This window comes from Somniosus microcephalus, unplaced genomic scaffold, assembly GCF_052327205.1.
Source record: "Somniosus microcephalus isolate GS21.2 unplaced genomic scaffold, FLI_Smic_1.0 unresolved_chr1, whole genome shotgun sequence".
NCBI classification, from domain to species: Eukaryota; Metazoa; Chordata; class Chondrichthyes; order Squaliformes; family Somniosidae; genus Somniosus; species Somniosus microcephalus.
Genome location: NW_028225179.1, coordinates 97,115,972 through 97,176,919, shown reverse-complemented (window position 1 = coordinate 97,176,919; position 60,948 = coordinate 97,115,972). Strand labels below are relative to the sequence as shown.

Genomic DNA, 60,948 nt, shown 5'->3' with positions numbered 1-60,948 from the left:
TCAATAACCACAGCCCTAGTGTCTTCAGTGCAATATAATGTTGGCAAAATTTTCCAACACGTGGGCCCACACCAATCAAAGGTGAATGTTACAGTGAACCAGGCAGGACAATCAACAGCTGTAAAAAATAGGGCGAGGTTAAGCCAGCAAATTGAGTATAAATCAAGATTGAATATGGGCAATGAGCGTCCTGAATCTCATATTCTATCACATCAAATATCAGGACCAGCAGACCGCCGCAGCCTTGGCCACCAGGTACCGGGTGATTCATTTGGAGCGGCTGTAGCCTCTGTGGGAGAGAATCACAATCATCAGCAAATTAATTGCAGAAGGGGGGAAATGATTCTAAAACTCTTTATCTTGAGAGGATGATCAATTGACAGTTCTTTTTAATGGAAGTTCCTGCTCCCTTTATATTGTCACTCCAAAGCCTCTGTGGCCTAAGTTTAACCAAACTCCAGGGCGGGATTCCCACGGAACGGCTGGAACACTGGTTTAACACCACGCACAATGATACTCTCCAGTAGATTAATTCACTATACGATAGAGGATTACATAGGATATAAGGTACAGAAACAGGCCATGCAGCCAAACCAGTCCATTACGGTATTTATGCTCCACTCGAGCCTCCTCCCATCTTTCCTCATCTAACTCTACCAGCATAACCGTCTATTTCCATCTCCCTCATATGCTTATCTAACCGCCCCATCAATGCATCTATACTAGTCATTTCAAGCATTCCCTGTGGTAGCGAGTTCCACATTCTCACTACTCTTTGGCTAAAGAAGTGTCTTCTGAATTCACAATTCGATTTCTATACTCATTTTCCCCGTTATCTCTTTCCCTCTGTTTGTGTTTCCCTCTCTCATTCACTGTGCTCAATTTCACCTTCAGCTAACTCGCTCTGTTGGTGTCTCTCTGTACCACACACTGTACTCAGTTTCACCTTTATCTATCTCCCTCTGTTGGTGTCTATCTGTATCACTAACGTACTCACTCGCAACTTCATCCAGCTTAAAGAGGCTTGTTTTACACCTCGATCGATAAAGAATATTGGACATGTTGTAAAATGTGAATAATATGAGTGATTGTGTATCAGCTGCATATTTTACACCTGTAATTGTTACATGACTCAGTAAACAAGGGATACATTCCAGGCACTGGTCTGAGGGAATCCCTAACATTTATAGAACACAGAAAACCAGGGTACATTCCAGACCCTGGTCTGAGTGAGTCTCTAACTGTTACAGGACTCAGTAAACCAGAGACACATTGCAGGCCCTGGGCAGAGGGCGTCTCTAACAGTTACATTAATCAATATACCAGGGATACATTCCAGGCCCTGGTCTGACAGAGTCTCTAACCGTTATAGGACTCAGTAAACCAGGAATAAATTTCAGGCCCTGGTCTGAAGAAGCCTGTAACAGGTACAGCACTCAGTAAATCAGGAATACATTCTGCCAGGCGAGGGATTAATGGCAGAGAGAGAGAGAGAGATAAAGAGAGAAAGACAGAGAGACAGACAGTTAGACAGACAGGGACAGGGCAAGACATCGTGAGAGACAGAGAGCGATGGGTGCAGAGAGCGAGATGGATAGGGAAAGGAATCTTAGCGAGAGACAGACAGAAAGACAGATAGGGACACAGAGAGTGTAATAGACATGGGCTGTTAAAGAAACAGGGAGAAAAAAGATAGAAATAGAGAGACAGTGACATAGTAAATGGCGATAAAGAGACACAATTATGAAGAGAGATGGGTAATCAGAGAGTGAGAAAGAGAATGATAGAAATTGAGAGAGATACAAATAGACAGGGACAAGATAGAAAGATTGAAAGATAGAGGACAGAGTGGGAAAACGGCACAGGGAGAGAGAAAGGAGGAGAAACAGATCAGAAAGATTGTGACAGAGTAAAAGAGACACACAGGGATAGAGAGCGAAGACATGAACAGTGTGAGAGACATGTGCAGAGAGAGGTGCAGGAACAACGAGAGTGAGGCAGGAGCAGAGAATGAGAGACAGTATCAAAGACAGGCACAGGGATAGAGGAAATAAGTCAAACGACACCAGGTTATAGTCCAACAGCTTTATTTGAAATCACAAGGTTTCGGAGCGCTGCTCCCTTCGTCAGGTGAAGTGGAGAGATGCATAAAGACACAGCTTATATAGTCAGAGAATAATGCCAGATGATTACAGGTAATCTTTCTAATTGCCACTTATCACACCTCGGCAGAGAGATAATCACAGCAATCAAAGGTGTGAATGGTGTCCAAACAGGTCAGTCAGGAACACATTACATGAAAGAACAATGAGGTGGGATCACAAGGGGTCAAATGTTGCAGATGCTGGGGTCTGTATGAAAAACAAAAAACAGCCAAAAAAACATTTTTTTTTGGCTGGAAATCACAGCAGGTCCGGCCGCATCTGTGTAGAGAGAACAAGCCAATGACGACTCGAGTCTGGATGACCCTACGTCAGGTGGGGTTACATGTAGCGTGACATGAACCCAAGATTCCGGTTGAGGCCGTCCTCACGAGTGCGGAACTTGGCTATCAGTTTCTGCTCTACGATTTTGCATTGTCGTGTGTCTCGAAGGCCGCCTTGGAGAATGCTTACCCGAAGATCGGAGGCTGAATGTCCTTGACTGCTGAAGTGTTCCCCGACTGGGAGGGAACACTCCTGCATGGCGATTGTTGCACGGTGTCCGTTCATCCGTTGTCGCAGTGTCTGCATGGTCTCGCCGATGAACCATGCTCTGGGGCATCCTTTCCTGCAACGCATGAGGTAGACAACGTTGGCCGAGTCACATGAGAATGTACCATATACCTGGTGGGTGGTGTCCTCACGTGTGATGATGTTATCTGTGTTGATGATCTGGCATGTCTTGCAAAGGTTGCCATGGCAGGGTTGTGTGGTGTCGTGGTCGCTGTCCTCCTGAAAGCTGGGTAATTTGCTGCGAACGATGGTCTGTTTGAGGTTAGGCGGCTGTTTGTAGGCAAGTAGTGGAGGCGTGGGGATGGCCTTAGTGAGGTGATCATCGTCATCGATAACATGTTGAAGGCTGCGAAGAACATGGCGTAGTTTCTCCACTCCAGGGAAGTACTGGATGACGAAGGGTACTCTGTTGGTTGTGTCCTGTGTTTGTCTTCTGAGGAGGTCTATGCGATTTTTCACTGTGGCCCGTCGAAACTGCCGATCGCCGAGTCAAGCGTCATATCCCGTTCTTACAAGGGCATCTTTAAGCGTCTGTAGGTGTCCATCACGTTCCTCCTCGTCTGAGCAGATCCTGTGTATTCGAAGGGCTTGTCCATAGGGGATGGCTTCTTTAACGTGGTTAGGGTGGAAGCTGGAAAAGTGGAGCATTGTGAAGTTGTCCGTGGGCTTGCGGTAGAGTGAAGAGCTGAGGTGTCCATCTTTGATGGAGATTCGTGTGTCCAAGAATGAAACCAATTCTGAGGAGTAGTCCATGGTGAGTTTGATGGTGGGATGGAACTTGTTGATGTTATCATGCAATCTTTTCAGTGATTCTTCGCCGTGGGTCCAGAGGAAGAAAATGTCGTCGATGTATCTGGTGTATAGCGTTTGTTGGTGGTCCTGTGCAGCGAAGAAGTCTTGCTCGAACTTGTGCATGAAGATGTTGGTGTATTGGGGTGCGAATTTGGTCCCCATGGCTGTTCCGTGTGTTTGGGTAAGGAACTGGTGTTCGAAGGTGAAGACATTGTGGTCAAGGATGAAGCGGATGAGTTGTAGGATGGCGTCTGGAGATTGGCTGTTGTTGGTGTTGAGTACTGAGGCTGTCGCAGCGATGCCGTCATCGTGGGGGATACTGGTGTGGAGTGCCGAGATGTCCATCATGGCGAGGAGTGTTCCTGGTTCAACTGCTCCGTGGGTCCTAAGTTTCTGTAAGAAGCCTGTAGTGTCGTGACAGAAGCTGGCGGTTCCCTGTACGATGAGTTTCAGGATGCTCTTGACGTATCCAGAGAGGTTCTCACACAGGGTTCCGTTGCCTGAGACGATAGGATGTCCAGGTGTATTGGCTTTGCGTATCTTTGGGGGGCAGTTGAAGTCTGACACGCGGGGAGTACGTGGGATGAGAATGCATAGGATGCTTTGAAGGTCTGGATCGAAGGTCTTGATCAGTCTTTTGAGTTGGTGGGTGTGTTCTTTGGTCAGATCTGCGGGTAACTGTCTGTAGTGTTCCTGGTTGTCCAGTTCTCGGTATGCTTCTTTGCAATAGTTCGTTCTGTTCCGTATGACGATGGCTCCTCCTTTGTCTCCTGGTTTGATGATGATGTTGCGGTTGGTCTTGAGAGCGTGGATGGCATTGCGTTGTGCTCGGGTGACATTCTGGACTGTCTTATGAGTGTGGCTAATGAATCTGGCGTTGATGCATCTCTTGACAGCTTGAGCATACATGTCAAGCTTAGGGCAGCGACCTTCCAGAGGTGTCCAATTTGACTCTTTCTTTTTCGGTTGCTGCACTGCGGATCCCTCTGTCTGCTGTTCCGGATCATTGGTTGTCTCATTGGGTCAGACTTTGTGACAGGAACAGAGATAGCCAAGGACACAGGATTTGAGAGAGAATCAGGGATAGACAGTAGTGGTTAGAGAGTGGCGGTGGCAGAGAGGCCGAGAGATACAGGAATAATTTGAGAGAGGCGGGGATAGAGAGCTAGATAGGGACAGAGAGAGATATTATGATTAAGAGACAGATACAGAGAGCGAGAGAAATAAAAGGCAGGGATAGACAGAGGGAAGTTTCAGAGACAGAGTTAAAGAGACAAGACAGGGACAGAGGTAGAGAGGGACAGGCACTAAGGCAGAGAGGGAGGAAGAGGCAGGGACAGAGACAATAGTATCAGGAGCAGATGTAGAGAGTGACAGGGGTACTGCGAGTAAACCAAAGCTAGAGAGAAAGACAGAGATAAAGAGAAAGACAGAGGTTGAGAGAAAGACAGATAGAGAGAAAGACAGAGAAGGAGAGAAAGACAGAGAAGGAGAGAAAAACAGGGATAGAGAGTAAGGCAGAGATAGAGAGAAAGAGAGATAAAGAGAAAAACAGATAGAAAGACAGAGATAGAGAGAAAGACAGAGATAGGGAGAAAGACAGATAGAAAGGCAGATAGAGAGAAATATTGAGATGCGGACATAAAGAAAAAGAAGAAGAGAGGGACAAAGAAAGAAACAAGGACAGGGAAAGGTGGAGGGAGAAACAACAACAAAGTGCATTTATATAGCGCGTTTATGTACCATAAAATCCCATTCCGCTTCACAGGAGCAGAACATCGAGCAACCGGATAAATATCAGGACAGGCGACCAATAGCTTAAAGAGGTAACGTTCAAGGAGTGACTTAAAGGAGGAGCGAGTTGTAGAGAGCCAGAAAGGTGTAGGGAGCTCAGGGCTCAGGCAGCTGAAGCTATGGCCGCCAATGGTGGAGTGATGGAAATCGAGGATGCGCAAGAGGCCAGAATTGGAGGAGCATCGAGATCCCAGTGGGTTGTGGGTCTGGAGGAGGTCACTGAGATAGCGATGGGCGAGGCCATGAAAGGATTTGATAACAAAACTAAGAATTTGAAAATCAGTGCATTGCCACACCAGGAGCCAAAGAAGGTCAGCGAGCAGAGGGGTAATGGGTGAACGGGACTTGGTGCTAGTTAGGATACTGGCAGCAGAGTTTTGGATGGGCTCAAGTTTATCGAGGGTGGAGGATTTGAGACCAACCAGGAGGGCATTGGAATAGTTGAGTCCAGGGGTAACCAATGCATGGATGAGGGTTTCAGCAACAGATGAGCTGAGGCATGGCAAGGACAGGCCATGTTACAGAGGTAGAAGCATCATGGTGATGGCGTGGATATGTGGTCTGAAGCTCATTTCGGAATCAAATATGACACCAAGGTTACGAGCAGTCTGTTTCATACTCAGACAGCTGCCTTGGAGAGGGATGGAGTCGGTGGCTAGGGATCAGGGTTTGTGCCGGGGTATAATGAAAATGGCTTCGGTCTTCCCAATATTTATTTGGAGGAAATTTCTGCTCATCCAGGATTGGATGTTGGACAAGAATTCTGACAAATTTGAGAGAGTGGAGGAGGTCAAAATAGGTCCTGGTGTGATAGAGCTGGGTGCCTTCAGCATAAGTGTGGGTCCTGATGTATTTTCGGATGATGTCGCCAAGGGGCGGAATGTCGATGAGAAATAAGAGAGGTCCATGGATAGGTTACTGGGGGACTCCAGAGGTAACGGTGGGGGAGTAGGAACAGAAGTCATTGCAGGTGGTTTTCTAGCTACGACTGGAGTAACTACTCACTGCTTTCTGTTTTGTAGACAGCTTGCTATCCATTTTGCTTCTTGTCCCCTGAATCCACATGCGCTGACCCTGGTCATGAGTCTACTATGTGGTACCTAATATATTAAATCTACATTACCCTTGTCTACTCTTTCTGTTACATCTTCAAAGAATTGAATAAGTTTGGGCAAAACCTGCCCTTCCCTTTTGAAATCCAGGAGAGAGGCGCTAGGGTGCAATTAAATTCCAGATCAACTTATTTAGGTCACTTCACCACAGGGAACAGTAGAACAGTCGAAGACCAGAATTTTGCTCTGGCAAGTTAGAATTTGTGACCTTTAAAGCACAGGTTAGTTGAACCATAACTTCACCTTAGCAGGAGACCGTTTTCCTCAATACAAATTACTTACAATCAATAGCAATCCTTTCAAAATGTAAAATTTTCCGGTTATGTAAAGAAACATTCTGCATTACACTGTGCAAAGCTCCTGTCATAGAAATAAAAATATTTTCCAACTTACGGGGAACAATGGCGCAGGAAATCCACGATAAAACATTAAGAGATTGTGTGAGAGATGGAAGGAAAGAAAGACAGAGTTGATAGAATGTAGTCATCTGAAACAAAATCCAAACTGAAGTAGAGGTCCTCTCCAAGAAATTGACGCAGATTATTTTGCCAAGCAATTTGAACCCCAGGAGAATCATGAGAACTGGGTGGAAACCCAGAACAAGACCACCATAAACTTAGGCATTTTAGTGAATGAATAGGAGCCTAAATTTCTGGATACCATCAAATGCTCTGATTACATCCTATAAAATTGTTCTGTGAATACATAAAAAAGTATTAGTAAGGTGCTGAAAGAACAAAAAGCATAGAATGGTGCATCAGTAGTTGGAAATGTGGCATCCCATACACTTCATTGCGCCGGGAATGTAGTTGGTATTATTTCTTGTCAATAGAGATAAAGTAACAGTGCATGATTGTTAGCAACCATTCCTCTTCTAGCATATCAGCTATTTAACCCAGGTATATTATCTCCAACAGGGTTGCATTTCTTCACGAAAATCTTTTTGATGATTTCGAGATTCTTCTTAATTTGTCCTAAACTGACACTTCCAGTTTACTTAGTTTCCAAACTCCTAACGACTTACTTCAAAACTCTGTCACACAGTATAAATCGTTCAACATACATTGATAAGTACATATGAAAGAGGAGCAAAGGGAACACCAATTGGCCCCTGGAGCCAGCTCCGCCATTCAATAAGGTCATGGCTGATATTCTTCTTCAACTCCACTTTCCTGCACTATCCCCATATCCCTTTATTTCCTTAATATCCAAAAATCTATCGACCTCTTTCTGCAATGTACTCAACGACTGATCCTCCATGGCCCTCTAGGGGAAGAGAATTCCAAAGATTCACCACCCTCTGAGTGAATAAATCTCTCCTCAACACAGTCCTAACTGGCCGACCCTTTATTTAGAGACGATGATCCCTGCTTCTAAACGCCACTGCCAGGGGAAAAATCCTACAGCGATAGAGTCATAGAGTTATACAGCACAGAAAGAGTCCCTTCGGCCCAGCGTGTCCATGCCAGCCATCAAGCCCTGTCTATTCTAATCCCATTTTCCAACACTTGGTCCGTAGCCTTCTATGCTATGGTGTTTCAAATGCTCACCTAATTGATTCTTGAATGTTGTGAGGGTTCCGGCCTCTACCATCCTTTCAGGCAGTGAGTTCCAGATTTCCAGCACGCTCTGGGTGAAAAAGTTTTCCCTCAAATCCCCATTAAACCTCCTGCCTCTTAATTTGATACTATAGCCCCCGGTAATTGACCACTCTATGAAGGGGAAATGTTCCTTTCTATCTACCCTATCTATGGCCCTCATAATGTTGTACATGTCAATCAGGTCACCCCTCAGCCTTTTCTGCTCCAATATTTTCCCCACCACTGATGTTAGGCTCACTTGCCTGTAAATCCCTGGTTTATCCCCACTACCATTCCTGAACAATGGTACTGCGTTAGCTGTTCTCCAGTCCTCTGTGGCCAGAGGGGTTCTGAAAATTTGCGTCAGAGCCCCTGCAATCTCCTCCCATGCCTCACACAGCAGCCTGGGATACATCCCGTCAGGGCCTGGGGATTTATCCACTTTTAAGCCCACTAAAACCGCTAGCACATCCTCCCTCTCAAAAATAATTTGTTCAAGCATATCACAATCCCACTGCCTTATTTCTATGCCTACATCACCCTTCTCCAGAATGAACATGGATGCAAAATATTAATTTGAAACCTCACCTACATCGTCTGGCTCTGCACACAGATTGCCACTATGGTCCCGAATGGGCCCTACTCTTTCCCTGGTTATCCTATTGCACTTAATATACTTATATAACACCTTGGGATTTTCCTTTATATTGCCTGCCAGTGTTTTTACATGACACTCGTCGCTCTCCTAATTTCTTTTTTAATTACCCCTGCACTCTTCTATGGCTTCGACTGTTATTTGCCCTTTGTACCTGCCAAAGGCATCCCTTTATTTCATAATCCATTGTTGTATATCCCTTGACATCCAGGGTTCCCTGTGCTTGTTGGTCCCACCCTTGACCTTTATGGGAACATGTTGGCGTTGTACTATCTCTATTTCCTTTCAGAAAGACTCCCATTGCTCCGATGTGGATATTCCTACAAGTAACTGGTCCCAGTCCATTTTGGCCAGAACCTGCCTCATAATATTAATATCGGCCTTCCCCCAATTTAGAACCTTTATTTCCAGTCCATCTTTTTCTTTTCGATGACTACCTTAAATCTCACCGAATTATGGTCACTGTCACCAAAATGCTCCCCTATTGCCACTTCTACCACTTGCTCGGTTACTTTCCCTTGAATTATGTCCAGTACCGCCCCCTCTCTTGTAGGACTTTCAACATGCTGGCTCATAAAGCTCTCCTGGATTCACTTTAAGAATTCCGCACCCTCTAAGACTTTCACACTCTGACTCTCCCAGTTAATATTGGGGAAGTTGAAATCCCCTACTATTATTACCCTATTATTTCTACAGTTCTCTGAGATTGGCCTACATATCTGGTCCATTATCTCCAGCTGAATGTTTGGGGGCCTATAGTACTCTCCCAGCAAAGTGCTTGCCCCCTTTTTGTTTTTGAGTTCTACCCATATGGCCTCATTAGAGGAACCTGCTCAGATATCATCCCACCTGTTGTGTCCGTGTGTAGATAAAGACACTGAAGACAGGAGTTGGTTCATAGGTATTTACTAAGCAAGTCTGGGGGGGGGGTTCTAAAGGATATACACAATACACAGGCTTATATAGCCCAAGTGGCAATTACCAGCATTACGCACACCTGGGGCTCTTAAAGGCACATACAGCACAATTGCTCTTAAAGGCACATACACCACAATTCCTCCCCTTCTAGCTAACTAGTACATCATATTTTAAGTAATTATTAATTTACATGTTATATGCAAAATAATATACATTGCTTTATTAATTAATTATAAGTTAGTCTCTCAGGAGTCTTCCTGACTCGGTCCGGATAACGCCTCGGGGGTGTAGTAGTTTCTGGTGGTGTAGTAGGTTCTTCTGGCAAGGCTGATTTGGCTTGAAGGCCAGTGTCGGGTTCATCGGGTTCCATTATCACCGGATCAGAGGTAGATATGTGTATCTCTGCTTCATCGTTAGATGTATAGCGTGGTGGTGTAGGTTGTCCCTTTTCGGATGACTTGATGATTTGGTCAGCATGGCACCTTATTATGCTTTCTCCGATGTCCACGGTATACATCAGTCGTCCTAGTCGTGTGCAGATAGTTCCAGGCTGCCATTTCTCGGTACAATAGTCCCGGGCCAAAACCGGTTGGCCTATCTGGAAGGCCCTAGTTGGCCTTTCATTCATGCCCTGAAACTGCCGGTTCTCCACGTCCCTTCGGATGTTGGGCTTGTCCAAATCCAGCCGGCATCTTAGGTTTCTATTGTGGAACATCATGGCGGGAGTTTGGTTTGTAACCATATGTGTTGCATTCCTATATGCAAATAAGAAGTTATCCACCTTGTGCTGAAGTTTTATGTCTTCATTACCCATGGCCTTGATGGCCTTCTTAACGGTCTGGACAAACCTTTCAGCCAATCCATTGGTGGCGGGATGGTATGGGGTGGACGTGTAGTGCTTTACCCCATTGTTCTTTAAGAACTTCCTGAATTCTTCGGACACAAATTGCAGTCCATTATCAGAATATATCTGTTCTGGCAGCCCATTCCTGGCAAATATGGTCCTTAATACTGTGATGGTTTTTTCCGTGGTGGAGGAGGACATCTTTATTACCTCCGGCCACTTGGAGTGTGCATCAACTGCGATTAAGAACATTGAGTCCATAAATGGACCAGCAAAGTCGATGTGCACCCTTTGCCAGGGAGATGAGGGCCACTCCCATGGATGTAGAGGGGCCTGTGGCAGAGCATTTTGGACCTTCTGGCATCCTAGGCAGCTCTTGGTCATGTCTTCGATGTCTCCATCGATACCTGGCCACCATACAAACGCCCTAGCTAGGTTCTTCATTTTCACTCCATCCAGATGCCCCTCGTGAAGCTCCTTTAGCACTTTATCCTGGAGTTTGGGTGGAATCACCACTCTGGATCCACACATCAAGGGTCCTCGGCACACTGACAGCTGTTCTCTTCTTTGCGAGAATGCTGGCAACATTGGTTCGCCATGTGCTGGCCATCCCTTCATTGTTAAATCGTAGACCCGTGAGAGAGTAGGGTCATTTCTTGTTTCCCTTTCAATGGCAGAATTTGTCACCGGTAGACATTCCACTATGGTAGAGTGGAATATCTCTACTGGGTCTACTGTAGGTGCCTCTTCTATCGTTGGCAACGGCAGGCGCGATAAACCGTCAGCATTCCCGTGCTGTTTTGACCCTTTGTATTCAATGTTGTATTGGTGTGCCCCTAGAAAAAGGGACCACCTCTGTAGTCTTTGTGCCGTCATAATGGGGACACCTTTCTTAGGGTTGAATATGGAGATGAGGGGTTGATGGTCAGTCAGCAAGGTAAATTTATGTCCACGTAGGTAATGGTTGAATTTCTTCACTCCCCATACCAGGCTGAGTGCTTCCCTGTCTATCTGGGAATAGTTACGCTCAGCTGAGTTCAATGAGCGTGACGCAAAAGCTATCGGCCGTTCCGAGCCATCAGGGAATCTATGGGACAATACTGCACCTGTGCCATAAGGGAATGCATCGCACGCCAGTCTGATTGGTAGTGATGGGTTGTAATGAGCCAAAACTTTCTCGGATGTGATTAAGTCTTTACATTTATGGAAGGCACGTTTACAGTCTTCGTTCCATTTCCAAATCACTCCTGTGTGTAGAAGATCATTAAGAGGGTGTAGAATAGTTGATAAGTTTGGCAAAAATTTATGACAGTAATTTATTAATCCCAGGAATGACCTCAATTGTGAAACATTTTCAGGTGCTGGGGCTTTTATAACTACTTCAATTTTTACAGGTGACTTATGCAACCCTTCCTTATTAATTATGTGGCCACAATATGATACCTGATTTTGGAAAAATTCGCACTTGGGGCGAATTGCTCGTAGGCCCCGTTCTTTCAGCATAGTGAGCACCTGCTCCAAATTGGCAAGGTGCTCGTTGTCATTTTCTCCTGTTATAAGGATGTCGTCTAGGTAGCACTGAGTCCCCGGAATCCCTTGCAGGACTTGCTCCATAGCTCTTTGCCAGATAGCTGGAGCTGATGCTACTCCAAAAACCAGTCGATTGTACTGGTACAGGCCTTTGTGTGTGTTTATTGTGAGATACTTTTTAAAGGTCTCCTCAACCTCCATTTGTAGATATGCCTGTGCCAAGTCAATTTTTGTGAAACGTTTTCCTCCGGATAGTGAGGCGAAAGTATCTTCTATCCTCGGAAGAGGATACTGTACCGTGTGAAGGACCGGGTTTACAGTCACCTTAAAGTCCCCACAGATGCGAATTTTTCTCTGTTCCTCAGGGTTATTTTTCAATGATTTTTTCATGACTGGAACGATGGGTGTTGCCCATTTGCTCCAATCTATTTTGGATAATACTCCTGCCTTTTCCAAATTCTCCAGCTCTGTCTCAACTGCCGGACGTATTGCGTATGGTACCGGTCTTGCCTTAAAAAAATTTGGAATTGCTGCATCTTCTACTTTTATTGAGGCGGTGATGCCTTTCAAGGTTCCTAGTTTCTCTTGAAACACTTCTTTGGCGTTGGCCAAGATGTCTTTTAATCGTTCAGGTATGATGTCATCATTGTTTTTTTCCTTACTGGTCACCGTCAGTGCCTGAATGGAGTGCCAGTCTAAACGTATCTTCCTTATCCATTCACGTCCCAACAATGGTGGACCACCATCTTGTAGAATGTATAAATACAACTTTTGTATTTCTTTGCCGTTGTATACCACAGGCACATGTATTTTTCCTTTGGGGTATACTTTCTGCCCCGTATATGTTTTTAAGACAATGGATGTGTCTTTTAGAGGTATATGCGAAAATAGCCTCTCGTAATCTCGTCGATTTATTATGGTTAGAGCTGATCCTGTATCTAGCTCCATTTTAACTGGGGACCCTGCTATTATGAGGGTAACCCAAATGGCCTGGTAATCTTCATTGGCCATTACATTATGTAATTTGAGAGAGCTTAGTCTCTTGTTCCTGGCGTCGCTATCGCTCTTCTGGTCTTTGGAGCTGCTGTCCATCATCATTTGTACCTTTCTGTGCTTTTCCTTATTGATTCTTTTCCCGTTAGTGGATTTTTTATTTTCAGATCGGCATACACGTGGAATGTGTCCCATCTTTCCGCATCGCCTGCATGCTTTTTCTTTGAACCAGCAATCCCTCTGGTCATGGTTGGATCTGCCGCAGCGATAACATCTCTTGAAACCCCGTGTCATTTCATGGGTGCCTAAGTCCTGTGGCCTTTGCTGTATCTTTGCCGCTCCTATTGCACTGAAAGCCTTGTCCAGTGTTAAATCTTTTCCAGAAGATGCCTTTTTTTGTGTTTCTACACTTAGGGGATCGCAGATGAATTTGTCTTGCAGAGAATCTGCCAGTCCTGCCTCGAATTGGCAGTGTAGGGTATCGACAATCTCCTCAAAATTCTTGTCCATCGGTTCGGCTGCAGTGATTAAGTTGCGTAACAGCTTGTATGTTTCTCCGCCCATTAGATCCAGAAGCACTGAAGCTTTTTTTTCATCTTCTATTCCATTTGCGGTGCAAAACACCTGCACTCTTTCTACATATGTGGTCCAATCCTCTATATTGTTATCAAAAACATCAATATTGCCAAAGTTAGGCTCTGTTTCGAAATCAAAAGCATCAATATTGCCAGACTTAGGCATTTCAAAAAAAAATATGGCGCTTCCCGCGCTTTCCCACCACTGCTACCGATAACAACGCTGTTTTACTGTGGTTTCCGTTTATTCACTGTTGGAGATTCGTTCCCGACGGAGGTCTAAACGCTGACCTGCTTGCCGCGCCGGCCGTCTCCCGAGTGCACCCTCCCAGTCCGTTATTGCTTGCCTCCGATTTCGCTGCCAGTCTCAGCTGTAGAGCCCGCCGCTGGAGCCCCAGCCTGACGCCCAGGAAGGATTAGCGCAGTACCTGCCACCAGCTTGGCCAGCTGGTGAAACCACAGTTTCTATTACTTCCTTGAGTCTTCTGGACGCTGGAGGAATCGATGTCCTTGAGGTGCTGCCGAATTGCAGTTAAATCCGTTTCCACTTCGTTGCCACTGTAGTCTCCGTGCGTAGGTAAAGACACTGAAGACAGGAGTTGGTTCATAGGTATTTACTAAGCAAGTCTGGGGGGGGGGTTCTAAAGGATATACACAATACACAGGCTTATATAGCCCAAGTGGCAATTACCGGCATTACGCACACCTGGGGCTCTTAAAGGCACATACACCACAATTGCTCTTAAAGGCACATATACCACACCACCTTACTGCAGTAATTGACTCCTTGGCTAATATTGTGACACCCCCTCCTCTTTACACCCCCGTCTGTCTAGCCTGAAGATTCTATACCCTGGAATATTGATCTGCCATTCCTGCCCCTCCCTCAGCCATGTCTCTGTGACAGCAACAATATCCTACTCCCATGTGCTCATTAAAACCTTCAATTCATCTGGCTTACTATCAAGTCACCTTGCATTAAAATAAATGCCATCCAGCCTTGTCATACTCCCTTTTGCTGTTACATATTTACGCTGTCTTCCAGGCTGACTTATTTTTTCCTGCATGTTTGGCTGTGCATCACCCCCTACTATAGCTCCACTCCGTATCCCATCCCCCTGCCAAGTTAGTTTGAACAGCCCCCAACAGTACTAGCAATCCTCCCCACAAGGATGTTTGCCTCATTCCGGTTCAGGTGCAACACATCCAACTTGCAAAGGTCCCACATTCCCCAGAAGCAGACCCAGTGATACAGGAATCTAAAGTCCTCCCTCCTGCAACAACCCTTTTGAACGCAGTCAGCTGCTCTATCCTTCTATTCCTATACTCACTAGCACGTGGCACCGGGAACAATCCATTGATTACAACATTTGAGGTCCTGCTTTTTAATCTGCTTCCTAGCTCCCTAAATTCTTGTTGCAGGACCACATCCCTCTTTCTACCCATGTCGTTGGTACCAATGTGAGCCACGCACTCTGAATTTTTGCCCTCCCCCTTCAGAATGCCCTGCAGCTGTAAATTTACTCACTTTACTTCCTTTAAATTAAAGAATATTAAATACGCTATGGACCTTTCTCCCCTTTAAACACTACTTACTCTAAACTAGATACCTTACATTTACTTTACGACTGGACTGTAGAAATACTCACCAGTTCTTATAATCAACCAGCTCCTTCCCTGGTTGTGACGTCCCTTTCACGGTTTCACAGTTGTTGTTGTTTGACTGCTCCCGCTCTTGGACTCATTCTTTGGTGTAAACTAAGAACCAATTCCTACAGGGTGAAAAGTTGGAAAAAGCAAAGTCGAAGCAAGGGAGCTCCTCTTTCCACCCCTCACCTAACTCCGTGACTCACCCAACTCAGAGCACCCTGTTCAAACCGCTCTTAGTGCAAAATCACACTTCAAAGCCTGTTTTTATAGGCCCTGAAACAAAGGAGACTTGCTGAGTCCATCCTTCCTGCTTCTACTCGGTCATGTCCTGGAAGAATTTTGTATGTATCAATGAAGTCACCTGTCATTCTTCTAAACTCATTCCTGAACTCTACTCCTGTCTGCAGTCTCAGTCGCACCCTAGGTTTTGCTGCCATTGATTGTTCCATCTGGTTAACAATCTCTTTCACCTTTGATCGATTTGTGGCCATTTGTTACCAGAAGCTGAAATTCAAATATTGCAACGAAAATAGCAGCCTTCATTATAGCAACAATGTGTGGGTTAACCTTTGCGGAAATATTACATTTTACTTTATTTATGAACGTCGGTAAATAATTAACAACGAAAGGTGTTTCTGTCCTTTAAAATCAAGCTTCTCTACCCCACATGTCTGGGTAGCATTGTCTGGTTTATCAATATTTTAAATCAATTTGCTCCATTTGTTTTGATTTTGGTGTTCAATGCTTTAGCAATCAGGCACATTTTATCAGCCAATAGATTCAGGAGGGAACTCAGGAGAATAATAATACTGAGAATCACAATGATTCAGAGATGGAGAGTCGGAGAAAATGCATAATTTAAATTCTCGTCATCTCAGGCAGTTTTATCCTTTTATGGTTGGTAAATTTTGCAATATTTTTGTACCAATTACAGACTTTCAGTTTATGCCCGCAACTTCCGATAACACACTTACCATTTTTGAAGAAACTGAGTATTTGCTTCAGAGTTTGTATTCCTGATGAAATACATTTATTAATGCAGTTTTGCAGAATAAATTCAGAGGACAGCTGATCAATGTGATTAAATGTCCCTTTGATCTAATTAGTGAGTTAGTGAAATGATTGAAATAACTTATCTCAATACTACCTTACTCACGCTTAAGTGACCCAATAGCTGTCACCTTATATTGTATAATTATATTTTTAGTTGTATGACATTTTAACATACCTATCTATCTACCTATCTATCTATCTATCTATCTATCTATCTATCTATCTATCTATCTATCTATCTATCTATCTATCTATCTATCTATCTATCTATCTATCTATCTATCTATCTATCTATCTTTCTATCTATCTATCTATCTATCTATCTATCTATCTATCTATCTATCTATCTATCTATCTATCTATCTATCTAATTTTCTGTCTGTCTGTCTGTCTGTCTATCTTTCTATCTGTCTGTCTAACTATCTATTTATTTGTCTATCTGCCTGTCTATCCATCTATCTAGCATTACAAGCAGTTTTATAATCTTTCAAATTCCTTGACATGGCGTGACTCGGTGATTCACTGGGATGATACCAGGAATTTTAAGTGTTAGTTATTAACACTTGACTAACTTGGGATCTATTCATTAGCTTAGAGAAGGTTAAGCATATAAAGAATTGATATGTTCAAGATTAGATTAAGTTTTGTTCAAGTAAATGATGGAAGAGTTAATACTAGTTTTGAGTTGATAACTGGAGCGCATCAATTTAATATCACTATTAAATGAACAAAAAAAATCTTAAGGATAGAGATCTATATTATATGATTGCCAAGAGTTGAGAATACACTCAGAAATAATCAGAATAGGGAAGTATATCAATATTTGAGAAATGAAATGGCCAACCTTTTGGAAAAGTCAGAAGACTGGGAATAAGTCGATAGTTTTTTCAGAGAGTCAGTGTGGGTTAGCATTCGGAAAACTGCTTTGTTATTGTTGGACTGCTTACTTGTTCTTTTTCGGCTTGTTACTTTGAACACCAGATTAAGGACACATTCGTAAAATTATAGAATCATAGAATGATTAAAGCACAGAAGGAGGCCATTCGATCCATTGAGCCCATGCCAGCTCTCTACAAGAGCAATTCAGCTAGTCCCACTCAACAGTCCTTTCCTCGTAGCTCTGCATTGTTATTCCTTCAGGTACTTATCCAATTCCCCTTTGAAAGCTGCGAGTGAATCTGCCTCCACCAGCCTTTCAGGCGGTGCATTCTAGATCCTAACCACTCGCTGCGTAAAAAAGGTTTTGCTCATGTCGCTGTTGGTTCTTCTGCCAATCAGCTTAAATCTGTGATCTATAGTTCTAGACCGTTCTGTCAATGGGAACAGTTTATCTCTATCTATTCTGTCTAGAGCCCACATGATTTTTAACAACTTTATCAAATCTCCTCTTACCCTTCTCAGCTCTAAGGAGAAAAACTCCAACATCTCCAGTCTATCTGTGTAACTGAAGTCTCTCATCCCTGGAACCATTCGTGTAAAACTTTTCTGCACCCTCTCTAAGGCCTTCACATCCTTCTTAAAGTGCGGTGCCCAGTATTTGTCACAATACTCCCGTTGAGTTCGGACCAGTGTTTTAAAAAGGATGTAAGCAGTTGTTGCAATGCCAAATCGGGTCTTTATTAAAACAGCAAAACTAGCATGAGAGCTTCATCATACTATACAGAATCTACCATGAGAGCAGTGGAGATATTATACTATCCAATAACCAGTATGAGCTGTGATACAGTGGATTACTCACATCTCTTATTTTAGCTTTCATCACTGCATTCAATGCAAACCAACAATAAATCAGAGTACTTCAAAGATACATACTAATGACAACAGAATAACAACAAGATCTAAACAAACATGCACGTAGCTCTTCTAATTATTTCATTACCATTGTTATATTGCCCTACCATAAACTCTTACCATCATTTTATTGCCATGACCATAAGTGGCTTGATTGCCTTTATAAACTCTTCCCGTTCCCATAAGCACAAGAGACTATGTTTACATATTCCAGACTTATACAGACATGGCTGACTGACTCTTACAGATTCGACAGTCATCCTTTTCTGTGGAAACATCTTTGCTTTAGGCCTCTTTACACAAGTCATCTCATGTATAGCAGAAATATGTTATATCTCATCGTGTGATGGTTAAGCTAAAAGCCGAGAAAGAACATCGAGGCACTCAGGTAATGTGAACCCTCGTTTCCACACTCCCCCGATTCTTCTCTCTGTCCTTTCCACCAGGAGTAAAGCTAAGTAAATCTTCAGCCATTTTATGTTTGGTTTTTAAATCAAAGCTACTTGCTCTGTTGAAAACTTTGTTCATATAATAAAACTTATTTTTTGTAGGACAGAGCAACATCAGATAGTGTTTTTGTTTACGTAATGGCTGACAAATTAAATGCATACTTTGCTTCTGTCTTCACAAAGGAGGAGAAAATAACCTTCCCGAGATGTCGGGGAACATAGGTTCTAATGAGGCGGAGGAATTGAATGAAATAAGTATTAGTAGGGAAATGGTGTTAGTGAAATTGACGGGATTGAAGGCTGATAAATCCCCAGGGCATGATAATCTACATCCTAGGGTACTTAAGGAAGTTGCCCTAGAAATAATACATGCATTGCTGGTCATCTTCCAAAATTCTATAAACTCTGGCACAGTTCCCATGGATTGGAGGGTAGCAAATGTAACCCCTCTATTTAAAAAAGTTGGTAGAGAGAAAACGGGGAATTATGGACCAGTAAGCCTGACATCGCTAGTGGGGAAAATGCTAGAGTCCATTATAAAAGGTATAATAGCAGAGCACTTGGAAATCAGTGAAAGGACCGGACAAATTCAACATAGATTTACAAAATGTGAATCGTGGTTGACTAATCTTCTGGAATTGTTTGAGGATGTAACTGCTAGAATAGATAAGGGAGAACCAGTGAATGTAGTGTATTTGAGCTTTCAGAAGGCATTTGATAAGGTTCTGCATAAGCAATTAGCGTGCAAATGTAAAGAACATGGGACTAGGGGTAGGTACTGACTTGGATAGAGAAGTGGTTGGCAGACAGGAAGCAAAGAGTTGGAATTACTGGGTCTATTTCTGAGTGGCAGACAGTGAATAGTGTGGTACTGCAGTGATTGGTACTAGGACCCCAGCTATTCACAATATATATTAATGATGTAGACGAGAGGACTGGATGTAATATCTCCAAGTTTGCAGATGACACAAAGCTGGGTGGGCGTGTGTGCTGTGAGGAGAATTCACAGAAACTCCAGTATGACTTGGACAGATTGGGTGATTGGGCAGTTGCATGGCAGATGCAGTACAATGTGGATAAATGCGAGGCTATCGACTTCGGTGGCAAAAACAGAAAGGCAGATTATTATCTGAACGGCAATAGATTGGGGGAAGGGGAAGTGCAAAGTGCCCTGGGTGCCCTTGTGCACCAATCGCTGAAGCTAAGCATGCAGGTGCAGCAGGCAGTTAAGAATGCAAATGGTATGTTGGCCTATAGCGAGAGGATTCGAGTACAGGAGCAAGGATGTCGTGCTGCAGTTGTACAGTGCCTTAGTGAGAACACACCTTCAGTATTGTGTGCAGTTTTGTTCGCCTTATCTGAGGAAGGATGTTCTTGCCATGGAGTGAGTGCAGCGAGATTCATCAGACTGATACCTGCGATGGCAGGATTGAGGCCTGCAAAGAGATTGGGTCAATTGGGCTTGTATTCGCTGGAGTTTAGAAGAATGAGAGGGGATCTCATTGAAACTTATAACATTCTACCAGGACTAGTCAGACTAAATGCAGGAAAGATGTTCCCGATTGCGAGGGAGTCCAGAACCAATGGTCACAGTCTAAGGATAAGGGGTAAGCCATTTAGGACAGAGATGAGGAGGAATTTCTTCACCCAGATAGTGGTAAACCTGTGGAATTCTCTAACACAGAAGGCAGTGGAGGCCAGTTCATTAAATATATTCAAGGAGGAGTTAGATATATTTAAGGCTAAGGAGATCAAGGGATATGGGGAGAAGGCAGGGACAGGGTACTGAATTTGGATGATCAACCATGATTTATTTAAATGGCAGAGCAGGCTCAAGGGGCTGAATGGCCTACTCCTGCTCCTATCTTCTATGCTTCTATGTTTTTATCCACTTCGACGTATTTAACATTTAAATCTTATTTGCATCACATCACTATCTTAATCCATTCGCTCATCTAGCATATGATTCACTTTGTTAATATTACAGATCATGATACAGACAAAGAAATTCAAATTCATTGTACAGAACGCTTCAGTATTATCAATCAATTATGAACTTAAAATATTCTCCAGCTCTCCTTACCATTACCCATCTTATGGATATTTTTGCTAAGTATCATTTCCCACTAGCTTCCAGTTATTCCAATTTCATTGGTAACTCAAAAGGAACTCATTCATGAATTTTAGAAATCCAAATTATATGTCCCTCGTGGATTTAAATGCAATCCCCCTGACAGTTACCATTGCATGTGCAACCATATTGTTTTATTTAAAATGCCAGTTTTGCACTGGAGTATATGTCAGTGCCTTGATGAAAATTTGTCACACTCCACTGAGCCACATTAACCATTTCAAGCCAGGCTGCTTTCAAATAACAGAGCACGCCCGAGACCCATTCATCAGTGTAGCTTCACCATGCATTTGCTCATGCTTGTTCCCTCATGTGCAACATATCACATTTGCACACACGCACTGGAAATCCCAATATCATACAACACTTGACATCAAATGCAAGCCTTTCCTGGTCTTTTAAGCTATCTGATTAAAAGATCGAGGTATTTGCTTATCTCTTCCTGCATATTCCCAATGTCTAGCTTAGTGGCGAGGCTATCACATACAATTTTTTCAATGTTCAGCATAGACAAAGACGCACACATCTCCAGGGGAAAACTATCAATTAATTGCTTACACATATACTTCTGGAATTCATAGCAAACTAAAATCTTTTAAAGGACCATGTCGGTGTGATTTATCATACTAAGGGATGCGCTCACAAATATTTTCCTCACCCCTGTTCGCGTTTCTGAAATTCACCCATAATCACCTAGGAAAATTATTTAGAAAAATTCCCATTTAGTGTTGTAATTTTCCCTTGTTTCTAGCTTATATCCTAAATCACTTCCTCTGATCCAATTTTAAACATCTCATTAAGTTACCACTTTATCTCATTCGTTAGCCCATGGAAACACTTTCATGTGCTATGTAATATGATCAACACCACTTAAAAAAGATCACAAATAAATCCAAGTAATCAACAGTTTTTTGTTCATTGTACGTAAATTCGTAGTGGACCATTTATTTATCAACATATTGTGCTGGAGTCCATTCTATCATTTCAAAATTATATCAATTCCAGAGAGTCAGTCTGCAAGATGAGGCATGTTCGTCACCTTTATCACAAAAGTCTTCCCAAAAAATGTTATTTCTTCTTACACAGTTTTGGACAGAACCATTTAGGCTCGGCCTTGTCAAAAACAATATTGAATGATCCCCTTAAGCTTCAGATACATTTCCCTTATCGAGTGCCTGAACAGGAACTCATACCAATTTATCTAATCGTTTTCAATTTCACATTATTTCACAAATTATGCTCAGGTTTGGTGATTATACAATGAAGACAAAAGTACTTGCAATTGCATTTGGATGTACGCCATCGAGCAATGTGTCTTATAAGTAAATAAACAACTCCGAATAGGTTAAATCCAATCATTGGAAAGGCAATGTCTTAATTCCAATTTTTGTTAGCACGTCGTGGCATTCTTTAACCATCGGTGTGTGTAGAGAAGAACTTGAAGTCTGAACAATACTAGAGCTCCCACAGCATTTTCCCAGCAAAGGTCAGACTCTGTAACACCTTGAAGTAGTTTTATACCAATAAACGTCTCTTGGTAATATTGCACCATCAACACTTTAAAGTAAAAAGCAGAAAACTATCGTGGGGTTTCTTGAGAACCCAATGGTTTAATTTTTCAATTGCTGATGCTCTTCTGTCAGTGCGGGGAAGCATCCAATTAAATTAACAAACTTAACATTCTAAAATGAGCAAAATGTTAACATTCAGCAATGCTAACGTTACTTAGTGAATTGGAAACATAATTAGTCTGATACTAGAAGGCAAATACAATAAATGCACACACAGCTGCTTGTGGAAAGACTTAAATACTTTTGTGTATTTCAGAAGGAGACAAGCACAGACATCATCAATCAATGTCAGCTTATCTCACACAATCTCTCGCAGCTATCAAGTAACTAAAAAATTTTTTTGCCAAATTATAAAAATGAACCAAACTTGTACTTTAACAGTCTTTGTTACATTAAAACTTGCACAGAGATCTTAATCAATTCAAACCAGGAATACATTTCAGCTCCTCTTTTATTTCCAATTTACAAAATGTGAGCCATGAATGCACAAAAATGTTACCAAATATTTTATCCATCCCTAGGAATTAAAAATCAGTTATAAACAGCAGGAATCAAAGGTAACACAACAATAGCACATTAAACATTCTGTGAAACAATGCTGTAGTACAGTCCGACTAGAGTATGCCTTCAGATCTTTATCATTACAGCAGTAGCTTTTCCCTTTATTCCCTCCTCACACATTCCAGTACCAGTAAGATGAATAAACAATTAGAATAACCTCAAATCACGGACTCCTTGACATTGGTCAGAAATTTTTAAAAAAATACCATTTATTGACATGATTGTCTCGTGTCCAGAACTAGAGACTTTCACACAATTTACAACAACCAGAATTTCTATTTTGACCACGATAAAAGTCGTGCTTTCACAATTTAATAGGTCGTTAAGCTCAATAACTCCAATTTAATTCAGACCAATATCTGAAACTAAACACAATACAGCGTGATAAAGAGGGAGGAGCCACAGCCAGTGATACAGTAACATTCACGCATCCTTTGTAAAGAGACATTAACATTCACACTGAAAATAAAAATAAGCGTCTGTGGAACAGTAAAGTAGAGACACGATATTCCCGTTTCTCCTTTATTCCACCATAGACTCTTTTATCCTTTTTCACTTAAACCAATTTTCAATTTCTGACGTTTTCTATTGAATCCCATTCTATACTGATTCAAAATCTTAAAATCACAGTCCGTTTCCTCAACCAAGCCTGTTACCTCCTGTACAATTCTTAACACTTTCGTCTGCTTTATGGGAGGTGTAACGACATAGAGTAAAGGGTGAAGAAAACGCTAAAAATTCAGTCGAGAGTCCCAGTCATTTTCTCAACTCACCCTTCAGAAATGCTGAAACTGCCTCTCCAGACATTTTCCACATACGTTGTCCCATTCTGCCTCCGTTTAGACTATGCTTACAAATCCAAAAGTTTAGCTTTTCACGGATCTTCTCATCAGTTTTGTGACAGACCATTCTTACAGAAACTTAAATTGCTTCTGGGCAGGCTTCTCCCATTGTTTTCATCTCTAACATTGTGCATGACGGGAAGCGCTTCCGGGACACCAGAGGTCCCTGAATGGTCATAAATGGAGATGGTGGAACAGAAGTTTCCGCAAATGTAAACGTGGACCCTGTGTCCATTGGAGATATTTCCCGATGCTCTTCCACACATACCTCGATAAGTAGGTGGACTCCCCTATCCTGAAGTAATGGTCCTACAAAAGCAACATGTGAGGTTCAGGCACGACTTCCCTATTGCGATGCTGCCTCGATTGTGGAATTGACCACAACACCACCAATTGAATCGAGGTCTCATTCCCATCTGTGATTCCTGCTTCCTTTTCCAGTTTCATCAAATCTGCTTTTAACTTTTCTACTTCGTTAGCCAGTCTATCCATGTCCCGTATCAACTCACGGGTCTGTTCCCTTCATGCGACCCCTCCCGGGATTTATCCACTCCGGTGCTTCTGCCTTCCATTGCTTTAATCACTGTCTCACTTCCACGACTGGGATACCAGCAGCTGTCTAATACATTCTTTCCACCCCGCCATCCATGTATCAAAACCCTTGTCCCCTCCCCAGGCATTTATTTCCAGCACTACTGAGGGGATAGAAGAGTCAAAATGATCTCTCTATGAACACCATCCCCATAATAACTGATGTCAATCCAAATTGCTCGCAAGATTTTAGTCAACTGGAATATACTTACCCCCAATTCCCTGGGTCCTTCCTCTTGTAATAATGCAAGGCATTTTATAAACAGTAGCCCTGCGTGAGCACCGAAGATCACAACCATTATTCTACAGTGCAGGGACCTGGGATTTGTTTCAAAACCTACCACCTTTCCCCAGTGATTACCTAAAGCTCATAAAATCGAATGAACCATCTGTGTCTCTGATATGTCCCCCGACTACCACCCTCCCAGAATATTACTATATTCCACCATTGGGAAAACATATTAAGATCCTGAAGCGGTGCAGATCTCACTTCACCAAGGATAGCTCTAATGTCCTGTAACTTTACCCCTCCTCGCTTGTACCAAGAATCCCCCAAAGCACTAAAGGTGGCGTTCCATTTACGATTTCCATAGGGAGTGGAAGATTCATGATTATGCTCTCGCCTTGTTTGCCCCAACGTACTGCCCCCACACTCTGCACTGCCAGAAAGTCGGCTTAAATGTTGTCTGAACAGCCAAAGAGGAATCTAACTGCTCCTCCGGGGTACCTAACATCACCACTCGAACCACACAGGTTCGGTTCTCGGAAGTCGGAGAAGGCAATGGGAATGGTGGCCATTCCACCTGGCCCTTAATTCCCTTTGCAACTCGTGGACCTGGGGGATTCTTTGAACAGCACCAGGCTTCCTCAATTTTTTTCTCCACTGTGCAAGGTAATGCCATCATTGATGCCCTTCCATCCCCGTTATATACGGCGGGGTGGTTGGGTCCCCTCCAACTACTATGCCCCCGCCTGTGCCTCCGCCAACTTTGCAAACTGCAGCTTAGATATTCCACTCTCTAGGTCTTCATTTCTATTCTCTTTATCCGCAAGAGGCTGATCCAGCGTCGGAACAGTCCTGGCTGCTTCGAGTGCCTGGAATTGCCAGTTTTCAACGTCTTTCTTGACTGCTGCTCGCTGCTCTTTAAGTTCTGCTCGCTGCTCTATAGTTCTGAGATTACTCTATCTCTGGCCTTTGCCGCTTCCTCTATCTTCTGAATTTAAGTATTAGACACTGTAACCCTAACGCCTTTTTCTTTTTTTTAATCACTTGTTAACCATAACACCTTAATCTTTTTTAACCAGACGCTCTCCACTAAGGACTGTCATGTCTCTCTCCATCCTCCTGTCATTTGCCCTACCCTATCCAGTAGGCCCCCCCTATAGCTTCAATCCCTTTATTAAGACATGGCCGGACCTCATCCTGATTTTTCTCTGATTCTCCCATTGCTTAATAGAGGTCCCTTTAGTTTGAGACAACCAATAGAATACGCACCCCTTGAATTGATGTGTGGGAAACCAACTCCGACTTAACAAAATAAGAAAATATCACTTCGGGGTCATCAAGATGTTGGACTGCTTTCTTCTTCCTTTTTTTCTCGTTACTTGCAATGCCAGATTACCCACAAATTCCGTTGTAGCAATGCAGGATGGAGTCTTTATTGGAACAGCATATTTCATAAATCCTGCATGAGCGCTGCATCGTAACATCCAAAAATCTGTATGAGAGTTGTTACGACATCATACTCTCCAGAACCCAGTATATGTGATACAGTGGTACACTCAGGACAACAGAATAATAACATGGTCTAAACAAGCATGCACTTAACTCTTCTAATTAGTTGATCAGCATGTGTATGTTGCCCCATCATAAAATCTTCCCAGCATTCTATTACCACGAGCACAAGTGATTATTTTTCCCTCATAAACTCTTTCCACTCCCAGAAACACAAGTGACTAATCTGACATGCATTGTAGACCATTGCAAACATGGCTGAGTGACTCTTCCACTTTCCATCAACCTCCTTTTCTGTGGAGATATCCTTGCTTTAGGACTCTTTAAAAAATTCATGCCATGCTCAGCAGAAAGCTGTTTGTTCTCATTGTGTGCTGGCCAAACAGACAGCCGAGAAAGGACATTGACGTATCCAGGTAGTAAGAACATCCTCTCCTGCAGGTATCACACTGATTTGGAATGCATAGTTTTAGTAGGGCAGGAATTAAGGTAAAGAGAGTTGGGCGAATGCTGGAGAAGGAGACGAGGATTACATTCATGGGCCGAGGAAGCGGAGTGGTTAAAAGAGTATTGGAAGTGAAAGGGATAGAGTAAGATTCATGGGAATGTTATAGTGCAAAAGGGCTATCTACTCTCTCAAAACTCTTAGGGCTAGATTTTCAGTATAGGCAGTTTTGGGGCGCTAACCTTAGCGCCCGCCCGAAGTTAGCGCCCGCCCCAAAGTAGCGCCCCGTTGCCGGGAATTCAGTGGCTTCGCCCTAAGAGGTTGGTGGAGCGCTAAAAGAGGCGTTCCACTACTCTCTTTAGGCGCTAAGCCGGCGGTCCAGAGGGATAGCGCCCAGGCGGGGCGCAGCACGGGTGCGGTCATTTTTGCACTGACAGCAGACCCCGTGGTGCCGACCAGCTCTTAAAGGGGGAAGGGACGAATTGGTCTGCTGCCACGCCCTGCACACTGCAGCCTTGCAAAGAGGCCTCAACACTACTGCTCAGCCCCAGGGAGTCATGGCAACGCCAGAGAAGGCCCGTCAGCGTGCCCTGCGCTTCTCAGAGGGTGATCTGGACATCATGGTCACAGCTCTGGAGGTGAGGCGCAAGATCTTGTTTCCAGACAGTGGGAGGAATCCAACCCACCACGACTACACCAAAGCCTGGAAGCAGATCGCCCAGAGGGTGACGTTCACCGGCGAGGCCCCCAGGACCCACACACAATGCCGTAAGAAGTACAACGATCTGACCAGGATTGTGAGGGTGAGTAGCCTTTCCAGTCTCCTCCTCATTCTTGCATGTACACCTGACATGATGGGCAAAGGGACCTGAAAGTCCTTTTGGCCAGCCCTCAGCCAGCAGCATTGGGACAGTCATGAGCATCAAATGGCCATTCGGCACTCTACACTTTGGCCAAGCTATTCCACCATGGGAGGCAGTGGACAGTACATCAGGGCTTCACTCTGTCCAAGCTATTCCACCATGGGAGGCAGTGCACACTACATCAGGGCTTCACTCTGTCCAAGCTATTCCACCATGGGAGGCAGTGCACACTACATCAGGGCTTCACTCTGTCCAAGCTATTCCACCATGGGAGGCAGTGCACACTACATCAGGGCTTCACTCTGTCCAAGCTATTCCACCATGGGAGGCAGTGCTCACTACATCAGGGCTTCACTCTGTCCAAGCTATTCCACCATGGGAGGCAGTGCACACTACATCAGGGCTTCACTCTGTCCAAGCTATTCCACCATGGGAGGCAGTGCACACTACATCAGGGCTTCGCTGCGCACTTACAGCCCGTCCTTTCTCTTGCAGGCTAAAGTAGCGTTTAATCGCCAGGCCCGTGCCAGGGGTGGCCGCGCCAAGCTGCAGAAGCTCACTCAGCTGGAGGAGCGCGTGTGTGTGCTCATGGGAGCACGTGTGATTGTCCCCACATCGTGCGGTGTATCCGACCCTCCACTGCCCGGCAATGGTAAGGACCTCGCCTTTTGGCCCTCTCGCGTCGCACTGGCCCATCCGAGCTACCTCCTTTGCCACTGTCCCACCAATGCGCTGAATCCCACCAGTCCTAACTCCCTCGCTGACGCCGTCTCCTCACTCTGAAGCTACTCTTGTGCATTCCTGCTTTCAGCTGGTGACGACCAGGACCCTGAGGCTGCCAGTGACAGCACCTCCAACCAGGAGGAGGAGGAGGAGCAAGCCGGACCTTCGGGGGAACAGTCACGTCCCGCAGGAGAGGAGGAAATGCTCGACACCTCCTCACTGGACGAGTGCCTGGAGGAACTGTCGCAGGGCAATGCAGCTTCTGGGACCAGTGGCGTCCAGCCACCCAGCAGCCGTGCGCGTGGCCCGTGGCCTTCCCCCCAAAGGGGGGAAGGATCAGAGGGGAGTGCTGCTGCTCGGCACACTCGCCGTCACCAACGCGGCAAGGGTCCCCTAGTTCGGCCCCCTCCTCCCCAGCGGGAGAGTCGCGACTCCAGTCCGGACACCTTCACTTCGGAGGAGGTGCGGAAGATCGATCAGATGGCCGACGACTCGGACCGGCGCCACACGGAGCTCATGAGCGTGGTGGGGCGCATGCCTGAGGCCATCGAGTCGCTGGCGACCAGTGTGCGCGAGTTCGGGGCAGCAACTGCCGCGACTGGCCGCATGCTAACTGATGCCGTCAAGACCCTGGCGGATGTGATGCGCGCGCACACCAGGACCACAGGGCCACTCACTGCTGCCACACGCGCTGTCTCAGGCAGGCATCGCCAGGGCAGGCGCCGCGCTGGACCATCCCAGCAAGCCGGCCCTCGGCTGATTGCTGCGGATCCTGCAGTGCGGGCCCGGCCGAGTGCCACCGCGCCACAGCACCAGCCAGCGCATCCCAGACGCCAGCTGGCCCACATTGCGCCATCCGTCGCCGCCATTCCCCCTCTGGGCCGTCAAGGGCAAGCGGCTGCAGCTGATGGTGGCCAGGCTCAGGTGCGCCACTCAGGAGACGGCCCCTCGAGGCCCAAACGCCGTGTAGGCCGCCCCCCAGCGGCATCTGGCGGAAGGGCATCTGAGCCTCAGGCGCCTTCCCCCAGCCTCGCAGCAGCCACTGGGCAGAGCTTGCGAAGGAGCAGCAGGCAGGGCAGGGGAGGCAAAATGCTGGCCAAGGTCTCGCCCTCGCGGGCCACTCAGTAGAGGGTGTGGCCAGCTTTCCTTTAATATGGCGGTGGCCATCTTTATTTTGCCCATGGTTGTGCTTTTGGAGGGCTTTTTTTTTGCGTTAGGCCGACGTTGAGGCCCGGTTTCAATAAAGGTGGAGTGGCTCCTCCCCAGTTTGTGGGAGTGAGTCGTTTGTTGGGCTTTTTGTGGGGCCCGTTTATTGTTTTTGGGGATTCATGTGGGAAGGGCTTTTCATTTTTGTTTAATAAAAAAATATCTTTATTCATGCAGTCTCCATGGTTGTTCTTCTTAGTGTTTGTTGGCTTCGCCGGCTGAGGGCTTGCGGAGCGGCTGCATTCATCTTCCATCATGGCCCCTGGCCATTCCCTGACAGGGGGCTTAGAAGTACCGTGTAATAAGGTGGCGTCGTGCGGCCCTTGGCCCTGGTCGCTCCCTCCTGGGAACGTACTCCTGCTCCTCCTCCTCCTCCTCCTCCTCCTCCTCATGCTCCTCCTGCTCCTCCTCCTGAGGTGCTGGTCCAACGTCAGGTGGCAGTGCCTGAGTCCTGCGGATAGCCAGGTTGTGTAGCATGCAGCAAACCACCACAAATTGGGAGACCCGGTCCGGCGAATACTGGAGAGCTCCTCCGGAGCGATCAAGGCAGCGGAACCGCTGCTTGAGGACCCCAATAGTTAGCTCGATGATGTTGCGGGTGGTTTGATGGCTCTCGTTGTAGGCCTCTTCAGCAGCGGTCCTGGGCGAGCGGAGCGGGGTCATGAGCCAGGTGCACAAAGGATAGCCTTTGTCCCCGAGTAGCCATCCTCTTGGGGGAGGCTGTGCCTGGAACATGTCATGCACAGTACTCTGCCGCAGGATAAAGGCATCGTGGCTGCTGCCTGGGAAGCTGGCATTGACTGCCATGATGCGCTGCTTGTGGTCACAGACCAGCTGCACATTCAGAGAATGGTAGCCCTTCCTGTTGTGATACTGCTCGCCATGCTCCAGAGGGGCCCGCAAAGCCACATGCGTACAGTCAATGGCGCCCTGCACCAAGGGGAATTCCCCGAGTCTGGAAAATCCCAATGCGCGCTGATGCTGGCTCTCCAGGGCCATGGGGAAGGAGATGAATTGGCTTCTCCTTCTGAACAGTGCTTCGGTCACCTGGCGGATGCAGCGATGCGCGCCGTACTGGGAGATGTTTGCTATGTCCCCAGCAGCGTATTGGAAGGAGCCGGTGGCATAGAAGTTCAATGCCACTGTCACCTTCACTTCCACCGACAGAGACGTCCTGCACCTGAGCTTTGGCCGCAGATCTCGGCGAAGCAGGTGGCAGATCTCTGCAATCACCCCCTTCCGGAATCGGAGCCTTTTAACACATCGCGCGGCACTCATGTTTAGGTAGGAGCGCTGCTGGCGGTATAGCCTGACTGGGTAAGGCCTACGTGGCCGACGCCTGTAGCCCCCTCTGCCTCTAGCCAGGGCTGCCCCTCTCACAATGCGTCTGCGAGCCCTACGGACATGGAGCTGCAGCTCCGCGTTGGCACCCCATGCAACCCCCATCAAATCCTGGCAAACACTCTAATTTCCAAATGGCCACTTGCAGCGCTGTTGCCTGAGTCCAAAAATACCTGGCTCTTGCTGCTTGAAACCAGTTAGCTATCCTCCTTGTTGTGTCTCCAGAAATGCGTTGCACAAGACTGTTTTCTGAAATAATGGATGGCCTTTATACTGGAGAGGACGTTCCCTTTAATTAGCGCCCCCCGGGGCCCGCGCTGGTTGTGTTGCGTTCCTTTTTCCAAACGCTCCGGCCGCCCGCCGCACAATGGGGCGGTCCGACTGAAGTTTGCAATCGGGGCGGCCAAAGGGCGTTGCAGGAGGATGTGACGTCATTTTCTGCGCGCGCATCCGGGCGGGCGCTAAACTTTGCGCCGGCGCTAACGGGCAACTTAATTTGGGGCGGGGCGCAAACTGCGCTGCGCCCGGGCGCTACACGCATAGCGCCCGGAAATCACTTCTCTTAAGGCGCTAACTGCTGGCGCAAGCAACTGAAAATCTAGCCCTTAGTATTTTGAACACCTTTATTAAATCTCGCTTTAAACTTCACTGCTCTAAGTAGATCAATGCCAGTCCCTAGTCTCTAATCTCTCTACATTACTGAAGTCCATCATCTCTGGTAGCATTCTAGTGAATCTCGTCTGCACGTACTCCAAGGCCTTGACATCCTTCTTAAATTGTGGTGCTCAGAATTGGACAACATATTCCTTGCCATGAAATTTGAAGTGATCATTGGAATTCAGCCGCTCTTTGTGTGAGCTTTGCAGACCGTTAAGGCATGAAAGTGACAAAGTGCTTGACGAAATAATGTGCAACACATTGCACATTATGTACATGAGCGAAAATCCAAAGCCATTGCAGTGGTTGTGCAGAATGCCCCTGATATAATGCCCCGACTACTTGACTGGAGAAAGCGCCAACCGCATGTGTATCATAGAGAGATACGAGCACCCAGTTGCAAATTGTTGAAGGCATTTAATGGTTGTATCATTAACAATATGTAAAAAAAATAACAAACTTAAATTTAGAGGACACCATATAATGGCCTAGAAATTGAGTTTGCCTCCGCCAGGGCTGTAGCGCCCGAAATTTAGCGCCAGCGTTAATTGCCGCTGCGCCCACCAAAAATTCAGCTGCGCCGTGCCCAGACGGCTGCGGGCGCTAATGGAGGGTGTCAGCGCCTCGCAATGGGCGCTGAATGCAGGATTGCGGCACTAATCCCCCGCTGCAGCACCCGATGCGGTGCGGCAGGCTGGGGTACTGCAGGCCTCCTCCTTCTGTTAAGGAGGAGCTGCCTGCAGCCGACCGCTGGCCGGTGGAATCACACGAAAAATGAGCCCGGCACCTCGGAGAAGTGCCGGGCTCGAGGCCCACACACATCTGTGCAGCGGGGGGGTGGTGGAGGAGTCCGGGGAGGGAGGTGCGGGCAGGCGGCCGCCGGGAAAGCGGCCGGCAGCCGCGCCACCTTAATGCGCCGGCGCTAAGTCCAGCAAGAAACTTTTGAAAAATCGTTGGTTGCGGCTGCCACGGGCGAGGCGGCCGCAACTGAATTTCGGCGTCCGGCCACGTTACCACGGCAACCGAGACGCTGCGCACACTGATTACGTCATCGGTGCCGGCGCAGCGCTACCGGCTAACGCTGATGGTAGGGCCCAAATCAATTTCCGAAGCCGCTATAATTCCGGCGCAAGGCCCTCTAGCGCCTCTAATTCGGCACTAACCCCACTCAATTTCTAGGCCAATGTGTCTTAGAAACTGCGTAAAGCACTTTGATGAAATAACTTTTAAGAACATAAGAACATAAGAAATAGGAGCAGGGGTAGGCCAATCGGCCCCTCAAGCCTGCTCCACCATTCAATAAGATCATGGCTGATCTGATCCTAACCTCAAATCGTCTATCACTCTGCATCCACCCGAACCCTGTGATCTCCCGGGAGAGGCGAAAAAACAGATGAAAGACCCAAAGGCCAATTTGGGAGTAAAACATCTGGGAAATTCCTCTCCGACCCATCTAGATGATCGAAATTCTTCCAGGAGATCACTCTGTCCCTATATTTTCTACAGTACTTACCTTCTGTAAAGGCGATCTCCACCCCAGCCAGGAACAGGAATAAAACCATCTCCTGAAATCTAAAACAGAATTAGAACACAGTAGGAGCAGAACCAGGCTACACAGCCCCTGTACCCACTCCACTACCCACAGGGCCATGACCATTCCGAAACTAGACTCATGCCCAATTTCCTGACCGCTCCCCGTAACCTTAATTCCCTTTACTTCTAGGAGCTATCTATTTCTGTTTTAAATTTATTTAATGATATAGCTTCCACAGCTTCCTGGGGCAGCACGGTGGCATAGTGGTTAGCACTGTTGCCTCACAGCGCCAGGGACCCGGGTTCAAATCCGGCCTCGGGTGACTGTCTGTGTGGAGTTTGCACATTCTCCCTGTGTTTGCGTGGGTTTCCTCCAGGTGCTCCGATTTCCTCCCACAGTCCAAAGATGTGTGGATTAGGTTGATTGGCTATGATAAATTGACCCTTAGTGTTAGGGAGATTAAATACGTGGGGTTACGGGGATAGGGAGGGATATATGTTGGTCTAGGGGTTACGGGGATCGGGTGGGATATGTGTCGGTACAGGCTCGATGGGCCAAAATGGCCTCTATCTGCACTGTGGGGTTTCTGTGATTCTGTGAAACCTACCACCCTCTGAGTGAAGAAGTTTCTCCTAATCTCAGTATTGAAAGAGCAGCCCCTTATTTTAAGATTATGCCCCCTAGTTCTAGTTTCACCCTTCATTGGGAACATCCTCACCGCATCCACCTGATCAAGCCCCTTCACAATCTTATATGTTTCAATAAGATCGCCTCTCATTCTTCTGAACTCCAATGAGTAGAGTCCCAATCTACTCAACCTCTCCTCATATGACCACCCCCTCATCCCCGGGATTAACCGAGTGAACCTTCTTTGTACTGACTCGAGAGCAAGTATGTCTTTTCTTAAATATGGACACCAAAACGATATGCAGTATTCCATGTGTCGTCTCACCAATACCTTGTACAACTGCAGCAATACCTCCCTGTTTTTATATTCCATCCCCCTAGCAATAAAAGCCAACATTCCATTGGCCTTCTTGATCACTTGCTGCACCTGCATACTAACTTTTTGAGTTTCATGCACCAGGACCCCCAGATCCCTTTGTACTACAGTGCTTTCCAGTTTCTTGCCATTAAGATAATAACTTGCTCTATGATTTATCCTGCCAAAGTGCATAACGTCACAGTTTCCAGTATTGTATTCCATCTGCCAAATCTCTGCCCACTTACTCAGCCTGTCTATGTCCCTTTGCAGGTTTTTTTATGTCCTCCTCACTCCCTACTTTCCATCCCATCTTTGTATCATCTGCAAACTTTGATATGTTACACACGGACCCCTCCTCCAAATCGTTAATATAGATTGTATAGAGTTGGGGACCCAGCACTGACCCCTGCGGAACACCACTAGTTACTGGTTGCCAATCTGAGAACGAACCATTTATCCCAACTCTCTGCTTTCTGTTAGAGAGCCAATCTTCCACCCACGCCAGAATATTACCCCCAATCCCGTGATTTTTTATCTTGAGCAATAATCTTTTGTGTGGCACCTTGTCAAATGCCTTTTGGAAGTCTAAATACACTACGCCCACTGGTTCCCCTTTATCCACACTGTATGTTACTTCCTCAAAAGCTCAAGTAAATTTGTCAAACATGACTTCCCCTTCATGAAACCATGCTGAGTTTGTCCTATTAAATTATGTTTATCCAAATGTCCCGTTACTGTCTCCTTAATAATGGACTCTAACATTTTACCAACCATAGATGTTAAGCTAACAGGTCTATAGTTTCCAGCCTTCTGCCTACTTCCCTTTTTAAATAAGGGTGTTACATTAGCAGTTTTCCAATCTGCTGGGACCTTTTCTGAGTCCAGGGAGTTTTGGAAAATTATTACCAATGCAGCCACAATCCCTACCATCACTTCCCTCAAGACCATAGGATGCAAGCCATCAGGTCCAGGTGATTTATGCGCCTTGAGTCCCATTATTTTACCAAGTACCACTTCCTTAGTGATTTTAATCATATTTAGTTCCTCCCCCACTAGAGCCCCCTGTTTGTCCAGTGTTGGGATATTCTTAGTGTCCTGTACTGTAAAGACTGATACAAAATAATTGTTCAGTGTTTTTGCCATCTCCATGTTTCACACCATTAATTTCCCGGTCTCATCCTCTAAGGGACCAACATTTACTTTAGCCACCCTTCTTCTTTTTATATAACTATAGAAACTTTTGCTGTCTGTTTTTATATTTTTTGCTAATTTACTTTCATAATCTATCTTCCCTTTCTTAATCAATCTTTTAGTTATTTTTAGCTGTCTTTTAAAGACTTCCCAATTCTCCATCCTCCCACTAGATTTGGCTACCTTATATGCCCTTGTTTTTAGTCGGATACTATCCTTAATTACTTTACTTAGCCACGGATGGCTATCTTTTCTTTTACACCCTTTTTTCCTCAGTGGAATATATTTTTTTTGGAAGTTGTAAAATAACTCCTTATATGTACACCACTGATCATGCACCGTCTTACCCTTTAATCTATTTTCCCAGTCCACTCTAATCAATTCCGCTCTCATACCTTCATAGTATCCTTTATTCAAGCTCAGCACGCTTGTTTGAGATCCAACCTTCTCACCCTCTAATTGAATATGGAATTCAACCATGTTATGCTCACTCATTCCAAGGGGATCCTTTACTGGGACATTTTTAATTAATCCTGTCTCATTACACAGGACTAAATCTAAGGTTGCTTGTCCCCTGGTCGGTTCAGTTACATACTGCGCAAGAAACCCATCCCTAATACACTCAATGAACTCATCCTCAAGTCTGCTCTGCCCAATTTAATTTGTCCAGTTAATATGATAATTAAAATCCCCCATAATTATAGCTGTTCCTTTATTACAAGTCTCAACTATTTCCTGATTAATACTCCATCCAACAGAGTTGCAACTGTTCGGAGGCCTATAGACTACTCCCACTAGTGTTTTTTTCCCTTTTTATTCCTTATCTCCACCCAAACTGTTTTACTATCCTGCTCCTTTGACCCAATATCATTTCTCTGTATTATAGTGATTCCTTTCTTTATTAGCATAGCCACCCCACCTCCTCTCCCTTCCCGCCTGTCCTTCCTGATTGTTAAATAACCTGGTATGTTTAATTCCCAGTCATGGTCACCCTGCAGCCATGTTTCTGTAATGGCCACAAGATCATACCCATATGTCGTTATTTGTGCCATTAACTCATTCATTTTGTGATGAATGCTACGAGCATTCAGATAAAGAACTTTCAAATATGTTTTGTAACACTTTGTTCCTGTTTTTTCCCTTTTTAGTACTTTACTTTTTACTCCATACCTTCTGTCCCTTCCTGACACGTTCTGTTTTTTAATTCCCCCACTGCTACCTAAGTCTATGACCTTCTCTGTTGTCATTTCTATTATTTGCTCTCTAGAAACCTCCCCCCCCCCACTAATTAGTTTAAAGCCCTCTCTACAGCCCTAGTTGTATGATTCGCCAGGACTCTAGTCCCAGCACTGACCAAGTGGAGTCCATCCCAACGGAACAGCTCTCTCCTGTCCCAGTACTGGTGCCAGTGTCCCAAGAAGCAAAACCCATTTCTCCCACACCAGTCTTTGAGCCACGCATTTAACTCTTTAATTTTATTTATCCTAGCCATATTCGCTCGTGGCTCAGGTAATAACCCAGAGATTATTACCCTTGAGGATCTGTTTTTTAATTTGACACCTAGCTGCTCATACTCCTTTAATAGAACCGTCTTCCTTGTCTTATCTACGTCGTTTGTACCAACATGGACCACGACAACTGGATCCTCCCCCTCCCACTCCAAGTTTCTTTCCAGCCCAGAAGAGATGTCCTTCACCCTGGCACCGGGCAGGCAACACAGCCTTCGGGACTCCCGCTCTTGACTGCAGAGAACCCTATCTATCCCCCTAATGATACTATCCCCTACCACTACAACATTTCTTTTGACTCCCTCCACTTGAATGGCCCCCTGTACCACGGTGCTCTGGCCAGGTTGCTCATCCTCCCTGCAGTCCCCGCTCCTGCCCTCACAGGGAGTAAGAACCTCGATCCTGCTGGACAAGAGCAAGGGCTGCATCTCCTTCAACACTACATCCTGGATCCCTGTACCTTCCTCACTCGTAGTCACACCGTCCTGTCCCTGACCACGGACTACATCTGCAGTAATTAACTTCATAGGTGTGACCATCTCCTGAAACATAGAGTCCAGGAACTTCTCCCCCTACCTGATGTGTCGCAGTGTCTGAAGCTCGGTCTCAATCTCCATAACTTGGAATTGAGTTCCTCTAGCAGCAAACACTTGTCGCAGATGTAATCACCGTTAGCCTCAATGGGGTCCACCAGCTCCCAAATCACGCAACAGTAACACATCACCTGCTCCATTCTATATAATTAATTACATTTCTTATTATTAGTTATGAAGTCCCTGCCCGGATATAGATGATAATATCACACCACTATTCAATAGGACTTACCAACTTAAAGGTATAAAAGAGAAGAGAAGGAAGAAAGCCAACCAACCAGCTGATCACCAACCTCCTCCTTGAATACTGTCTGTGGGCCCTCTTTGGTTGACTCGTCTCGCTGCTCCGCTTCCGCAGTGCTGTCTAAGCCTGTGAGTGGGGGGAAAAACAGAGCAAAAAACACACCCTCACCTCCCACTTGCCCGAATCTCCCACTTACCAAAACTCCAGCAGAGCAGCACTCAATGCACAAAGCACTCCGTGCACAGCACTAGCCCCGCCCCTTTTATACCCGGATTCTACTTCCGGTTTAAACTGCCCTATAGTTTAATATACCCTTAAAAAATTAAACTTACTTCAAATAATTGACTTTTTAACACACTAACATTCACAAAATACACTTAAATGATTTTTCTCCCACTTACCAAAACTCCAGCAGCACTCAAAACACAAAGCATTTGAAGTGCAGTGCTGTTTTGCAGGGTAACTTGGAAACCAATTCATTCAGTGCCACGTCCTACAGATAGCAATGAGGTGAACGGTTAATGATGCTGTTTAGATTGGTGTTCATTGAAGGATGAATTTTGGCCAGGTGTCGGGGAGGAATCTGGTTATTTTTCATTCGTAACATATTTCCAAACAATAAGACAACAACTCTGTTTTATAACATGCAGATAACGGTGCCTCTCAGACTACAGTACAACAGTGGCGTGTCTGTTTGGAGTGGGAATTGACTCAAGGCAAGCATGCAGACAATTTAGCCAAACTCTCATTTTGCTTACATCTATTTGTTTTGATGTTTGATTACTAGTTTAATTCTGATGTGCTTATTAAGTGAAGACTTAGTGTGCAATAATTTGATTAGTTAAAAGTCAAGAAGGTGGCTAAAACCTTCCCAAAGTTATTTTGTGGTATTTCTTATGTTCAATTTCTTCTCACACTCTGTTTTTTGCTGGATCTTTGCTCCCTGTTTATTGACAGGGTTCTTATATATTTCATATTCAATCAGCATTGATCCTTCAACAATGAATTAGTGATGCACCCAAGGCTGCGGGTAACCTTTACAACTACAGGTACACGGTTACCCCTTGCTGAGAGGATGTGGCCTGGGCTGTAGGCTCGCATTTGGCCCATGCGCAATGCTGTTGTGGGTTGGTGGAGTTAACCAGTGAGGGGCACAGATGTTAACTTGAAGAACAAAAACCTGATTTTGAAACAAAATTCCACGGCCGCCTTTATTTTAATTTTATTCTTCTGGTAGTTAACAGTATGTTTATCTCTATCCTGAATGTTTCATTAAAAATATGGTTTTTCTACAGAGCTTGTGTCAGTGTCTTGATTCAAATGTTTTTTCATTCTCCCAAGATACATAAACAATTTCATCTCACGCTGTTGTCAAGTAATTGAGCATGTCTGAGACCCTGTCTTCAGTGTATCTTCACCACATGTGCACACACTCACATCAGTATCCGAACATCATGACATACTTGACAGTCAATACAAACTATTCTTGGCTTTCTGCTTATCTTATCAAAAGATCAGGTGTGCCTGCAGCTCCTTGCTTATCTCCCCCTGCAGGGTTCCAATGTCTTGGGCAGTAGCAGGCTACCAAATGCAGTTTTAAAATTGATCAGTATCGGCACAAGTACAAAATATCCGAGAGATGCTATCAATTAAGTATTCTTAACTATACGCTCCTGCCTTTCACTAGATTTTACATTGATACCAGTTTGATACTTTTTGGTTATTTCTGCCTCGTTGATCTTTGTTATTCCTAGCTGCACGCATGCATCTTTCCCAAACCCTTTGGATTGAGTCCAATTCATCCATTATCACCTCAGAAAATTATTTTCCTGTTTCTAACTTATATCCTCAATCAGTTCCACTCATCCAATTTTACACATCCCATTATGTAACCATTTCATCTAATTTATGAGCCCTGAGGAACAGTACTGTCCAGTAAACTATTCACAATTTGCTCCAATGTCTAAATACATATATTTTGGTTATTTTACTTAAACTCTTCTTGGAGCATTTACCCATCCAAAACATCCCGCTCTACCCCCACTTCACACAGCCATGTCCTGCTCTTCCAAACGATTCCTAATGGGTTCCACAATCCTCAATTACTTTGTTTCCAGTTGTGTTATTGCGTTCTTCTCAGTAGTTTATGTCTCTTGCAGCGAATTCTGCAAAAACTGTCTTGTGATTTTAAATTATAAGTGGCCCAGCGATTAATATCCACAATGTCCCAGGGATGTTAAAACCTTCCTTTCAAAGGTACTAGTAAATCTATCCAGGTTTATCCTCACAAGTAGGAAACCCATTGGGGCTGAGACTTCGGCAGTCCATGTCAGCTCTCGGCATTGAATACAAATGGGCAACTGTAATGCTGCATTTTAGACTCTGAGAGGGCGCATTCATAAACAAGGTCACATCACTTATTCTGAACCTATAAAGTTCTGAGACTACTGTCATGTGATCCTCGTATGTCATAGGATACTTCAGCAGTAGTTGGAAATGTTGCACCACATAAATGAAGGGAATGTAGCGGGCCTCATTCTGCATCAATCGAAAATAAGATGACCTTGCATTAATGCCAATATCCCTCGTTTTTCCCGGATATCATCAATTTAACCCAGATATACTATGTACAAACTATACCACACTGCTTTCCACAAACCAGTTGATGAATTCACAATTCTTCTTAATTTGCGTTAAACTGGCTCTTCCTGTTTGCTTAGCTTTCAGAATGCTAACGACTTAATTCAAAGCTCGATTAAACTCTACCACCCTGAATACATCGGTCAAAATATGCAGTTATAAGTACTGACTTCTGTATTGATAAGCTGTTTTTCATTATTTCTCTTGGAAGGTTTGGAGCCTGCCGTTGGTCATGCCAATTTAATGTTGACGTTTCCCAACTTCCTTGCTTAATGTAGCCCGCTCTGCCAATTATCCCATAGTGTCCAGTACCTATGTAAAGCTGTTAACCTATTTTGGGTGGTTCTAGGTTTTTATAATAATGTGGGATGGTTCTGGGGTTTAGCAGAAAGGGGTCATTGTCCGAAAGATTGGCGTAACCACTGTGGGACAGATTGAATTTGACAGCATTAGACTAACATGACCGGATGAGGAGCCCCATTTTAGTCCCACTGTTGATTAACATTATAAGGGATCTCTGTCAATATTGAAAATAATGATTGGTCTTTCGTTTATGGACACAAGTAATAATCTGAGCTGTTAATTTGCAACTCAATTGTTTTATGATCAAAGTAAGTTAAAGTTAAACAACTAAAGACACTCTGGGGTAGATTTTCAGTTTAAGAACTGGGCTTTTACATATATACTGAGAGCATCACAAACAGGACAAGTTGGCTGGTAGCATCGCACACATTAATTTCAGAGGAAGGAACATCAAGCAGGTTCTGTTTCTGGTTTACAACGCAGCCTGACAGATGTTCCTTCTTGTGCTCTGCCCAAATGATGCTTAATGCCCAAGCAGCAAATATTAAATTTACCCCACTGTCTCAGTCTCGCTTTATCTCTCTTTCTCTGACTCCTGCTCCATGTGTGGCTCACATTTATCACTCAGCATTTTCCAACTTATGGAGCCCAGTGATTGGCGTTTGATGAATTATGAACTGTCACTGGACGGAAAACTGGCAGGAACCGATAGGCTGTGTCTGATACACAGCACCTGATATCCTGTTCAGTTGATTTTATTGTAAAGGAACATTGGGCGTGGTGTATAACGGGTGGATGAACCAATACCACTAGATTTCCCCCTGTCGTGAAAATTGCAATCTATTATTTTATCTCTCATCCTCTCTCTGTCTGACTTCATCTCTGTCTCACAGCGGTCCATGATTATACTGGTAATATGTCTTATCCATCAATATGTCACCGGTGATAGTCATTTAATAATTAGAGGCAGTTTGCTTCAAGAGAGGTGAAGGGAGAGAAATGGACAGATGAACGAGAAGAGCTAATAGAATCAATGAGAACAGAAGTGCATATTATGGTTCAATGATTTCAAGAAATACTCGTGCAGATTTACCTTATGCTGTGCCTGTAGTATAGGAAAATATCATTGGATTCTATGTTAAAACTGAACAGAAGAGAGAACTATCAAATATAACGATACAGAACTGGCGAAAGGTAGTTTCAATAAAAGTTAACTATCCATGAGAATGTGGAAATAAATGTTCACAAATAAGGCAGTGCAAAGACAGTGGCAATCATTCAAAGATCGGAATATTAATTTACAGCCTAGACATATTCCTACAAGTAAAGGTAGCTCACTTAAAGCTGGTGTTGCTAGAATGTGTAGTAAAACACAAATGAAAGTGATAGGTAAAAAAATGTGACATTACTAATGCAAAAGGAAATCAAACTGTACATTAAACTATAGACTGGAAGCAATCAATATTAGTATTGGTAATAAATAATCTGAAGGAAGACTGGCAAGGAACATCGAGTTAAATAGTAAAGGTCTTTAGCAACAGATAAAAAGCAAAATTATAGTTAAAGACAGGGGATGACACATTAAAGAAGGAAAATAAATTAATCTTCTGGAAGAATAGGGAATGGTAGGGATTAGACAAATGTACTCTGCCCAATTTTTCACCAAGGAATGCGATAGAGGGAGTGAACATGGAGGAGGACATGGATCGATTAGATTGGTTTTGTGACAGTTTCTGGCAGCTTAAAACAGGATAAAATTGATCGCACCCTGAAATGTGTGGGTCAATTAAGAACCGCCAACATCTATCAATAGAAAAAAAGTGCTAGATGAAAAATGTTATAGAGTTGTTTGAGGAAATGCAAGTGGCAAAGTTATCGTGACAATCCTGAGTGTGACAATGGGTTAACACCTCCGTAAAGTTAGTGCACACATGAATATATGGCAAATAGGATAATGTTCATTGGACTGTTTCACTGATCAGAAGTTCCACCCTCCTAATAGCCAAGAATAATTAGAGTGAAAGCAGCTGCCTGATCTGTTTGTTTAAAAGACCGTAAGTAATGTCAGTCATTTTGTAATCTAATTGGCCCAGAAATTCGGGTCGGGGGTTCCTGCGGGTGCAAGCCTCCGACCTACAGTTAGCTAATGCGCTGGCCGTTGTACTGTGGGCCCGCGTGGGATTATGATCCTGGGCGTGCTCCAACTGCCGGCGCACAGTGCTTGTGTATCCCAGGGGCACAGTTAGCTCAAAGCTTCCCTTGGGATCACGTGGGCCATGGAGAGCCAATGGCAGCAGGGAATCTCTATTCAAAATTTTGACAGGCCTGTCAAACCTATGAATACAATTCAGCCCCAAAACACCCCTAAAACTTCAAATATTTTTTTTAAATCAAATTTTTAATATAAATATAAATTACATAAATTAACTATTTTAATCAATAATTTAAATCTTTGAAAAAATTAATTTTTAGTTTCTAACGTGGCTAAAAATAAACGTACCTTTCTTTAAAGTATTTAAAAATAATAAACCTGTGGAAAAACAGTTTAAATTTAACTTAATTCACCACTTACCTTGTTAAAAGCAGGCCTTGCGAATGCTTTTTACAAGCGTAGCTCCGGGAGACTTACTCTCCCAGAGAAACCTGCAAAAAAAATGGGAGTTCCGGGCATACGCACTGCCTCTCCGGCACATGGGTTTGACCTATGACCCCCTTCCATTAAGAGAACGGAAGTTCCGGATTCCTGCACATGCGAAGTGCATGCACGAAACCAGCACTTTCACTGGGCCTATGGGTGAGTACCCAGCGTGGACACACCCGTTGGGGCTCGAAGTTCTGGCATTATCTCACATGAGATTTCACTCATATATAAGTAAAGGTTTGGATTGAGGCGGCTTCACCTTCTTGTCAATTTGAGCTGCTGCCTGCAGCACCGGCATCGTGTGACCAAAAGAGATGGATCGACCAATTCTTGCCTAGATTGAAGCCGTTTACTGCCCAATTCTCACGTGGGTCGATTTTGCGGAACTTGTCGGGAAGAAGGCGGGACTTGCCCTTTCAGCTTTCTGACACGCCTACTTTGACGTCCGGCAATCCGCGCGATTTTCCCTTGATTGACCTTGTTGAACCCGCCCAACGGGCTCAGCTGGCCAATTAAGGGCCAGCCGGCAACAGGTGACGTCGCAGACTGCAATTTCATCTGTCAAGATTTCTGACAGATGAAATATCAGTGTCTCACAGCTGTTTGAAGCTGGGAAACACTGACACTCTAATTTCTAAGCTGAGTCCTTCTACGCATACTCAGTTAGAAATCTCAGCAGCACTAAAAGCTGCAGGCTGTCACTTTTGACAGATCGCAGCCGTTCAGCTTTAAGTTCCGGCTGACTGATGCGCTCCCGACGCCTAGAGGAAGAAAGGCTGTGAAGGTAAGTAAAGGTAAGTAATAGTTCTTTACACACTTTAGACACATCAAACACACTTACCTTTACACTCATGCTCCCAACACTCACCTGAGCGCCGACATCATTCAACCCGATGGCCCGCTGCTCCAACCTGGCGTGGTTTGGAGCCATCGGGAAACCCACACGAAACCCCTCAAAATGGGGATTAGGCTAAAAACTGCCTGTTAACTTCCTGTTAACAGGCAGTTAATGGGCACTAATCCCTTCCCGCCTGGTTTCGGCGGGTCCCAGTGCGGGGCAGGTACCCGCCGACCCTGAAACTTATGTGGTGTGGGGTTTTGGGCGCGATGGTGGTGGGGCCCCCAAAGTCGGTATTTCCCGTCCCCCCCCGTACGCCTGAAACCTCACCTGACAGCTCCCGGAAAATCTAGCGGACAGTCTTTGGTATTTTTGGTAAGTCATTACCATCAGTTGTCAATGTATTTCGGGGTTAACCTGTATCACTGCTCTTGGTGATTCTGTGGCCTGTTTGTTTTCAGGAGATTGCTTGTACAGCTCATCATTATTGAGATCAAAAAAATATCACCACCTTCAACATAAACCTTTACGCAATAACGTCATAGAAATTCCCAGGGAAGTTACAATTGTCTCTGTAGTTTCAGCAACAACAATTTTAACAAATTTTATTACAGCCTCGCAGTACTGGGGGTGGAATTGGTCTTCACCAGCAGCGCGAGATGGGCTCACAGTGAATCCCAGCCCGTTTCACTACGCCTCCAGTATTCTATAGCATTCAAATCAAATGAAAAGAAAATCAGGAGCGGGAGGAATCTGGTGCCAATTCACGATCGCCAGTTTTGCGCTACCGTCCGAGACCAATTTCAACCACAGAGTCAGAAACGGAGAAAGGGAGAGAGAAGGTTAGAGAGGGACAGAGTCAGAAATGTAGAACGCGGGAAAGCAAAGATTTAGTCAAAGGAAATTGAGAGACTGAAGTGTAAACTTAACTTTTATCAGCAGGTGTAACACGGTGCTAACGAACTGTCAGCTTGCTTCATGCCTCGCTGAGTTTGTTTTCTATTTAATTCTATGGTAAGAAAAACGGCGTGTGCCAACCATTCGCCCGTTTTTCACCTGGTGATCAAAAACGAATTTAACCCCCGAGAGAGAAAGAGTGAGAAACTAAGTGATGCTTTGAAGGATGTGTTTATCCACCGAGACATTAAACCTCCCGGAAGTACTGCTCTTCTCCGAAACGTGGTCAATTTGTGTTCCCTCTTTTCCAATGGATGGGAGCCAGGACAACAGAAGGACTCACCTGAAACGCATGGACACTTTGCTCTAATATTACTTCGCAGGTAGCACGAAGCTAATTCCATTTCCTATCACGCAGTTGTGCAGGATACCTGACAGAGTAAACACTCACTGAAGTAGGATTTCATGTTGTTATGGGTGGTCAGTCTTCTGGAGGCCATGGAAAGAACATTGTTTAAAGTATTGAATTAATAATCCAGAGATATGGACGAAGAATACAGAAATCTTGAGTTCAAATCCCAAAATAGCAGGATGAGAAATTGAATTCAGTTAAACAAAAGTTTGGAAATAAAATAAACATTGTAATAAAATGAAAATGAATGTCTCGTATTGTCGATAAACTCCAACTGGCACAGTAATGTCCTTTAGTGAAGGAAAGCTGTTGTCCTTACCCATCTGGTCTACAGGCTACTCAAGTCCCACACCAACGCTGTTTGTCATGTAACTGTTTCGGGAAGCGGTCTGGCAAACCAGGGCATTTTATTTGGTCAACTAGGAATGGGTAATACATGTCAGCCTTGCCATTAACGCCCACAAAAGTTATATCCGGTGAAATTAACTCTACTCTATCCATTTGTTAACTTTAGTTCCCTCATTGCCATTTAACTTCTGATGGTCCTGCCAACGAATGCCTGCATCTCGGGATTCTTTTCACTTCATTCTCCATAGACATTTTGGCCTAAAATACCACTTATAGAAAATCCCAGCTAAAGAGAGAGACAGAGCGAATGAGAGATTTAATTTTAGCGACATAGAAACAAAGTGAGACTGATATAGAGAGAAGCAGGAGAACCACAGATAGAGAGGAAAACAGAAAGATTGTCAGAAACAGTGGCAGGGTGCCAAAGCAACACAGAGCGAGATAGATAATGAGATAGAGTCAGAGAGAGAGAGAATGAGTTGTATAATAGACAATGGTGAGCTGTAACTATATACATTTTCATCACCTGCCGGTCCTTTTGTTCTGAGAACAATTATTGTTTTCTTGTTGTCCCATCTGTCTTGCAGCTAATTTGGTGACAATCGTGATTCTTTCCCGTGGAAAATGCGGTCACTCCAAGTGCATCACCTGTTACTTGGTGGCCGTGGCAGTTGCCGATCTAATGGTCCTATTATTTAAATAATTCTGTATGAGATTAAAGGGATTTATTTTGCACGTTCATTCCTGGACTACACACCCATTTGCAGTCTCAATCTCACCCTGATACTTGATGCTATTGATTGTTCTGTCTGGTTAAAAGTTAACTTGATCGATTCATCGCCATTTATTGCCAGAAGCTGAGAACAAAATATTGCACCAAAAGAAATGCGGCTGTGATTATAACAATGGTGTGTGGGGTGGGCATTTAAAAAAAGCATTCCAGGTTACTTTATAAATGAAGATTGAGAAATATTTGATACGCTACAATGGTTCTGTGTTGCAAAATCCACCTTCTATACCTTGCCCATTTGGATGGCTTATCACTGGCTTTACACAATCTTAACCCCTTTCGCTCCATTTTTTTTGATTGTACTGCTAAATGCATTGACCATCAGCACATTATATGGGCAGGTAGAGTCAGAAGAGGACTCTGAGGCAGCAAGACGTCTAAGAGCCACAATGATCCAGAGATGGAGAACCGGAGGAAATCCATCATCTTACTGGCCGCAATTTCGGGCAGTTTTCTCGTGCTATGGGTGGGAAATTTCCTCTATGTAGTATGTGTACAAATTACAGATGCTCAGTTGCTCCAAACAGATTACATTGACCCGTTCACTATCATGGAACAAACCGGATATATGCTCCAGCGTTTGAGTTCCTGCACCAACACAGTGATTTATGCAGTGGCGCAAACTAAGTTCAGAGTGTAGGATTCGCAAAATTGAACTTTGTATTAATAAGGGTCAAATGGCAGAAGAGGCCATGATTTTAAAGACTGTTTTAAAAGAAGCCCAGAAAAAGGGGCATAATAATGGCCGCCATACCACGTGACCGGCTTATTGGGACACTTTAAAATGGTACCTGCGAATCCTCAGACAGCTTTCTGGATTCAACCCACAGTAAGTTCTGGAAGCCGTTTCTGAGAGAACGAAACCAGACACCCACATATACATATGGATTGGATGCAGATCCAGTCAAGATCGGCCTGGAGACAGAGGCCATCTAAATGTTGACCCAGACAAAAGGGGAAAATTTCGTATTCATGAGAACAACACCAAGGACTCGATAACGAGATCAGCAGGACATTAAAACAATGAAGGTCATTCCAGACCAGAGATGGGCCTTTACCGGTCATATCAAATATTTTAAAATATAATAACTGCCCCGCTGTGCTCCCAGCCCGCCAAAAGTTAAACAAAGACTAACCTGATTTTGGGCGGGAGACAGAAGCTTCTGGAGAAAAGGTATAACTGGAACACTCGGGTAAGAATTCGGCAGTTGGTGAGCTTCTTGGCAGTTGAAGCAGGTTGCTGCTTCTTCGTTAGTTGGTTGGCTTTCCAGCTTGCAGGCCGGTCCAGCTTTTGAGCTAGGCAAAGAGGAGTTGGTTGGGGAGAAGGTCAACGAACTCCTCTCCACCATCGGAGGAAGAAGAAGGAGATTAAGCCAACATCAAGAAGGTTGTTCAAAGCCGGCGTCCTGCCCCGGGGTATAGTATCGGGAGATCATCGACCAACCCTGGGCCGTTGATGAAATGAGAGGCCATTGTCCAACTTGGGAGAAGAGACAAAAAAATAAAACCCCGAGAGAAGAAACCTTCCAGCCACTCTGGCTCGGGAAGAGACAATAACGAACTAAAGAAATCTATGGGGGCCAGCCCAAGGCTCCTCTGACCAGGGTCGAGCCGATGATCCTCGACCGCGTCGACATCCAGGCCAGCCGGTGTCCAGCCGCCCCCGACCCCCACCTCAGGAGAGAGGTGTGGCGCAGCTCGCTGGGGCTCCATGAACCACGAGGTGACAGGACGCCTGAAGGGATCAAAAGACAGAATCGATTTCAAAACCTTGCAATTCCTATTTGGATTGTTGAGCATGTTTCTGGCCCTTCACAATCAGATCTAGATAGGTTTTAAAGGGGGTGGATTTAAGGGTACAATTAACATGAGTTGTTGTCCCTCGATGTTCCGTGTGTTTCCTTATTTCATGATGATCTTTGTAGAGTATAAGATGCCTGTATTTGCCTTAGTTAGTATTGTGTCGTTATGATTTGTTTGTGTTTTTCCCTCCCATGTACTCTCTTAATTGCTTGCATTTGACTTATTTTTCCTTATGCAATAAAATTTCATTTCGTTTTCATCAAACTTGGTCTACAAGAGTTTTCTCTACAGTGTAGTTTCTGCCCCAAAGTCCAGAGTACATAATCTAAGGGGCGAGTGGGTCGAACCACTCAAGGCTTTACTGCGCAAGAGAGAAAGGCCTCTATAGAGAGAAATCTCTGCGATACCTCTCGATCGAAAACCCCTTACAAGAGATGAGTTAAATAATCTGATTAAATATCACTTTGCGCAGATTATGAAGTTAATTCAATTATATTAAAAGGACTCATTTTAAAATATGACTCAGGGGAGCCAATAACTGCTCAGAGCTGGTTCTCAGCAACTGTATCAGAACCAGCTGTGTGTCCTATAGATGGCTCTGGTGAGTTGTGATAGTAAAATGCTGCCGTCTGTCGGTAAAATTTCATCCACTACAGAAAGCTTACCGCAACACATGTAGTACAATAGTAAAGATGGCAGATTTGGGACTTTACAATAAATTGGCAGCTGTTGTGGACAGGGAATCCAGTAACCATACCAAACAAATTCTCTTCTAATAGACACACGACGAATTTTAAACCTATTTCCCCATATCCTAAAATTTTTAACTCCCTAACTCAGCTCAGACCAGGGATAGAACCGGGGACCTTCCTTGTCTGTATGATGCAGAACTGCAACTTTCTTGCTCCGAGTACTGCCCAGTACCACAGACTGTAAAACAACGCCCTCAACTCATTATTCATCATCCACTATTTAAATGGAAAGATTACCACAGTCTGGGCAACACAAGCATGAATTTCCAATAAGGCGGCTAGGGCTGTGGGCTTGGTGTGTAGAGTCGGTAAGTCAGGCTTGAGATGTTTATATGGTGGGCGATTACAGATAAAATTAGTGGGAATAAAATGAACGATTTGTGAAGATGAATTCTCTCAATACGTTTTTGAAAATATTTCAAAACGATTCACATGCACATACTTGGAAGCGATGAGTAATTTTCTTATAGACAGTCATCTTGAGACACCTTGGGATCTCACAAACAATCTGAGCAGCAGGAGGGCTGATATAATAGGCACCAGATTAGGGAGAGAATAATTATTCAACTTTCCCGGTCCTACTTGAACTAAGATTCTACGAACGTCTGATGAGGTCTGCTTCACCAGAACAATCCTGCTGCCATTGAATATCCAACAGAAACTTAAGTTTGTTTTTTACCCTAGTATAGTTGTGGCCAGAATGGTTGCTGGCAGATTTAGAGAGATTCGCGTGGAAATGTAGCGATAGATATTATTCTTATTGCCTGGATTTTAAGCTCCTTACATAACCCAACTGATCTTCCTCTCTTTAAATTCAATGACTGTTTAATGCCCAGGCAGTAAAAGTGAATATCCAGCATGTTCTGTTTACAATAAATTCCAATTGGTCACTCCGCTTACATAACGTCCAATGCAGGTTTGGACAGATCGAAAACTGCAACACAAATTTGACCATATTTATTCTACAATTTACCTTGGTCCCGGGTACTTTAATGCTGTCATGGTACAGAAGCGGTTAAAATGAGCTTCACTCGCAGACATCATGTCCCATATTTTCTCAACACACTTGTGTTATGATTGTTCAGTTTATTGTGGGGTTGAGGGCGGAACCAGGCCGCTCAGTTGAAGTATGTATATGCTGTGTGGTTTGTTCAGGCATATAGCTGACTGACAGCTTTGTTAGTTTAATAGTTATTTAAATTAGTGAAGCTTTAGGCCTTTTTATGTTGGGGTTTTTCAAATCAGAACAAAATGCTATGAATGATGTCTCGAGAGGAACTTGGGCTGATGTTCCCACGGCTGTGCCTGGGTGATTGAATCGTCTGGGCAGAGTGAATACAGGAAACCGGGCAGAGATTGGTAAGTGACCTGAAGGAAACCTGCCAATTTTATGAACATTTAAATAAGAGAGCCAAATTTCGGGAGGTGCATTAGGGGCGTGAGCTCCTCCTTCTTGCCAAAGTTTCCTGAAGTCAATGTGCTGAGGCTATCCAATAGCCCCATGCACAGGGACAGGGATATCTATCCTTGTCTGTGTGGAGACTCTAAAAAATATCTAACAGAGTTAACTCTTAGATTTGTTCATGAAATATTAATAGTGTCAATCCAATAACAAATTAGTAAGTATAAGCTTTTTAAAAAAAATTAACAGAGTTATTTAATTTACGAAGCTTAAGGCCATTTAAGGTTAGCACTTTTCACATCAGAGCAAATTGCTCTTGGTGGTTTCAAGAGAAGATAGTGGGCAGATTGTTCTACTCCTGTTCCTAGAGTTATTGAATCACCAGGGCACAGTGATACATGAAGCCGGGCAGAGAGTTAATTCGCCAGAAGACATCTTGTCTCCTTATAGAAAACATAGACATTGAAACCTAGGAGCAGGAGTAGGCCATCCGGCCATTCGAGCCTGCTCCGCCATTCAATATGATCATGGCTGATCCTTTATCTCAATATCATATTCCCGCTTTCTCCCCATATCCCTTGATCCATTTTGTGTCTAGAAATCTATCTCCTTCTAAAATATATTCAGTGACTTGGCCTCTACAGCCTTCTGTGGTAGAGAACTCCACAGGTTCAACACCCTCTGATTGAAGCAATTTCTCCTCATCTCAGTCCTAAATATCCTATATTCCCTCTCATTCTTCTGACCTCTAGTGAATACAGGCCTAGTCGACCCAATGTCTCCTCATATGACAGTCCTGCCATCCCAGGAATCAGTCTGGTGAACCTTCGCTGCACTCCCTCTATGGCAAGTATATCCTTTCTTAGTTAAGGAGACCAAAACTACACACAGCTCTACAGGTGTGGTCTCACCTGTATAACTGTAGTAAGACATCCTTGCTCCTGTACTCAAATACTCTTGCAATGAAGGCCAACATACTATTTGCCTTCCTAAATGCTTGCTGCATCTACATGTTTGCTTTCAGTGACTGGTGAACAAGGGCACCCAGGTCCCTCTGTACATTAACATTCCCAATCTATCAACATTTAAATAATACTCTACCTTTCTGTTTTCCTACCGAAGTGGGTAACTTCACATTTATCCACGTTATACTGCATCTGCCATGCATTTGTCCTCTCACTCAACTTGTCTAAATCGCCTTGAAGCCTCTTTGCATTCTCCTCACAACTCACAATCCCACCTGGTTTCATGTTGTCAGCAATCTTGGAAATATTACATTTGGATCCCTCATCCAAATCATTGATAAATAATGTGAATAGCTGGGGCTCAAGAACTGATCCCTGCAGTACTACACTAGCTACCGCCTGCCACCTCAAAAAAGACCCATTTTTTCCTACTCTCTGTTTCCTGTCTGTTAACCAATTTTCAATCCATGCCAGTATATTACCCCCAATCCCATGTGCTTTAATTTTCCATACTAACCTCTTATGTGGGACATTATCAAAGGAATTCTGAAAATCCAAATACATCACATACACTGTATTTCCCTTATCAATTCTACCAGTTACATCCTCAAAAAAACTCCTGTAGGTTTGTCAAACACGATTTCCCTTTCATAAATCCATGTTGAATTTGTCGAATCCCGTTGATATTTTCTAAGTGTCCTGTTGTCACATCCTTTATAATAGATTCTATCATTTTTCCCTACTACTGATATTAGGCTAACCGTTCTGAAATTCCCTGTTTTCTCTCTCCCTCCTTTTTTTAAATAGTGGGGTTCCATTTGCCTCCCTCCAATCTGCTGGAACTGTTCCATAATCTATAGAATTTGGAAGATGACAACTAATGCATCCACGATTTACATGGCTACCTCTTTTAGTACTCTGGGATGCAGAGTATCTGGCCCTGGGAATTTATTGGCTTTCAGTCCCATTAATTTCTCCAGTACTATTCTTATACTTACACTAAGTTCTATTAATTCCTCCTTCTTACTAGACCCTTGGTTCAATAGCTTTGCTGGGAAGTTGTTTGTGTCCTCTTCCGAGAAGACAGAATCAAAGTATTTGTTTATTTGATCAGACATTTCCTTGTTCCCGATTATACATTCTCCCATTTCTGACTGTACGGGGCCAACATTTGTCTTCACTAATCTTTTCCTTTTTACATGCTTGTAAAAGTTTAACAATCCGCTTTTATGCTCCTTGCAAGTTAACTCCCTGACTTTATTTATCCCCTCTTTATCAGTCTATTGGTCCTTGCTTTCTGATCTCCAAACTGCTCCCAATCCTCAGGCTTGCTACTTAATCTGACAACTTTATATGACTCCTCTTTGAATCAAAAACGATCTTTAATTTCTTTTGTTCGCCATCGTTGGGCCGCTTTTTGTTTTGTGTTTTTGTGCCAGAAAGGAATGTATAACTGTTGCAAATCATGCATTCGTTCCTTAACTATTAGCCATTGCCTATCCACCGTCATGACTTTTCATGAAGCTCCCAAATCTATCATAGCCAACTCACTCCTCATACCTTCGTAGTTTCCCTTGTTTAGATTTAGGACCCTAGTTTCGGATTGGAATTCTTCACTTACATCTTAATGAAGAATTCTATCGTGTCATGGTCACTCTTCCCCCAAGGATCCCGCACAACAAGATTACTAATTAACCCCTTCTCATTGCACAATACTCAATCTAGGATAGCCTGTTCCCTAGTTATATATCATTTATAGCAATGGGCTGAAATTCGTGTATGTCCATTAGGGGCGTGAGCTCCACCTTCCCCAATTTTCCTCAACTCACTGTACCGATGCAATCCAATAGTCCAGGGCACAGGAACAGAAACATATATCCATCTGTGTCTGGAGCATTTAAAATGAGTTAATTGAGAGAGATGACTCCATATGTGGTGGGAAAATATTTAAAGTATCATTCCATTTAAAAATAATTATACCACGGCTTTACCACAAGACTTGCAAACGAATTTCTACAACATGAGGCAACTGCTGTAAACATGTAGTTTTCACTTGTTCTATTGAAGTGCAGTAACTCCTTTTGGTGATTAAACCTATATGTGACTCGAGTTCTAAAGCAATGTGTTTGATGCTTAACTGCCCTCGGAAATGGCGTAGCAAGCCACTCAGATGTAACAAAGAATTAATAAAAACAAAACCAGACGGACCACCCTGCGCTGACCTCGGAACCGGATTCGGACACAACAAAGGTATACCCAGTTCAGTCGAACCTGAAAAGCCTTCCTAACTAACATCTGAGGAAGTGCACCAAATTTGGGAGAGCTGTCCAACAAACTAGTCAAGCAACAGCCTGACATAATGATACTCACAGAATCATAACTTTCACACAATGTCCCAGAATCCTCCATCACCATGCCTATGTATGTGCTATACCACCGGCAGGACAGACCCACCACAGATGGTGACACACTGGTATACAGTCCGAAGGGACTGGCCTGGCAGTCTTCAACATTGACTCCGGACACCATCAAGTCCCATGGCATCAGGTCAAACAGGTGGAAGGTAATCTCCTGCTGATTACCAGCTACCATCCTCCCTCAGCTGATGCATCAGTACTCCGCCATGTTGAACACCACTTGGAAGAAGCACTGAGGGTAACAAGGTCACAGGACCTACTCTGAGCAGGTTCCTCAACATGCATCAAATAGAGTGGTTCGGTAGGACCACTACTGACCGAGCTGCCCGAGTGCTACAAGATATAGCAGCCAGACTGCGCTTCCGGCATGTGGTGTGAGAAACAATACAGACAAAAAAAAATACTTAGCCTCATCCTCATTAATCTGCGTGTCAAAAGTGCATCTGTCCATGACAGCATTGGTAGGAGTGAACGCTGCACAATCCTTGTGGCAATAAAGTCCCGTCTTCACACTGAGTCACCCTCCATCATGCTGTGTGACACAACCACCGTGCTAAATAGGATAGAGTCAGAACAGATCTAGCAGCTTAATACCATGTATCCATGAGGCTCTGAGAGCAATCAGCAGCAGCAGAATTGTATTTCACCACCACCTGTAACGTCATGGCCTGGCATATCCCTCACTCTGCCATTACCATAAAACCAGGGGATCAACCCTGGTTCAATGAGGAGAGTAGAAGAGAGCGCCAGAAGCAGCACCAGGCGTACCTAAACATGATGTAAGATCCTGGTGAAGCTACAACACAGGACGAAATGCATGCTACGCAGCAGAAGCTGCATGCTATAGACAGAGCTAAGCGATCCCACAACCAACGTGTCAAGCTCTGTAGTCCTGCCAAGTCCAGTCGTGAATGCTGGTGTACCATTAAACAACTAACGGGAGGAGCAGGCTGCATGGACATGCCCATCACCAATGATGGTGGAGCCCAGCTCGTGAGTGCAAAAGACAAGGCTGAAACGATTGCAACCATATTCAGCCTGAAGTGCCGAATGGATGATCCATTTTGGCCTCCTCCCGAGGTTTTCACCATTACAGAAGCCAGTCCTCAGCCAATTTGCTTCACTCCACGTGATACCGATAAACAGCTTCTCAAAGGTAATTAGGGATATAGCAATGGCTATGGGCCCCGACAACAACCCGGCTGTTGTGCTGAAGACTTATGCTCCTGAACCAGCCTCGCATCTAGCCAAGCTGTTCCAGTACAGGTATAACACTGGCATCTACCCGACAATGTGGATAACTGCCCAGGTATGTCCTGTCCAAAAATAACAGGAATAATCCAATCCCACCAATTACTGTCTGATCAGTCTACTCTCCATCATCAGCAAAGTGATGGACAGTCTCAGCGACAGTGCTATCAAGCAGCACTTACTCATCAATAACCTGCTCACTGATGCTCAGTTTGGGTTCCAGCAGGACCACTTGGCTCCAGACCGCATTATAGCCTTGGTCTAAACATAGAAATAAAAGCAGAATTCCAGATGTGAGGTGAGAGTAAATGCCCTTGAAATTAATGCGGCATTTGACCAAGTGTAAGAGCAAGGAGCTCTCTTAAAATTGGAGTCAATGGGAATCAGGCAGAAAACTCTCTACTGACTGGAGTCATACCTAGCACAAAAGAAGGTGGTTGTGGTGGTTGGAGATCAATCATCTCATCCCCATGACATCGCTGCAGGAGTTCCTCAGGACAGTGTCATAGGCCCAAGCATAATCAGCAGCTTCATCAATGATTTCCACACCATCCTACTTTCACCACACGGATTGCAGCGGATCAAAAAGGTGGCTTACCACCAGCTTCTCAAGGGCAACTAGGGATGGGTACTAAATGCTGACCTTGCCATCGATGCCCATATCCCGAAACGAATTTTAAAAAAAACATGCCGCAGTTTTTTTGGGTGCAATAATTTGTTCACAACTTTTAGCAATAATAATGACACATCACTCAAAAGTGAAAGTCACAGTTAACCAGACTGAATATTCAGTCGAAGCAAGAGGCAGCGAGAGATTGAGACACAAATAGGAGTGAAATTCAGAAATTAACATGGAAAATAAGCATCTTTAATCTCAGACAAAACGAATTCAAATATCAGTAGATCCGCCGCTGCCATGTGGGTAATGCATTTGGAGAGGTCGCAACATTTTTGGGGGAGAATCATAATTGTCACCAAATTAGCTCCAAAATGAAGGAAGTTAATTTTGGAAATCTCTTTATCTTCAGAGAATGATAGATCGACAGTTTATTTGTATGATAATTAATTATGTTTTTCTTGTCTTTCAAGTCTCTCTCTCTTTCTCTCCCACTCTGTCGATAACCTTTGGAATGCTGAAAAGCTACATTTACTTAAGCATGCCCATCGCTTATTTATTCTGTGAGGAAAAGAATAATAATAGCTGAACTGAAACACATGTGTGAATTTTCAACCTGCCTCCGGACGAAAAAATTATTTTTATGATATGAACCTGTCATAGAATCCGGCCGATTTTAATTTAAATGGATTTGAACAGAAAGTAATTTGGGTCTGGGTGCAATAAGGGCGGCCGATTTGCTAATTTCTGGCCCTCCATACACATCGTGTGATAGCTTACCATATGTTTTTCCTGGTCTAAAACTGATGTTGCTGATCCACCCATAGTTAATAGTGAGCGGTTGAACCGGAACACCAGTTTTAAGCCAAGCATGACGTTGAAAAAATCCCCTAGTATCTCCTCATTTCAAGTATCACTAACAATCATACAACGTCCGTTTCGTGTGATATCACAATTCTGACTGCAATATTAAAATGATTTTGTTTTCTGATAACAGATGAAATCTATTATCAAGCGTTCTTTCAGTGCTGAGCCAATGCTTTCACCACTTCTCTGGGATTTAGCTCTGAAGTCCATGTATAGATGCAAACTGTGACAAGGTCAATGCTCAACTGATATTGAGAGAATCTGAACTGGTTTTCAGTGGTTAGTTTATTGGTGATTATGTGTTGTTTGATGATAGTATTGACAATTGCTTCCATAAGTTGACTAATGATTGGCCAGAGGTTGACAAATTCGTGATTGACTGGATTAATTTTGCCCTGAATTTTATGAATAGTACATACCTGGTCAATAGTAGCATTGAAACAGCTTGGCAGCACAGTGGCATAGTGGTTAGCGCTGTTGCCTCACAGCGCCAGGGACCCGGGTTCATATCTCGGCCTCGAGTGACTGTCTGTGTGGAGGTTGCACATTCTCCCCGTGTTTGCTCCGGTTTCCTCCCACAGTCCAAAGATGTGCGAGTTAGGTTGATTGGTCATGATAAAAAAAAAATTGGCCCTTAGTGTTAGGGGTGATTAAATACGTGGGGTTACGGGGATAGGGCTTGGGTGGGATGGCTGTCGGTGTAGGGACTGGATGCTAGGGTTTGGATGATCAGCCATGATCTCGTTGAATGGTGGAGCGGGCTCGAAGGGCCGAATGGCCTGCTCCTATCTTCTATGTTTCTATGTTATCGAAGTGGCAACCTTTGGTCACAGTTGTTCAATACTACACCGGGATTTGTCTCCTTCTCTTTCACGTTCAGCACTTTACTTCTCTCTTCATCTCACTATCTCAAATTTTAATGTCTGCCTGCTTTTCACATCTATCTTTGATTTACAACTCTGATTTAGACTCTTTCCCTTGTTTCCTTCCCTTTACATTCATTTCTGTCTCTTATCTTCTCAATACTCCTTCATACTTGACTTTCTAAGCTGCTTCACGACTGTTGCTTTCACTTCACTCCTCCTTTTTTGACTGCGAATTTATCTCCTTTCAATTCCTTTTTCAGTGGCATTTTCTTTCTGTCGTCTTATCATCATTTTTCCCTATCTGTGTCTATGGGATAGAAAATAGTCTTCACTCTCTGGGTTTAATGGACATCATTGGAAAAGGAAAGCGGGCGTGGACTATAATGTCTGGAAAATCCGATATTGCCTGTTTTGCAACATCACCAAATGTTGATAAAACCCTTGCTGGGCGGTTATCTGCAGCAGCAGATCATCTGACCCTTATACAGCCCGCCCTACAGTCATTACCTCCCCAAAACCTTCCAAAACTTGTAGGAAAAAGCCATGTAAATTTCCTGAAAGGTGTCATCAAAATGGAGCTCCAGCTTAAAGTTGGCCCGGAAAATGGAGACAGCAGTTAAACTGAATGTACGAAATCGGAAATTCTTTCAATCCAACAAGATGCATATTTGAATAAAGCATTGCTCGCCAGTGATGGAGCCCGCTGGAAGAATATATTTCTAGAGATTGTTAGTGGGATATCAACATGTCATTTCTTGCCTGGGCCTTGAGTAAGGCATTTGTTGGAGAAAGATAGAGAAATTAGGGGAGTAAAATTGCAGTCTGGCATGACTAGCTATCCCAGCCTCATAAACTTAGAGGGCTTCAAGAAGATTTACACGGCTGTTATAAGGAGTGGATGGCAAAAGAGTTGAACCTTTCAGATTCTCACTCAGATCGTTCATTTGAATGTTAAGGGGTTTTTCTTTGAATATATTTAAGCGGGTGTGTGACACACCTCTCAGCAGCTTCCCATTGCCCTGTTCAGACTTCAGTAGTAATCTTTACCGAGCTTGTTTTTTTTTTAATGCTATATGATATCCATGAAAGGGAGCAGCAGATATTAGGAGCCACGTTGTGTGGCTATTCTAGCCAGTTAAAGAAAAAGGTAAGGGCGCCATTTAAATGTGTAAGTCTGCTGAGATCTGGGAAAAGTGAGAATCAAGCCACGGAGCTCAGACACCGTCGCTCATAAGTAAGGTGGAATCAGCCCTGGAAGGCAAGCCCGGATGAAAGTTTAACGAATCTACGAAGAGAGGGTCCTCCACGAACAGTTGATAGTGAATGCAACCAATTGACTATATGATAAGGTCTTATACTTCCAGAACATTGCCAGCTGCTCGCAAGTTGGGGTAGAAAGTGCACAGCGCCTGAATTCCACCATAAACTGCGCACGTAGAACGATCCCTGAGCTAAAACAGGCGGCCCAGAGGCGCGATCGAAATTTGGGCTCAGTCCGCATTTAAATAGGATCAGTGAAATCCAGATGCCTTTTGTTCAGCCCAGGCAGCTCCAGAGCGAAGCGGACATCAATTCTGAGCTGCAGCGACGTCATGCAGCAGCCGTCTGTTAGTTCCCGGGAGGCGGGTGTAGTTTGGGAAAGGGAAGCGATCGGGTGTCAGGGAAACACCATTGCCAGCTATCGTTGGGGCTCATGTGGAGCCGGACGAGCGCTACTCCTCCACCTGGCTCTCCAGGAAATCTATTACTTTGCTCTGGCTCATGGACCCAGGTGCCGCTGATGTGGTCTACTTGGGCTTCAGTAAGGTTTTTGAACAAATTCCCGCATGGGAGACTGGTCAAGGAGTTGAGTGCCCATGGGATCCAGGGCAATTTTGCAAATTTGATCCAAAATTGCCTTAGTAGCAGGAGGCAGAGGGTAATGGTGGAAGGTTGTTTTGTGACTGGAAGACTGTTTCCAGTGCTGTACCGCAGGGAGCGGCGCTGGGTCTTTTGCTGTTTGTAGTGTACTTTTATGATTTAGATATGAATGTAAGAGGTTTGATCAGTAAGTTCGCAGATGACACGAAAATTGTTGGAGTGGTAAATAGCGAGGAGGGAAGCCTCAGGTCACAGGGCGATATAGGTAGGTTGGTCAGATGGGCAGAATAGTGGCAAATGGAATTTAACCCTGAAAAGTATGAGCTGATGCATTTTGGGAGGAGTAACTAGGCAAGGGATTACATAATGAATGGTAGGACCTTGGAAGGACAGAAGATCAGAGGGATCTTGATGTGCATTTACTGTGCATAGATCGCTGAAGGCAGCAGGACAGGTAGATAAGGTGGTTAAGAAGGCATATGTGATACTTGCCTTCATTAGACGAGGCATAGAATATAAGAGCAGGGATGTTATGATGGAGCTGCACAAAACGCTGGTTAGGCCACAGCTGGAATACTGTGTGCAGTTCTGGTCGCCACACTATAGGAAGGATGTGATTGCATTGGAGAGGGTGCAGAGGAGATTCACCAGGATGTTTACTGGGCTGGAGCGTTTCAGCTATGAAGAGAGACTGGACAGGCTGGGGTTGTTCTCCTTAGAGTAGAGAAGGCTGAGAGGGGACCTGATTGAGTTGTACAAAATTATGAGGGGCATAGATAGGGTAGATAGAAAGGAACTTTGCCCCTTAGTAGTGGGATTATTAACCAGGGGTCATAGTTTCAAGGTAAGGGGCAAAAGATTTAGAGGGGATTTGAGGAAAAATATTTTCATCCAGATGGTGGTTGGAATCTGGAACTCACTGCCTGATAGAGTGGTAGAGGCAGGAACCCTCACAACATTCAAGAAGCATTTAGATGAGCACTTGGAATGCCATAGCATACAAGGCTACGGACCAATTGCTGGAAAATGGGATTAGAATAGATAGGGCTTGATGGCCGGCGCAGACATGATGGGCTGAAGGGCCTCTTTCTGTGCCATATAACTCTATGACTCACTAATTTGTAAAAGGGTTCATTTAGATTTTGTTAAGCCCCTCATTTACATGTTCAGCGGCATAAAACGGGAAAACAAATACAGATTCCTACACCATAGTCACATATCTATTGAATATACTGGCTATCTAAAGATGTTAACTTTTTATAAATGTATCGAAGGAGTGAATCCCGCATTTATCTCACCAATTTTCAGTAGCCTCAGTCAATGAAGTGAGCGATAATTTCATAATCAGCAATCCAATTAATGCTGAATTTCGATGATGCAGTGAACTGCCTTGACAACCTCTGATATTCATTTGATTAAGTAAAGCTATCTATTACATTTTCCGAGTCACATTGCTGGTGACGTTGCTTACAACTAATCAAATCTACGAATGATTTGAACACTAAATGTTTATGTTTAACGAGTGATCATTGTGATTTTGAAGTCAATATGGAATTGCTAGTGGACGAGTAACTGTCTGGATTCTGCTTTGATGACTTGGCGTTCTGTAACCTGTGGATATCCTAACTGAGAGTTGGTAAAGCGAACTCATATTCAATCGGATGGTGAATAGAAAGCCCGTTTCACATTACGCATGCTTTTTTCCCCACTGGCTTCTTCTGTATATAATCATTATTCCCTTGGGTGCATAATCCCGGTCCCTTGCCCCCATTGATCAATGCTTCAGCAGCCAATTCTCCGCTATGCCTGCTTTGTTCAATGCCGGTCCGTCATTGGCCCATTGAGGCCGTGCTGCTGTTGGTGGGATATTTCATTTTATTGTTAACACCCTGAGATAAGTATCCCACACAAGTCACACTTTCTTGCATGTACAGTTTGATGCTTTCCAGGCCTATTGTCAGCTGCATCCGATTCCCGTTCCCCGTCAGTCTAAAATCGTGCCCATTATAGTAATCTAAATTTTAGCTTTCAGATCAGGCGACTCGTTTCTGAATTCCGCTCCAATGAGCACCATTCAACAATCATTCATGAACGTCAGGTACAGGAATG

The 60,948-nt window shown here is 44.2% G+C and overlaps 1 pseudogene; it reads right to left on the bottom strand.

Annotated features, from left to right (window-relative positions):
- Positions 1–1,359: 1,359 nt before the first annotated feature.
- On the bottom strand, positions 1,360–52,110 carry LOC147095631 (uncharacterized; annotated as a pseudogene).
- Between the last annotated feature and the right edge of the window lie 8,838 nt (positions 52,111–60,948).